The 51,873-nt window shown below is 31.0% G+C and overlaps 5 protein-coding genes across 5 annotated transcripts in view; 2 read left to right on the top strand and 3 right to left on the bottom strand.

The window, feature by feature from the left end:
* The window catches only part of LOC114175483 (sporozoite surface protein 2-like), a 1,438-nt gene extending 649 nt beyond the window's left edge, over nucleotides 1-789 (bottom strand). The window contains exons 1-2 of the mRNA XM_028060239.1: nucleotides 753-789; nucleotides 158-549 (exon numbers count right to left, since the gene is read on the bottom strand). Of these exons, the coding sequence (XP_027916040.1) occupies nucleotides 158-549; nucleotides 753-789 (429 nt within the window). The remainder of the gene's footprint in view (nucleotides 1-157; nucleotides 550-752) is intronic.
* A 2,923-nt stretch (nucleotides 790-3,712) lies between these two features.
* LOC114177275 (transcription factor HEC1-like) lies at nucleotides 3,713-4,990 on the bottom strand. The gene has a single exon (XM_028062551.1). It carries the CDS (start codon nucleotides 4,711-4,713, stop codon nucleotides 3,931-3,933), a length of 783 nt encoding a protein of 260 aa, XP_027918352.1. The 5' UTR covers nucleotides 4,714-4,990; the 3' UTR covers nucleotides 3,713-3,930.
* A 29,022-nt stretch (nucleotides 4,991-34,012) lies between these two features.
* LOC114179852 (mitogen-activated protein kinase kinase kinase 17-like) lies at nucleotides 34,013-35,633 on the top strand. Its single transcript, XM_028066333.1, has one exon. The coding sequence runs from the start codon at nucleotides 34,394-34,396 to the stop codon at nucleotides 35,426-35,428; it is 1,035 nt and encodes a 344-aa protein (XP_027922134.1). The 5' UTR covers nucleotides 34,013-34,393; the 3' UTR covers nucleotides 35,429-35,633.
* Nucleotides 35,634-45,064: 9,431 nt separating this feature from the next.
* Nucleotides 45,065-46,542, bottom strand: LOC114179097. The gene is made up of 3 exons (XM_028065315.1): nucleotides 45,926-46,542; nucleotides 45,595-45,780; nucleotides 45,065-45,526 (listed from the first exon to the last, which is right to left on the bottom strand). Exons 1-3 carry the CDS (start codon nucleotides 46,421-46,423, stop codon nucleotides 45,242-45,244), a joined length of 969 nt encoding a protein of 322 aa, XP_027921116.1. The 5' UTR covers nucleotides 46,424-46,542; the 3' UTR covers nucleotides 45,065-45,241.
* Nucleotides 46,543-48,021: 1,479 nt separating this feature from the next.
* Nucleotides 48,022-50,441, top strand: LOC114174965 (PI-PLC X domain-containing protein At5g67130-like). The gene is made up of 9 exons (XM_028059701.1): nucleotides 48,022-48,086; nucleotides 48,212-48,334; nucleotides 48,537-48,674; nucleotides 48,784-48,882; nucleotides 48,967-49,270; nucleotides 49,348-49,571; nucleotides 49,654-49,740; nucleotides 49,973-50,125; nucleotides 50,200-50,441. The coding sequence occupies exons 1-9, from the start codon at nucleotides 48,036-48,038 to the stop codon at nucleotides 50,233-50,235; spliced, it is 1,215 nt and encodes a 404-aa protein (XP_027915502.1). The 5' UTR covers nucleotides 48,022-48,035; the 3' UTR covers nucleotides 50,236-50,441.
* The last annotated feature ends 1,432 nt before the right edge of the window (nucleotides 50,442-51,873 follow it).

Here is a 51,873-nt window from a genome sequence, read left to right on the forward strand (position 1 = left end):
ATTTAAATCCAATTCAAATATTTGGATCAAGGTCAAAATTTAGAATCCATTTTTTATAAAAGAAATTTAAATTGAATTTTCTAAAACTTGTGTCCTTAAGGCCACATGACTCAATCCGTACAGACAGGGCACGACTCGTATGAGTCGTCAAGCCAACCCATCCTATTCCATTTGAGTCTTTGGGCTCGTCGGGCCTGTTCGGGTCATCGGATCCACCTAGTCCGTTTGGTTCTTCGGGCCTGCTTGGCCCATTCAGTTCTTTGGGCCCATTTGGCCCGTTATAGTCTTCAGGCCTGCTTGACCCGTTCAAGTCTTCGGGCGTGCCTGACCTGTTTTGGTCATTGGGCCCACCTGGCCTGTTTGGGTCTTCAGGCCTGCTTGGCCCATTCGGGTCTTCGGGCCTACCTGACCCGTTTGGGTCTTCGGGCCTACTTGGCCTGTTTGGGTCTTTGGGCTTGTCTGGACCGTTCGGGTCTTCTGGCCCGTCTGGCCCATCTGGCACGTTCTGATCTTTGGGCCCGCCTAGCCCATTTGGGTCATCAGTCTCGCCTGGTCCATTCAGGTCATCGGGCTCACTCGAATTTTCCTAGTTGTTGGGCCCGTTCGGGTCATCGGGTTCACCCGAATTTTCCTGGTCGTTGGGCCCATTCAAGTCACCGGGTTCTCCCTAATTTTCTGGGTTGTTGGGCCCGATCGAATCGTCCGGTTTTTCGGGCCCTCCTAGCCCGTTCATATCTTTAGGCCCGCCCAACCTCTTATGGTTGTTGGGTCTGCTCGATTCGTACACATTATCGAGCAAGACCCATCCGAGACTGAATTTAGCCTAGTTCATCTCAACCTTTAGTCTAACCCAACTAAAAATTTAAAGTGAAAATTTGGATTGGATTATTTAGATTATCCATATTTGAAAATCTTGATTTATAGAAGGGATATCCAATCCATAAATTATATAAGATGCAGATTAGATTGAAATCCAGATCCATTATATGGATCTTAAATGAATTGGATTTTTAATAAAATATATTTTAAATGGATTGGATTTTTAATAAAATAGATTTTAAATAAATTGGTCCAGAACAAAAGTGGATTGGATCAAGAAAATTAAATTTTTTTCTCACCCCTATTTATTATTAATAAATCGTTACTGATAAATATTTAATATATATAGTAGAACCATTTTCCATTCGAGTTCTGAAATATTGAAATCAGAACTATAATCAATAAACCATTACTTATGATAAAATATTAATACTGTAATTTCTTGGAATTCCTTTAAAATTATTTTAATAGTAAAATATTTATCGTGAAACTATGTCTTAAATTTGTATAAGTTAAAAGTATGAAACAGATCTTTACCCGAAACATGAAAGAAAATTAAAACATTAAAAATTGATTAAATCAAATCAATTGTAAAAAATAAAAAAAAGTTAATATAAATTATTTCAATAAAGTGAATAAAAATATTTCATTCGTGTGAGAATTCTTATAATTAAAATTATGTGAATATTAACCATTATTACAAAATACAACTTTAGTATTATTGAACACTGATGCACAAATACGATACGTATATCGGATACGACACATATTTGATATGTCGAAACATTTATTTTAAAATAATAAGATACGATACGTGATCTATGAATATTGAAAAATGTACAATAATTCTTAAAAAAAATATAGTAATTATATGATTGTTATTGTATGAATCCAAATTTCCTAATTAGAGACCAATTCATAATTGAAACTATTCTAAATATCAATTTAAAGACCAATTATAATTTTTTGAAACTATTTTAGTTGTCAATTTGGTCACTATATAATGACCAATTATTTTTTGTCACTAAATTTGGTCATTATTTCAAATATTTTCTTGTAGTATATTACGACTTTATAAATTAAATACTTCATTGATAAGTATTGATAAAATATCTTAAAGTATCGGACACAATCGTGTCAGACACGGATACGTGACCCAAATTGAAGTATCAGTGTGCATCATAGTTTGTCAATAAAAAACAATGGGTAATATAATAATTTTAGTAATATCTTCTTTTTTTAATATGTAATAGATTAGTCAATATACAGTTTTTTGTTTTTTGTTTTTTTCTTTTTATAATTAGTAAGTATCCAATTACTTTTCCAATAAAAAAGTTTACCGGATTATTTTTTTCAATAAACAAGTTTTCTCAGTATTTAGAATAGAAAAATATATGGTTTATTAGTTTAGTTGGTTAGAGTGTTGTGCTACTAATGCGAAGGTCACAGGTTCGAGACCTGTATAGGCTTTTTGTCTTTTTTGTATCCAATTATTTTACAATAAAAACGTTTATGGTTAGAGCGTCATGCTACCATTGTCTTTTTTTTTCTTTTATAATTATTCAATATACAATCTATTGTCTTTTTTTTTCTTTTATAATTATTGAATATACAATCTATGATGCACGGATACGATACTAAAATAAAAAATATAAATTATTGTTATCATAAAAGTACCATTACAAGAAAACTCTTAAATGATGACATATTTTAGTAACCAAAAATATGTTAGAGACCAATTTTCTATTTAAATACCAATTATTTTAGTAACTAATGTTAGTGACTAATTTATAAGTCAATTCATAATAGAAACTATTTTAATTATTAATTTAGAGACTAATTATAACTTTTTGAAATTATTTTAGTTGTCAATAATTTTTAGTTTTTAAATTAATACCTAAATTGAACAATATATAGTGACTAATTATGTTTTGTTACTAAAATTGATGATTATTCAAAGATTTTCTTGTAGTATACTACGATTTTATAAATTAAATACTTCATCAATAAATATCATAAAATATTCTAAAATATTGGATACAGATACGTGACTCAAGTTAAAGTATCCATAAGTTAAAGTATCGATGCATAATAGTTCAACACTCATTTAAACTCGATATAACTTTCTTTTATCTATAAATTTGTAATAACTATGATTTATTCGTTAATTTCTAACAACTTTTATTTAACTTTGGCCTTGATAATTCCACCTAGACGTTATTTCAAACCTTTGCTGAAGTTTCAAGCTTTTATGAACTTTTGGGTATTTCTAAATAATAGTGTATATATTATTAATATTAAAAAAATAAGTAAGATTAAATTCTTGGATATTTTAATTTTATTAAAATATCTAAGAAAAATAATAGCAATCTAAAGATAAATTAAAAGAAACATTATGGAGTAGAGTATCACTTTTCTAAAATGGTAGATAAATGAAAGCAGGAATCATTTGAAGGGTATAAGATGAGTGAAAAGCAAGAATCATGATCACTAACCGTCATGTATATGTGCTGCGGCATCTAGAGTAACTTCGATCACCAAGGATGAATTAAAGCGCTGAAGTGTATTTCATGTGAACCCTAACCGGATATAAATAAAAAGTAAAAAAAAAAAATTAGGAAATGTGTTCATTAATTAAATATTTAAATAATAAACTAACATTATTTCATCTGAATGAAAGAAAAGTGTGATATACAGATGATAAAGGGAACAAAAGAGTCTGAGATCTTCAAAGATATTTTCATATTATTCAATTTAAGTAAATTTGCGTTTTCTAATTAAACGCAAACAATTTTATTTATTTATTTGGGTATAACTACTTTTTTGGCTTTTTATATTTTTCTGAGAGAAGTGTTGCATACAGTCGCCATAAAATGGAAAACAAAAGAGAAGGTTGTAGAACAGATCTTTCCATTTCGTTATTGAAATTTGGATTACCAGCATCAGCAAAAGAAATTGACCATAACAATGGCCATATATAACATGTAGAAAACATTTTCTTGATGGCCCACCAAACCATGCATACACCATTCAACAGTACACAGAAGTCGTTGCTTCCCATCAGAAAACAAGAAAATTAACTCTCTATTACATCTTCTCTGGATTTATGAATTAGCTGAGCAATTGTTTGGAAGTAGAACCGAAGACTTGACAGGGTTGGCAACCCTTGATTAACAAAGAAGAATAGTTAACGTTGTTGGAGTTAGACATCCCTATTGGAAAACCGACAGCAGCAACAGTATTGTGATTGTGTTGTCTATTTGCCCCGGCCTGTTCCAGGGTCTGCACCTGTTTCTTTAAGAACTTGACGTAGTGAATGGCCTCGTCCAGCATCGAAGCCGTGTCCATCTTGGTGCCACCCGGGACTAATCTCTGCAGAATCCTTATCTTCTCGCTTATCCTTTCCCTTCGGTGCCTCGCCGCCACGCTCTGCGGATCCTTCGAAATCTTCACGTTCCTTCGCTTCGGTGGCTTTATGGATTCGGGGTCTATGTGAATAGGTTGCATCACCGCTATTCTGAATATCATTTCCCTCATCGCCGCCATAGAGTTTTTTTTCTCAGAAGGGTAGGGGAAGGAGGTGGTGGTGCTGGGCTGTGGGGGGTGGAGAGAGGGTGTCATAGGTTGCTGGATAAGGGTGTTGTCATTGTTGGAAAAATTGAGGACATTTGGCGGTGATGGATCGACGAGAGTCGGTGGAGTTCCGTTATTGAAAATGGTGGAAACACTTGTTGAGGAGCTCCCACTCGATAACATGTCGGCTTCTGTGTAAGGTGGGGTGGTAGAATAAAAAGGGTCGCAGAATTCGGAGAACTTTTCCATCTGCATCATCATTGCCATGACGTCCATGTTGGTGGTGTCGCACGCGGAAGCCTTCACTATGTCCACATCCATGAAAGATGAGAATGGGGAAGGTGAGAAAAGAGAGATGAGAGTATGGGGGCTCACGAAAGGGCTCTGGATGTAGGGTTTGTATCAGAGAGAGAGAAAGGAGAGAAGGGTTAAGGGGGGTGAGAGAAAGAATAAAATAGTAGAAGGAGAGTGCAGAAAGTGCAGAGGATAGAAAGAAAGATTGTTATTTATCTCTGAACCGACCAACAACAACAATATCCAGCAGGGTCACTGTAAGTGGAAGCCCTTTTTATAGCAACTTGTGACTGATATTTTATCTTTGGAAACTTGAGGAAAATCTATGAACCTCTCTCATTTATGATACTTGTTTTTACAAAACTAAAATTATTGTACTGAGGGGGAATGAGTTAAGACTCTAAACATTTAAACATTTAAGGTAGTTGATAATTATAGCTAAGGAGACTTACAAAAAATGTAAGTACAAAATATTAAAGATAAAAAAGAGTTGTGAGATATATTAATAGTTAATGATGAGGCATGAAAAGGGGGGCATGAGGTGTGTGGGGTTGGGTCTAGGGAAGGTTGGTCTGCACCGTTGATGGGTGTAGAAAGGGAAGAGGTCAAAGGGTGGGGCATTAAAGATGAAGGGTTGAGGATGAAGAGAAGAGGGACCACATAGCGGTGGAAGTGGGGCAGAAGAAGGAAGAGTTGAAATGGTGGTGCATGAATCAATCAGCATTGTAATGTATGGATTTTGACTGAAAGGGGTTGAAATTTTACTAGTTTGGTTTGATAAAGAAGCCAAAGTAGCCCCCACACTCACATGACATATGTCAGAACAAGACTGGAGATGAGTAAATTCACTGCAACCTTCAACCTCACCTCCGCCACCGTCGGGAAGGGCCGCAAACACATCAAGATAAGGTACGGTGCCAAAATATAAAACAAAGGACAAAACCCTCTACCACTTAACCATAAATACACACATCATCAACTTTTTTCCTCTCTTTCACTCTCAACGTATCCATAAATTCACATTCATTTTAAATTCAACAGTATCTGGGGCAAACCTTCTCTAACCGACAATATGGAAAATAGTCTGTAAAACAATAACAAAAATCTGTCTGGTTGGAAGTGAAAAATTATAATAATAATTTAGTATAAGAAGATATATCAGTGATGTTTTAAAAATAAATCTCTGTTGAGTCTCTCCTGTGACAGAGACGAAAGGGTAATAAGGAGGTAAATGATAGGAAAATCTTGGAGAAATGAATAAAAAGTTCGCAATGTGAAAGGTAATAAATAAGTTAGATCCTGACGAAATAAGCTACTGAAATAGTCACTGGTGTGTGAAAACGGTTTTCGAGGTAGATTGGGAGGTAGCGGTGATGCGTAATTGCGGACCCTCCTTCTTTCTACTCTGCACTCCACTCACCACTTACTGCACCTCTGCATCGATACCATTTACACTTCTCATTTCACTGTCATATCAAATTAACAACATATTTTGGGTTTATGATAATTTTCTAAATCTAAATTTCGTTTCCATTCATCTGATATTTTTGACATCTTGCTTTTAAAGAAAGAGTAAACAAAGAAACTCACGATGCTTAACCCTGTCTGTACTGCTGCTAACTGTTTTGGCAGAGCTTTTTCAGAATTTCTAAATAATGCAAATCAGCTTTAGCATTTTTGGTGCTTTTTGGCTTGCATCAACGTGTGCAAGTCAATAAATTTTGTGTTCTTTTAGCATAAATAGTTGGTCAGTTCAAGTACAATCTGAACGAACCGTGCTTCTCCCTGAATCTTATTTGTTCCAAAGCCACACACGCGTGGACATTACAAAATGAAAATGCATCGATTTCTTTTATGTGGTAGTAAAAAAAAGCATTATAATTTTTGGAATGTTGGAAAGCATGATATATATGAGAGTATAGTATTAACATTAACGCAATAATGGTGCAGCAATATGTAAGTGTTATATAAATCTGTGTGGGAAACAATTTGGGGGGAAACGAAATTATGATTCACAAGATTCGGGTCTCTAATAATAGTATGTGGATAAATTAAAATATAAACGTTAGGTTCTCTGTTGCTGGGTCCCAAGTGAAAGAAGGAGACAAAAGATGCTTAAAGGAATCAGAAATGAATAGTTAAAAATTGATATAAAAGTGAAGAAAGGAAATGAAAGGAGGATGATGTAAAAAGGACAGGAGATAAGAAGATAAGGTGTTAATTATTATAATTGCAGGGAAAGTGGTCCCTTATTTTTATTGATATATGATATGAGAATTAATTTAGTTTCACCCGAAGAGTGTGAACCTTGAGGAAAAGTGAAGAAGTAACCTTTCAGGTTGTCTTGGTAGAGTTTTTATAAGATAATAATTGTTACTGTGGTGGTAGGGTGGTAGGAAGAAGAAAAAGAAGGGAATGGGTACACAGAGAAAACAGTTAAAAGTGTTGTTGTTTGCACTGTGTCCAATGTGTAGTAGTATAGTAGTAGGTTGGGTTATTATAAAGCTGCAGAGTCAACTCAAAAAAGGTTAAAATGGGTTGGCATTCTGCTTGCATTTCCAGTACTTACTTTCCTACTTCTAGCTCAACTAAATAGCTTCAAGTTTCACCCAAATTTCTGCCAAACCCTTTTTCAACAATCTTGCTTCCTGTCTCTCTTAATCGAAGTTAGGAATTTGTTAGTCTAAGTTTTATATCACTTAAAAATAGAAAATAAAAACTTTTAAATTTATTGTCTTAAAATTTTAAATTAAAAATAATATCAATATCTTATATAATTCAACTTAGATTTTATTATTGATGTTGTGTCTTCCAATAATACCTTCCTTGTAAACCTATTGATAATAATAATAAGGGATTTCCGATCTCAGGTAAGATCGGTTCAAGATCATGGGATCCTTTTCTATCAGATAGGAAGGGCTGTTTCACAAAATGTACTTCTAAGTAATTGCTCCATAGATCCTATATCTATCTATATGAAGAAGAAATCATGTGACGGGGGGATTCTTATTTGTACAAATGGTACTTCGAACTTGGAACGAGTATGAAGAAATTAACGATACTTCTTTACCTTTTGAGTTGTTCTGCCGGATCGGTCGCTCAAGACCTTTGGTCTCTACCCGGACCTGATGAAAAAAATGGGATCACATCTTATGGACTCGTTGAGAAGAATTATGATCTAGTTCATGGCCTATTAGAAGTAGAAGGCGCTCTGGTGGGATCCTCACGTACAGAAAAAGATTGCAGTCAATTTGATAAGGATCGAGTGACATTGCTTCTTCGGTCCGAACCAAGGAATCCCTTAAATAGGATTCAAAATGGATCTTATTCTATCGTTGATCAGAGATTTCTCTATGAAAAATATGAATCGGAGTTTGAAGAAGGGGGAGGAGTCCTCAACCCGCAACAGATAGAGGAATTATTATTATTATTATTATTAATTTATTCATCTGCTCACAAAACAATAATATGTGGAAATTAGTATTTCATTCTCTCAACTAATTCCTTTCAACCAAACCAAACTTGTGTACTAAGACTAGGCCATTTGCCTGTCCTTTAGAATTCAGGATTAATATAATATAAGCTTCCTTACACTTTATTGCGCATCCTTCATGATTAATTACAGTATTTATTTTTCTTGGTTTTGATGTCATGTCAAAACTAATAAAAAAATAGAAAATAAAATTTTGTCCTCATCTAATCGAGAAAAGATAATAATAATGATAGACCTTACTAAATGCGTTTACACTGCAGATAAAATGAAGTTTTATTCTTCCTACTTCATAACTTATTTTTATATTAACAATCTTTTGGCGGTTACTCACTCATGTTAAAGAATAGGGTTAAATATGTTTTTGGTCCCTCAAGTTTCAGTGAATTTTGAAATTAGTTCCTCATCAAAACTTTATACCAATTTAGTCATTCATCTTTCAAAATACGTGAATTTAGTCCTTTTAACCAAATTTTGTTAAGTTTATCTGACGTTTCAAGCACATTTCATGATAGTATTTAAGTTAAGATTGAAGCAAAAATGTGTTAAACAGTGTAAATATTTTAAATACTATCATGAAATGGGCTTGAGACGTCAGATAAACTTAACAAAATTTGGTTAAAAGGACTAAATTCACGCAGTTTGAAAGATGAAGGACTAAATTGGTCAAAAGTTTTGATGAGGGACTAATTCCAAATTTCGCTGAAACTTGAGGGACCAAAAACATATTTAACCCTAAAGAATATGACGCGAGAGGTATGAAAAAAAAAATCCATATTATAGTAGGTAATTTTATTACGTGAAATATCATTTATTCTTAAACCATTATCAAAATGATTGTATGGAAGTTTTGGTATTACTTTTTTTTTATTGTTAATATTTGGAAAGAACCGTAATATAATTTAGTGAGTGTTTGATCAAACCGAGTTCATTATATTAACAAGAAAGCAAGGATTTATTTCTTAAGCATTTACAATAAAAAAAAAAAGAAAGGGTGTTCAAACAATTATACAAACATGCTACAACATTTTGTAGTTTAGACCACACTAAATTAGACAACGGCTAAATAAATGTGGTCTAAACATATAATAAACAACATTTTCATAAATGATTATATAACTACTACTTTAAACTATGTGGGCAAAACCAGTAAAAATGTGGTCTAAAAACATAAGTTAGGTCTAAAATCAACTTGAAAAACTGTTGTCAATTGTGAAAATTTTAAGGAACAATTTTAAAAGTGTTGTTGTACTACAAACCGTTGTTTGTTACCTATAGCTACACTCACTTATACCACATCTAAAAAATTGTGGTCTAATCTTTAGACCATAATTTTTATAATTTACATCATATATTCATATGGTTGTCTAAAGTGATTTTGTTGTAGTGTAATTTTGGCACATTGAACAATTGTCCAAATAGATGAAATTATAAGAATGTTTTTATGTCATAATCATCGAATGTTGCAATTGCAACTTGCTGAACATGTGCTTGGTGATGCGATGGAGGATATTTCTTTATTCTTTTAGAAATTTAAACTAATTATAGAATATCTAACTTTTAATTATACTTCACTATATTAATTTTGTAGTTTACTATCGATTTGGATATTCTATTCCCCCAACAAATTAATTATCCACCTTCATGAATTGAAAAATATTCATTGCTTTTGAATGATATATTATGTGCATTTTCTCATTATCATAATCTTCAAACCAGCATTGACGAATCGTAAGCAATTCATTGCAAACAGAAATTAGTAGTAAATTTCCTTGTGTGTTTTCTATTCTTCAGAAATTATAATGGGTTATATTTGTCTTTGTCTATAATAAGAAAAAATTATTTTTAATTTCAAAAGTAATTTTTTTCAGTTTTTCTTTTCTGAATTCTAATAGTTTTGAATATATCCATCTGTAGTGAATTAGACTAATAAATTATGAGTCTATAAGTAAACTATAATTATCTTAAATAAAAATAAAACTTTAAAAAAGTTATTGGTTGGATAAATAAAAGTAGCATACATGTATAATTATTTTATTTATATTAAACAATAAATACATTACCTAATTAAAAGAAATATCTTTAAAATATATTTATCTTTGTTTAAAATATTATTTGCTATCTTAATGTTAAACTGTACATAATTAAAAATAAAAACTTAGAAAGCGGTTAGAAAATTCAGTAATTTAAATTAATAAATATTTTTATAAAGACTAAAAATATACAGAATAATATTTACACAAATTTAAAATATACTACAAGTCTCTTGAAAGTATATTATATTTACGTATAACGTAGGGAAGACAAAAGTATGGAGAGGGTTTAATTTCATTAAAGAAAACCAATATCTCAAACAAACTTTTGTTTTAGATTACAGTGCAACATTTATGAGATAAATCTTCAAACTAAAATTATGGAATAAACTTCATATAGTTACTAGAAAGTCCATATACTACAATTTATTTTAATAAATAAGTTTATGTAAGTCCAAAACTAACCTAATTAAAAAATTTACCCTTACAATTTTTTCAATACTTTTTACATCTAATATAAGTGAATTTGGTTTTAATAATTAGTCTACTTGTTTTGGGAAACGGTACATCAGAATTAAAAAAAAAAAAAAAAGATAGATGGTGGGAAAATCAAAAGTGTCAATAGCAAGCCCGGTTTATATAGAGTTCAGGTCCAATTAATTAAAAATTTGGATTCTTTTCAAACTCTAAGTTTTCTTTCTTCACCCCATCAAATTTTTCTCAACCCCATCGTTTCGGATTTTATTTTTCAAAACGCACTAAATTAATTACAGAAACATTTTTCTGCAAGACTCTCCCCCTTCTATTCTGGTTAAAATTTTCGGGAAATTTTGATGGGGTGCAGGAACAAATAACCTTAAAAAATTCTTGTATATAAACCCAATTAGAAAAAAAAATGCAAAAGTCTTGCATTTTAAATTTGAAAATAAAATTGATTTGATTGAACTTGAAGTGTACAAGAGAAACTAAGCAATGTAAATACTCAGTTGACAACTAATTAAGTTGTGTTAATAACTAATAAAGTCTAGTGTTTTTTTTTTTTTCTATCAACCTCTTAACAAATTTTACTTATTACAGCTATTAAAGGTAAAAAATTGAGTTTCACCATATTAAAAAAGTTTACACGATTTATGTTAACGATAAAAGTGAGGGTCTATATTACAATAACTGGTCTTGCCAAAACATGAACTAATACACGAATTTGAACTATCAACAATTTTGTTTTTTAGAGACCATGGTTGCTATCACATAAATTTGATTTTGCTAAAATTCCTCGAATATATTTCTTCCCTTATTTATTTATATCCACTTTTGGGGTAAATCTTTAAATCTGTGAAGTTTCACTGGGCTATAAATATAGGCTTGAAAGCCTTTACATGGTGACAGCTTCTTTCTGCACCTCCATATTTTTCTTCCTGTACTATCATAATTTATTTATTTTATATTATAAAAACTATAATATAAATTTTTGTATTCTGAAATATGTAAACCAACACTAATAAAAATTTTCATATTACATAAAATTTTCTTGCAAATTTGTTAAAAAAATTTGCAAGAAAAAACTTTTTTCTGTTATTTTTTCTAAGAATCTTAATTGACTGCTAATTCCTTTGTGAACAATTATTTTCTACAAAATTATAAAATTCATAAGTATTTCTTAAAAAATTGTTGTAAAAATTGTTTTATATAAAATATTTTATAAAAAAATTGACAAAATGTTGCAATTTTTTTTCATAACAAAATTTATAGTTATTTCCTAAAACAAATTCAAAACAAAATATAACATTTTTTTAGTATAGCAAAATATATTTTTATTTTGTATTATGTGAAATATAAATGTAAATCCAACATATAAAAATTATGCGATTCAAAATATATTTATATTTCAAATTATACGATCTGAAATTTATTTTTTATTTTGTGTTTAAAATTTATAAATCAAATTATAAAATATTATATTCCAAACTATGCCTAGTAACAATTAGATTGGACTTTACTGTAATGAATATATTTAGGAGGCCTGATATTTAAAAGAGCTTTTACAAAATTTAGTAAAGCTTATCATATAAGATGTTTGGTTTAACTTGTGAGAGTAATTTATATATATATATATATATATATATATATATATATATATATATATATATATATATATATATATATATATATATATATATATATATAACATTAAACATTTCCTATCTCTTAATTTCTTTTCAAATAAGTAACTCAATAGCATAATCACACTCGTACATTAGTATTGTGTTGATTGATTATTTTTCGTTAGTAGTGGATTTTAAGCTTAATTCGACTCTACAAAATTAACTTATAAAGTAAGAATTACATCCACTTATATATTATAAATTGACTTTATCTCTAGTTGATACAAGACTTCCAACGATTCTCTTACTCCAATTTCTTTATTTTTCTAATGAAATCATGCATAATATTGGTAATGATAAAACAACTTTTAGTTTTAATATATGTGAATACAAACTTACTTTTTGTGTCCAAAAAGCTGGAGTCCTCGTGGTTACCAACTTTCATCGTGCAAATGTATAAAATACACCTATATATGACTTAAAAAGTGACCTAATGTATGAAATTAACATATCCAGAAACTAAAATTAATTTCTTTAAATAGTAGTTTTAACTTATAAAGAACATGACTATATTAATTTTTTTTTCTCTTAAAAATACTTCAAAAGTAGTTTTTCCAAAATATATTACTTTTATCTCAAAAATTGTGGTGTAATTATCTCAATATATTTAACCTAAATTTGAATGTTTTTTTTTCTGTATCTCGTGGATCCCACAATTTTTAAAAAATTTAATACAAAAAAAATATTACTAAAAACTAAAACATGTAAATTAAAGTGGAAAATATATGAAAGTAATTCTTAATAGTTGAATAGTTATTGAAGGTGATATAATATTTTTATTTGTTATAAAATTATAAATTAAATAAACATGACGTATAAAAAAATAGATGGTTTAAGATATTTGTTACTATTTTTTGTTTAAATATTTTTTATTTAACAATTCATACTTATATCTTTAAAATGTTTTTTTTTAATTTCTTTTGTTTCAAATTCTGAATATCAACGATGAGTCATTATTTTTGGGCCAAACAAGTCATTATTAATTGGGGCTTTTAAATGGAATGTCATCTAGACCCACAAAATTAACTTAATTGAAGGGCAGTTTCTTTATACACCTCCATATGTTTCTTCGTCTGTCCATATAAATAAACTTTTTATTTTGCCATTTTTAGGCAATTCTTAAAATTTTCGGATTTTTAATCCAAAAATCGAAAATAATTTTTAGATTATACAATTTAGAAGTAAAAAACAACTTTCAGGAGTTAGAGAGAGAATTAAGATAAAAGTATCTTTTTTATTATATAATTTGGAAACATTTGACTTCTAATTATATGATTTGAAAGTTATTTTTATTTTTTGCATTGTGTAATCTGAAAGTTTTATTTTAAGGAAAAAAATAGTTTTCAGATTATGCATTTTGAAAGTCATTTTTGACTTTCACATTGTATATTCTAAAATAGAAAATTTGAAAATTTTATTTATATTAATGTGTGTGCAGGAATATATGGAGATGTAGAATGAAGCCGCCGGTTGAAGGTATAAAATCCGTTTGTTAGTGGCCAAATAAAAATGCCAAATGTTGACCAAAAGAAAATAATCAAACATGTAATTATGCATTTTTCATATATTTATGGATCTGATTTAAGAGATATATTTCACATTCATTTTTTTTACGTATTTTAAAATCAAATAGCTAAAAATTGAAGTGATGAATGGGATTATTTTAGTTGTAATTTATTGGATGTTTTTTGAACCCACATGGCTTAAGTTATTAATAGGCAGACTAATGCATCCTTAGGAACTTGTGCTTCACGGGGATGAATGAATTTGTAAAGTTTATTCATATTTTTAAAGAGGGAATAGTTGATTCCAGAAGATGATTCATTATTTATTCATATTAAGAATGTGTTTGTACCAGATACTAGTCAAAATTGTTCATAATGGACCAACGTTTGAGGGAATTATATCCTACGAGAAATAAGTGACTGTTTTATGATATAGTCTGACATAAGAAAATTGTAAAGTTTTATTAATAGACTCCATAAGAAAATTAAACATATTTTATTTATTTGTTTGTTTCAGATGGAATATTGTTTACAGGGGACATAAATCATAAATCATAAATATATTTTTTTGACGATACTTAATCGATTAACTAATTCCTTAATACGTTTCTTGCGTACATTAATTAACCTTTGTCCTTCATAGGTGAAGGAGTTTTATTTGGTCATAGTGATCTAATTGCTGACTTGATTAACTTGGTCCCTTCGGGTGGAGAGAGGGTTAGTTAGATTTTTAGGTTGCATTAATCTAGTTGTTGACTTTTATTGGAGTCAATTGTGTAGAGGAAAAAAATTATAATTAAAAGGTTATTTGCAAAGGATAAATTAAGGAGTTTAATTGCAAGGAAAGTGTAGCATAATTTATAGTTTCATGGTACATATGAGGCAATATTTTATTTGTCCCCTTGTTTTGTGATAGATGAAAACACGTAATTTAATTGAGAAGTTGACTGAATCGCTTTGGAAGATCCAATAAAATAGGAGGTTTGAGTGGGTGTGATGGTTGAACTTTTTGTTATGCAGTGAATGGAAGGGGATAAGAACAATTGACGTATTTATAATCCAATTGTGTTCCCAAAGAAGACCACTAGTGGGAAGGTTGACATTTGATTATAACTACACCCCAATTCAATGGGCCTAACGGTTTTGCAACTTGAAATAACCCACTTCTCTTTTAATACCCATTTTTTTAAAAATATGATAAGTATTTTAAAATAATTAGCGTAGGACGTATTCATGAGTAAAAATTGTTGTTATGCAAACATAGGTTGACTGGAAAAGTGGGGGGCGATGATGCATGCATGAATGGATGAATCACAAAATATGTGCAGCCGAGGGCGGCAACGTATAAATGCTTTTTATCTTTTTTTGTTTTCCTTTCAACATTTGGTGACAGAGGAAGATTAAGCGAACTTAGACACCACTAATTCATGTGTGTGCAGTGAACTTTTTTTCATGAACTCAGCTTCTGTCAATATTTTAAACATCCCAATCCCCAACTTATACAACTCTCAAACGCCAACTACGACCCACCAAATGCCAACTTGTACCCCTCAATTAATACAATTAAATAACCACTCTTCATTCAATAAAATACACCGGGTTTTCCAGAAATTTTATCATTCGAGCCTCACCAACGCATATGCAAGTGCAGAGGATGGGGCCTAATAAATACCTATCACCCACTCTCAACAAAGTTAAAACAAATTACATCACTCTACAAAATATTTTCTTTTTATTTAAAGGTAAAAAAACATAGGATAACGTTATTCAGTTGCAGTTACTAAATTGGTATTTTATTCTATAATAATTTGGCGAAGCAAGTTGCGAGGGAAATAAAAATCCCGCACTGAACCATGATGAGGCAGGTGCGGCCGAAAGCAAACACATCTGTTGCTGTGACTGTTGCCGCAAAACAACTTGAGAGGCAGAGTCAGACTCTGATTTTACGGAATCAGAATCAAATTTCCCTCACTGGGCCCCCACGCAATTTCTTTTTCATAAAAACCAGAGAAGCCCAAAACTCAGCCTATCACCGTCCGCGATCCATTGGGCCCACTAACAATAATAGTTATAATAGAAAAATGATGGGAATGCGACAAATACCAAGAGATCAACGCAATTTCATAAATACTATTTTTTTTTCTTTAAATATATAGTGAATTATTCTGGGACCCTTCTATTTAGGAAACAAACATCATACCCACACTTCCCCAATTCTTTTGACGGTGTGGGATGTTAATATTTTTGATTGGAGATGAAAAACAGAAAGAGAGAAAAGAAGAAAATTGACGAGTAAAGCGCCCCTCACCGCGCTTGTTTCATTGGAGGAAAAATGACAAAAGAAGATTCATGATTCATTTGGTGATGTGACCAATCAATTAAACCTTGGCATGAATTGTTAGGGAGAGAAAAATGAGCATCGTGCGGGTCCATCTCTCGCTGCCACCGTCGGCTATGTAGATTGTTAGGTTAAGTTAGTTTCTACAAACGGTTCGTTGCATCTAAGCTCTCACGTGCTTTTCTCGCTCCACAACAAACTTTCGATGTGTTAACTAAGATTTTTCCTTCCTCTCTCTCTTCTGCTCATCATCATGCACACTACTCACTCTTCAATTCATTCATCTTTCCTTCTCAACCTCAAATTTTCCTCTCTTTTCTGATTAAGCTTCTCAACTTCTCCTTAACAAATATCATAACGTAACTCCAATTTCACTGACATACCAACGCACCCTGTTGTTTTCCGACCGAGTTTCACACATTGATGTACGAGGAAAAGATTTGTGTGCAATGTTTAACTGTATGGGAGAGTACATATGAATAGCAGAATGTTGAGCAACAACTATTCACCACCACAAAAGGTTGAGTAGTAACCCTCAACTATAGTCACTCCATTTTTAAATTACTCCACAAGAGGTTGCTAATTAACACACATCGTATATCTATGCACGTTTTTTATGAAATGGACTGTTTTTGAAACAGTATAGAACATCATACCCATTCTTCTAATACAAGTTTGTTTAAAAATGGTCGTGTACAAACTTGTCTAAAGAACTCCCGAGATTTTTTTTTTTTTGTTTGAAATTAAATTCCACCGAAAAAAACGCGTTAAGCTAAAGATTTTTCTTTAATTGACAAAAAAAAAAAGATACAGTTGTCACCGACTCATTCATTATAAATTAATCCTTCAATTTTTCAATCATATTATTCCCTATATCTACTTTTAACTAAATCGTGAAAGAAAAGAATCAAGTCTAAACACTATTAAAAACAGGAGTTAAAATTTTAACAAAAGGTTAAAAAAAGTTCATACTCGATACGACTCGAAAATTCCAGAGAAATGGAATTGGCTTCACACACATACCTTTACTCACATTTTTCAACTACGGTTGTGTTACCAGTAGTTTTATTATTTATAAAAAAAGTATTTCTATATTTAAAAAACACTAAAATCCCTACTTTTAATACTTTACCCGAAGTATTGTTTTATATTTATATCTTAGTGGATTTTCGTAATTTATCGTTTAAACAATTTTTTTAGAAACCCAGCACTTCCTGGCATCATATTAATCAGTCTTTCATGTTTCACAAAAAGGTAGCTCGTTTAAGATAATAATATTACAGGTGAAAATAGATTGAGTCGAACAAGACTTTATTTAAATCAATTAAATCTCTTTAAAAGATTCAACACTTAAATATTGTTTTTCAGGTATAACATGATATTTTAAAAGACCAGTTTCACATGCCAATCTTTCTATTTACAACTTAATAAGTAAGTAGTTATCTCCTGACCATGAGTCAATAAAGATAATCATAATTATAATCATAGTATGATAAGTTAGTGAAATGAAATTTCCATAACACTCAAAATATAAATATCAACATCATAATTAAATCTCTACTTTCAGTCATAGAATAAAAAGTCTATCACAAATCGATATTACTCAATCATCTAGATATTAAAGAAAAATTAACTTTTGATTTAAACTTATAACTTGTTGAATTTTGGAAGACAAGTAGCAAATTTGTTCACAAGAGAATAAAATCTAACTTAAACAGTAATTACAATTGCTCTTTTCACTTAGTATTTAACCATGTGCGAATTAATATTGACTTTTCACATTGAATATCATTATCTAAGTGACATGGAAAATAGTGAAGTCTATATATCTCCTTTATTTAATAACCTTAATACTCAATATACATTATATTTCATTAGGACTATTTTTCTATCCTTGAAATTATTTAGTTCAAAGCTTAATGACTTCAAGCCAATATAATCAAGTGTCCTTGCTATGCCATTTACAGAGAAACCCTTATTAGAAAATAAATAAAAGCTTAAAGACTTAAAATTTTAATTTTGAAAAATAATAATCATTTTGTTGGTAGAGAATGGTAATAATCTATTTCATTTTCTAACTGAAACTTCATGGGTCTTTTCCTTCGCCCAAACTAAGCATCTGAACTAAAAAGAAACAGAGGATGTGTTTATTGGTTTATATATTTTGCCCATCAATATACATCATTTGGCCATGATAATGTGACATAGCACCAACTAGATAACGAGACAGAAAAAGATTATGTTAGTTAACATAACTAATTTATAAGATTTCAGAAGCACTCTATGCAAAATAAAGCTACAGCTGAACAAGCATCCAATTTCATGTCTCCCCCAATTACTGCAGCCATATATAATGTTGCTCTTGTAACCAGAGTGACCACTTAACTACTTTACCTACAACAATATAAGATTTTTTTATAAAAAAAATAATTTAATTACTTTTTTATATAAAAAATATTTTTTAATATTTTTTTTTATCTAGCACACTATAGGCAAACTAAATTGATCTGGCTCAAGCATTTTATTACACATCACTGGAAAAACATAAGAAAAAATTATCACGTTAAGATAATACAAATATAACACCTTCTCGTTACCATTGGTAATAATTGTTTTAGCTATCATCTTCATAATTGTCTTTTATATTACGACTTTTATCACTATTATATTATCATTAATTTATTTTTATTTCTATTTTTTTTTTATTTTAACTCCCCTTTAAATAAAGTGTAAAGATAAATAAATAGTTAAAAAAATACTTAATACTTTTGTTATTGTAACGTTCCAATTTAATAGAATAATTCTAATAAATGAAGCATCACACAATTATAAAAAATTAAAGTAATAGACATGGAGTATAAAGGATTATCCATTACACTCATTCCAAATTATACTGAAAAAGAGAACTAAGGCATAAAACAATGCCACCAACAGAACTAAAATAGCAACGGTTTAGCAATAAATTGCCCATAGAATAAGGAATTACAAAAGCATCAATACCCAAAAAGAACAGTAACTAAACACATCAACTAGACAACAACATCACCACCACCTGCACGATCACCAGGAACTTCCAATCTGCTCACACCAAAATTGGTGATCATCACAAAAAGGAAAATCAAACAAAGAACACAAACATAGAGAGAAAGGGTAAGCTAGAGATAAAAATAATTTTCATCATATATATATATATATGTATATATATATATATATACATATATATATATATATAGCAAAATTTTAAACATGCATTTTAGTAAGCACATAAGGCATGTGATAACAAACAATAAAGACCCTCTAACTCAATTATCCAGATAAATATAAAAAGATCGAATTCACTGGATGCTTGCACTTGTGGTAGCCTCTACTGTTCTGCAGAGCCATTGTCAATGGGATTCACCCTACCACGCACAAGGTTAGTCCATGATCATCTAGGGTCATTATCCTGCCAAAGACTAGGACCTCATACTACTCTCACCACTTGAATCAATCTGCTCTATGTGAGTCTAACTGATTCTTTAGAATTTTAGGATACAACATTGCTTGAATCTTTATTTGAGTATATACACTACAACACCACCATGAAATCTCACCAAGAGTCTCATGGAATTACGTCTAACTCATACCATATCCATGTTTCTTGCACCAAATTCACATGTTATCTCAAAACATCATGATCCCATGCTAATACTCAATCAACCAGTCAATCCATAATTCATTTCATACCAAGCACATCAATATCACATCAAACATACATAGTCACAGGCTCATGCTTTTAAGAGTAATTAAATCAATCCACAAGTGAAATCACAAACTTTGAAACAAATATGTCTCATTCTTGCTCAAGCGATAGGGTCCCCTCGCTCAAGCTAGACTCTTCTCGCCTGGACGAGAGCTTAAACAGAGGGTACAATGTGTCACTACGAGTTCTCGCTTAAGCTAGACCTTCTCACTTAGGTGAGACTGGTCTCGCTTCGGCGAGAATTCTCGCTTGAGCGACAATGCGCCCAAAGGCAAAGAAAAGTTCTCTGCTGTTCTCGCTTAGGCTAGAGGATTCTCACCTGGGCGAGAATAAGAGCTTCTCTCCTGCTTCTGCATGCAACAATAGAAATCCATCTAGAAACACATACATCATATTATCACACCATCAAAATCATCATTCAAGCATTTGAACACAAAAACAAAACTGAAAACAAGTAATATGCTTTGAAAATGTGAAAAGCCCTACTTTCCCTTAGCTTGATAGATGCTAGCCCCAACAAGAACAAACCCCAAAGAAGAACACCACAACACGATTACAGCTTACAGAGCTGGAAAACAAAACCAAGGGAGATGAAATTGAGACCCTAACAGAGATTACAATGGAAACAAAGCTTCAAAACAAAAATGGAATGGAACAGGGGTTGGGGATTAACTTACTTAGAGGAAGGAACGTTCTGCTAGCTCGGAGGAGGACATAACTTAAGTCCTAGTAGAGCTCCTGTTTCAGAAAAAGGGAGAAGGTAAGAGAGTTGTTGTTAGGTGACGAGACAAAATGGGATCAAGGGAGTAGCTGAAGAGGGTCCTGAAAAACAAGTGGACTGACCTTAAACCTCTAATAAAACCAAACCCAAAACTTATAAGACAGAAAATGGGTCTTACAACTATTATTTTTTTTATATAAAGTCACTAATATCATCATTGAAAACCAATAATGTTATAATTAAACAGAAATAATGTGCAGAGTAAAAGATTTTCTCCTAATATTTACCATATAACTGAATTCAAGAATATTAGCCATTATGAAATCAACATTACTACACGATCACAACTTGTTTTTTTATTTATGTTGTGTTTGGATTTGCATGAGTACTGTTCATGCAGATGAAAAGTGAGTTGCAAATATGTTTGGTTCCACTAATTTGCGCTGATTTAAGAGGACGAATTTACACATGAATTACAGATTTTAGCACTCTTTAAAATAAAAAGAAATGCAAAAAAAGATAATTTATCATGTTATAATAATCGTTATATATACTAGTGTAAACACAGGCGCTATCGCGCCTGTGTGTACGCATTTTTTGAATTATATTAAGAATTGATGATATTGTAATGTTATTAATTTAATAAACAAAATAAAAGTATATTTATAAAAAATAAAATAAAATGTACGAAGAAAATAAGAGAAAAATAACTATTGATGAATAGTAAGAGAAAAAAAGAAAAAAGAGATAAGTAAATAATTTTATAAAAACTTATAAAAATAACCGTTAATTTTTAAAAATTTAATAAATAATTAAATTATAAAGGGTAAAGTTGGAATTATGAAATGTGGACACAAAAGAGGGAATCCCCTTTATATATAGTTATAGATATTATGACAACACTGTATATTATAGATATATATTTAATTACTATTTTTTTTAAGTATTAATAATATTAATAATTATAATTATTATAATAATTAATATTATATAATATTATTATTATTATTATTTAAATAAATATATTTTGTAAATGAATTAATTATATAAAATAAAATAAATTTAAATAAATGTAAAGATATAAATTAAATAGTCTATATTATAAATTATTTTAAGTTATCATCGAGAATAATTATAATTTATTTTAAGTTTTTAATGATAATATCAATAAATTATATTTTTTTAATTTTAAATAACATTTTTAATTTTATTTTAATGTCATTTCTTCTATTTACATTGAAGGGTAAAATGATAATCATATAATTTGTTCTATTAAAAGTTATAACTTATTAAATTTTATCAATCACATCATACACAAATTTTTATAAATTTTTCACTCATATTTATACAAATCATACAATTTTTTTCTTCATCTAAACAATTCCATTTTACTTACAAATCAATTTAAATCAACACAAACTCATCATCCAGTCTAAATATAACATTAATGTAAAGTTAGAAATTTTGTAATGAATAAGAATTAAAAATACAAAAAAAGAGAGGCGTAGAAGGGGAAGTTAGATAGAATAAAATGTACATTGGATTTGCACGAATTGGAAGAACCAATGAGCATAAATGCGTAGAACTGAAATACGTGACTTTGAAAAACGTGATTGAAGTTGCTTTTTTTAGGGGTTGATAACGTGAATGAGGTTTGATACTCGGAATGGGAACTACTTACAACATATGCTTCTTCTGATGCACCTGATCTCCTGTCATCTGTCAACGTAGATCGAAAGGTTCCAAACACAAATCCAATAATGTATGTACGTTTCAAATTAGGTTTTTGGAGATTCTGAGTCTCAACTTTCAGACAGAGTGTGTATATCGTTTCCTAACCTAATAAATGCCACTGTAATATTTCTTTATAACAATAATGCTACCTCATAAAATTAAAAAGAAAAAACATATTCTAATTCTAACAGCATCTTTAATTGGTGTTTGTTGTGCTTGCTTTGTAAGCAACTTTAGCATCTGAATTACCGTAACTTGTCAACCAATGACTTTTATCCCCACTTGCTTCCACACTCTGTTTCATGTAACATGCGCCGCAAATTTCATCAAATTCCGAGGCGTTCGACATATTGCATGTATTTCGGTGCACTCAAATTGTACACTGTTGTCTTATGGAGTAAAACCAGTCACGCCAATCTTACTTTTTCAACACTTTCCTCATTTCAGTGCTTCATTTAAATCATTTTTTTTTTGTTTAGAATATTAAGGTTGAATATAAAAATCTAATTAAGGTAGAATTTGTAGAGAAATTTTGTTTTGGTTAGTATAAGGTTTAATGGAAAAGGCTTGGTTTGAAATTGAAATAATAAGGCCTATGTAGAAGTTTATGTATTGACACATATTGAATTTGCAATAAAAAGGAAATAAATGTATGAAGTTTGACATTAGGAAATAATTAGATTAATTGGTTTATAGAATTTGGTGGTGAAGTATATTCGAAGGGTATCTTAATGGAATAGTTGGGTGCTAAAATTTCTGAAACGATTGTATGACATCATAGGAAGGTAGTTGGATTTGCTAAAGCATTTGTCTTGTGCTAGTTGGTTGAGATTATATTCTTCTTATGTCCATGCTTACTTTACCTTATAGGCAAGTCAAGTTTCTCTTTTTTTTTCTTTCTCTTTCTCTTTTTTGCAATTTCTGATTTTCCTTTTCAAAACGTGTCAGTATTTTATTGAACTAATTAATTCACTCATTGCATCTAATCCTAATTAACGTTACATCGGAATTGTAGTTAGGAAGATGGTTACAACTGACATCCCCCAATAAACAAATATAGATGGAAATTGCAGACTAAGAGATTAATCACCTGATCAAGAATTAGTTAATTAGGGATGTCCACTCATCAATATACTTATCGGAGTTAATGCAAGTGTTTCTAGAGTGTTTTACTTTTAAGACTTATCAAGCTATTTTTTGGTAGTTAATTTAGTCATGCAACGGTTTTATGTTTTGTTCAACCTCATAAGAAAGTCTAAATATTATTAATTTCCACACTGATATTTTCTTTGACTTTTATACTAAGATTTTTCATTGAGGCATGGATTTTCTTTTAATGTTACCTTTTCTCCATTAATATCATTTATGAAAAATACGATTTTCGTTTTAGAAAAAGAAAAATATATAGATATAACTACCGTATAAATTCTTAGGAAAAATATTAATTTTGCATGATCAAATACTTTAAATTATTTGCATTAATCAACCAGATATTATGATTTAATTTTAATTTCTTAAATTCATTCTATTGGTTCTGAAGTGTAGAGATGTCAAATAAACCCATTCATATGGGTATTGCCTGAACTCATTCCCGTTTTGACGAAAAATTCCTGCATTGATTGGGTATATGGATAGGTATGGGGAATCCCAACTTTTTTAATTGGGTATAGGGATGTATATATCTTCGCCATTTCTCCGTCCTCGTTTAAATTTTCAAAATATTTACAATTAATTAAGTAATCATATATATATATATATATATATATATATATATATTTATTTATTTTTATTTTTATTTTTTTTTTCTATTTTTTATTTCTTCTAATTATTTGGTTTGTCATGAAACTCATTCGCATCTCCAATATATTTTTCATCTTATCATAACCTTTATGTAATTATGTTAAATTGATGTATGTCAATTAAAATTTTTTTATGCCTCATATTTGAATATTTCTATTATTTTTTACTATTTTTATTTATTAAATATTTTCATTTCACATGAGAATGTTTAATACTCTCAATTTAAGGTAATATAAAAAAATTATTTACTTATTATTATTAATTTTTGTTTAATTTAAAGAACTCTTTTGTTTCGTTAAAATAATTTTCGTTTTTTTCAACCAATGGGTACATATGTTGATATTTGAAAATTTTTCTAAGATCTCTAAGGTATTTTTCATCTTATTATACCCTTAATTATACCATTGATTTCCTTTGTACTATTTCTTTCAATAGTATCTCAAATTATTTCTAAGACACACATTTGTTAACTTTTTAATATTTTTATTTCTTGTTTATTTGCATCATGTAGAATAATATTTCGATATATTCTATCTAATTATTTTTTATTTTCTAACTCATTATCAATCATGTTGTAATTTTTTCACTTTAATTGTATAAATAAATTTTATTTACTACAATATAAAAGTTTAATGTAATTTCCATGAATATTTTTTTGTATCCAATATATATTGGAGTTCAAAAGATACAAAATCTATGTCAAAATTTTATTATTATGTTTATTATTTATTCTTTGTGTCATTTTGATCAAATGATGTATTATAACTTTTATTAGTGTATAAAAAGAGATTCATTAGAATTTAAAAAATTGAAGTAAACAAACATTTAAAATATATTTTAATTTGAATATTTGTTTTCCTTTTATACTTTTTTTAAAATATTTTTTAATTTTATCAACTAAGTTTCATTAATGTTTATAGTTTACAAATTTAATAAATGTTTTGGTTCTCATGAAATTTTATTTGGTATTCTAATATAAAATGATAATATAAAATGTAAAAAATTATAATTTATTTCAAAGTATTTGATATGAAAGAAATAACCATCCTCCTAATATTGAATATTTGATAATATTATGTTTCCTTTACTGTATTTTTTTTTAAAATTAATATTGAAGTAGTTAGAAAACGGGTACGGGTATGGGTACGAGTAGGGATGGCAACGGGGCGGGGCGGGGACGGGTTTCGCTATCCCATACCCATCCCCGCATAAAAAATTCATCCACATCCTCATACTCAAACCCAACGGGTATCAAACTTTTGTCTCATCCCCATCCCCACCGGGTAACGGGTATAATCTCGTACCCATACCCGTACCCATGTTCTAACTACTTCAATATTAATTTTTATAAAAGAAAAAAATTACGGTAAAGAAAACATAATATTATCAAATATTTAATATTAGGAGGATGATTGTTTCTTCCATATCAAATACTTTGAAATAAATTATAATTGTCTACATTTTAGATTAGAATACAAAATAAAATTTCATGAGAACCAAAACATTTATTAAATTTGCAAACTACAACATTGATTAACTTAGTTGATAAAATTAAAAAATATTTCAAAAAAATATAAAAGGAAAACAAATATTCAAATTAAAATATATTTTAAATGTTTGTTTACTTCAATTTTTTAAATTTTAACGAATCTCTTTTTTATACACTAATAAAAGTGATAATACATCACTTGATCAAAATGACACAAAGAACAAAGAATAAACATAATAATAAAATTTTGACATAGATTTTGTATCTTTTGAACTTCAATATATGTTGGATAGTGACAAAAAAATATTCATAGCAATTACATTAAATTTTTATATTGTAGTAAATAAAAGTTATTTATACAATTAAAGTGTAAAAATTACAGTATGATTAATAATGAGTTATAAAATAACAAATAATTAGATAAAATATATTGAAATATTATTCTACATAATGAAAATAAACAATAAATAAAAATATTAAAAAACTAACAAATGTGTGTTTACAAACAATTTGAGAGATATTGAAGAAATCGCACAAAGGAAACCAAATGTATAATTAAGGTATGATAAGATGAAAAATACCTTAGAGAACTAATTATTAAATTATGTTTGAAGTGGTTAAAATTAAATAGAAATATCATTAGTGATCAAAAAATTTGTCATTAAATTACAAATAAATTAGTAATTAAATTGGTCACTAAATCAAGTACCGATTTGATCATTGAATCGGTCACTAATTTAATCATTGATTCAGAAATAAATCAACTACTACCACTAATGACGAAAAATAGTGACTGATATGGGTTACTGACTAAATCAGTCACTATTTCATATTTTTCTTGTAGTGAATTATCATATATTATTCCTAAATATTATTATATATATATATATATATATATATATATAAAATTTTAACCACTTCAAACATAATTTAAAGTGAAAAAATTACAGTATGATTAATAATAAGTTATAAAATAAAAAATAATTAGATAGAATATATCGAAATATTATTCTACATAATGAAAATAAAAACAATAAATAAAAATATTAAAAAACTAACAAATGTGTGTTTTAGAAATAATTTGAGAGATTATCAAAAGAAATCACACAAAGGAAATTAAATGTATAATTAAGGTATGATAAGATGAAAAATATCTTAGAGAACTAAGAAAACTTTTCAAATATCAACATATATACTCAATGGTTGAAAAATAACGAAGTTATTTTAATGAAACAAAAGAGTTCTTCAAATTAAACAAAAATTAATAATAATAATAATAATAAGTAATTTTTTTTATATTACCTTAAATTGAGAGTATAAACATTCTCATGTGAAAGGAAAATATATAATAAATAAAAATATTAAAAAAATAATAGAAATATTCAAATGTGAGACATAAATTTTTTTTTTAATTAACATACATCATTTTAACATAATTACATAAAGGTTATGATAAGATAAAAAATATATTGGAGATGCGAATGAGTTTCATGACAAACCAAATAATTAAAATAAATAATATATATATATATATATATATATATATATATATATATATATATATATATAAGGTTACTTAATTAATTGTGAATATTTTAATAATTTAAACGAGAATGGAAATATGGCGGGGACAGGTATTATGGCGGGGATATGTACATCCCCATCCCCATACCCAACTGAAAAGTCGGGGATTTCCCATACCCATACCCATACCCAATCAATGCGGGGATTCCCCGTCAAAACGGGGACGGGTTCGGGCAATACCCACGGGGACGAGTTTATTTGTCATCTCTAGGTACGAGATTATACCCGTTATCCAGTGGGGATGGGACAAAAGTTTGATATCCGTTGGGTTTGGGTATGGAGATGGGGATGAATTTTTTTTTTACGAGGATGAGTATGGGATAGCGAAATCCGTCCCCGCCCTGCTCCGTTGTCATCCCTACTCAAGCGCGAGTTTATTAAAAAGGAAGAGTAGATTTGAGAGTATCATCGTAATTCTACGGGTGTATGGGAGTTGGGTAATTGTGTGTCATTGGAGAATTTACAATTTTGTCTAGAAAAGTTGTATGAGACGGTTTGCAATTTTTACTAGAAAAATTACACAATAAGATTTGCAATTATTTCCAAAAAATTTGTGTGAGAATGTTTGCAATTTTTACCCAAAAAATTGCATGTTGAATAATAATATTTTTTGTTGAGTATTTGTGAGTGTAGGTCTTGAGGTGTTGAATCACATTAAATTTATGTTATGTTTTTATTTCTGCTAATACTTGTGGAAGTACTTCCATTTAAGAGTGAGAAAAAAGTGCAAACCCAACTGTATCCACCAAAGCCGCATGGAGAAATAAGAGATGGGTCGGCTATGCACAATTTTAGATAATGGCGGATAAATTGAAACTGGATAAATATGTTTAAATGGTCGGATACGAGTATGAGAAAAAATATTTATGAATATCTAACTCGACCCGTGGTGAGTTTTCAAAGTGCAGCACTCTCAAAAACCCTAGTTTTTATTGTGATACACTTCCATAGACTCTAGTGCCTCTCGTCTCTTCTTTCGACATCCTCTGCACGAAGAAGCAATTGCATGTCTCCGTTGAATTTAGCAACGTGGTGGCTGCATGGGTGGGTGTTGGTTTGACAATATGTCGTCGTGCCTGTAGTGCAATGCAGATCCGCGATGGTTGTGGTGCAATGAAAATTTGCATGGGTGGAGGTTTATCTGCGTCGTTGCAGTGGCTGCCTAAGTTCCTAGTGCGATGGATTTGAACGTCTTTATGTAACTCCGATGATGGTTGCATTTGTGGAACGATGACGAGTGACACACTCTTCTCTGGTTGGTGACGTGTTTTCTTCTTTGTAATATTAAATTTGGACAACTCGTTATCCATTTGAAGTTACCCGTGTTTGAAACTATTCGCAACCGACTAACTTTATCCTTGAAATGGTTGGATATTGGTTTGAAATGATAAATTCAGATTGTGCTGGATTGGTCGTGTTGGATTAACTGACAAGTTTTCAAAATATTAAATTACCAACAAATTTTAAAAAAACATCAGTATCGACAAGTATACTAATAGATTTGAAAAAATTCATTACCGATGAAATTACCGACATATTTACTGAAAGATTTTATCACGGCATGATCAAAGTCCAAAGTGGAAACTTTGACCCATATTTTATTGATAAAAATATTTGTTAATAATAAACAATATATATTACTAGTGGATTTTATCAATGAATTTGATTGACGAATTTTACTAACAAATTAATTGTCAAAGAATATTTTTGCTTGGTAATAAAAGTTCTAATTTGCTTATAATTTTAACCTACAAATCCATTAGCGATGAATCGACAAAAATATCCATGGTAATTAAAATTCTAAAATTTGTTGGTAAATTTTGTTTTGCCAATAAGTTTTTTTCCATCGATCATTTTTTGTTGATAAATATGCATTTTCTTGTGGTGCCAAGGGGTGAAGTATGACGATGAAGATTTCTTATTTATATGTGAGACTGTTGGTGAAAGGAGGATATGTTGGTTCTCAAGTGTGTGTTCATCAATGTCCCACGTTGAGTAATATGAAGAATGGAGTAGAAAAAAATACTATTCTAAAAGTCAAGGATTTATTTGAAAGTGATCACCACAACTCAATAAGTGTATGAGGGGGCTTGATTAGTTGTATGTCACTAGAGAGTTTATAGTTTTGTTTAGAAAAATTATAGGAGAAGATTCGCAATTTTATCTAGAAACATTATATGAGAAGATTTGCAATTTTTGCTAGAAAAATTGCACAAGATGATTTACCATTGTTGCCAAAAAAATTATATAAGAATGTTTGTAGATTTTGTCAAAAAAATTGTATGAAAGGTTATAATTAATTTAGAAAGGTTTCATGTTGAATAATAATATGTTTGTTGAGAATTTTTGAATGTAAGTTTTGAGGCGACAAACCACATCTTTATTGTGTGAGTCCTAACTCTTTTTGAAATTTAAAATTATATTTGAGAATGTATTTTTTTTCTTTTATATGATTTTCTTATTAACCTTTTGTTTTTTGAAACAAATGCAAAAAGATGCTTGTGTGAGTGCATAAGAAAAACACTTGGTTCTTCATTACTTATTTGTTGTATTACATTACTTTCCTAATATTTTTTTTTCTTCTAATCTAATCTTTTAGTCGTTTATTGTGAGAATCTCAAGTGTGAGTTCAAGGTTCACATTCCATAAAAATATGTAAGCTGAACAATATATAAAAAGAAAATCCAGAAAAACATAACCTTAAGGTATTTGTTGAACGTGCACTCATAGTCTATTATATGTGTGTTCATGACTCATTGATGTTAAATCTTCTTGTTGTTTTCTCTCACAAGAATCCAACAAAATATTGTGATGAATGTTGATCGAACACATGTGTAGGTGAAAAGGCTTGAATTTGAAGAATTCTTGTATGAAAATTTTTTGTAACAATGGTTTTATGTAAGTGTGTCCTTTTATGATAAGAACGATTGTATAAACGAGTCTTATTGTTGCTTGAGGAGAATTGTGTTCATGTTAAAGGAATTTGTATTTGAATGAGTGATTTTTAGAATTTCAAATGTGGATTTGAGTTTTACATTAAATATAAATGAACAAGATAAATAATATATAAAAAAATCTACAAACTTATTATGTTAATATTTTTTTTGTTGAAGGTGATATTTTTCGTATTTTTCCTTAGAAAAGCCCAAAAATTAGAAAAAAACCATAAACAATTAAGGTAAAACATAACAATTTTGTGTACAAATGTTTAAAGGGTGAAAACTCTCCCAAACTTTTCTATCTAAATTTTTCTGAAGTACGTATAATGTTAAATTATATTTTTTCAATCAAAATTTTAATTCAAACTTTCAATTTCTAAAATTGTTTGAAGCTTTTGTGATTTCAAATTCTTGTTTGAATATGTGCATCGAATAAGTTTATGAGAAGGATGAGGAGAAGTAACAAAGAGAAAGGGATGCACATTACATTACTTAATCATTTAGTTGGTTGCTGTGGATTCCTTACCCTGTTAGACTTTGATAGTTTTGTTACTTTGGTTTGTTGAGTACATGAAATTCCTCAAAATTTAGGGGAAGTTGTCGGTGTGGTATTGGGATTTGATTATTTTGCAAGTAATAGTATTTGTATGTAGTATTCGTTATTTATTAGGGTACCACTAAAAACCCATGCGGCAAAGGGAAGGCATTCACTTCCAGTCAAACGTCGTCGTCGTTGGTTTCACACTAAACACGTTTCCATGTCATCTTAGCTTTCGTTTTTTCAAAAATTGACAATAAGGGCAACCACGTAGGGCATTATTATAGGTACCACCACTATACTATGCTGCATTCATGCTAACTTTTTTTTTTTTTTTCAATCAATTTCAACATTAATTTCTTCTCCTTTCACCTACTCTGCTCTTATAACTAGTAATTCATCCATCTCAAATAAATATCATTCATCTATCTTGATCTTTTAATTGTCAATGTCTTTAAATTTATTTTGTTTAACTAATATTAATAATTAAAATCAACTTTCTAATACATAAGTAAATATGAAATATAATTTATATACGTAAAGAAATTTATCGGTATAAATTTTATAGTAATTTACTTTTTATGTGTTTAAAGATGTTTCTCTATACAATTTCATGACTTTTAACCTTATTATAAAGGAATTATAAATCATTTTTCGTAATTGAAGAAAAAGAAAGTAGTGTTAGTTAATAAAAGTCTATTAGGACTAGGTTAATTAAAAAACATGAATCTTGATTTCCGTGAGAATGAACTAGGTTCCACTTACATATTTTAAATAAATAAACAAAAACTTATATTGTTTTTTTTTATTCAAGAGAGTTAAATGTTTGACAGATCCAACCTGGACTTGTTAGAACCATACACACTCTTGTTATCCTAGTGTGTGGTTTGTTTAAATGAGCAAAGGACAAAGAAACAAGTTAAACAAAACTATCACAGTCCACTTAAATTTTTAAAACAAACTCACATACATTACACACACATATATTAAATTCAATTATAGCTAATAAAATAATTTCAGACTTATATTATACTTTAGGAGATAATCTTATTTGGTGAGATCACACACTAAATCAAAATTAAAAATAAAATATTGATATATTGTGCAAAATCCAATCTTCACGTGTAACTTTAGTGCTTTAATTCTAATTCTTGAATACACGTTTGAACGAATCAACTTCCAGCCACTCATATATAGATGCATCTTTTGAGAGTGTCGGCTGGTAATTGCACAAATCCAGTCTCTATATTTTAATTTCCAACGTCAAACATGAACCTTTTATTTAGATCCCAAACGTGCTTCTTTTGTAACAGTGTTTACAGCACATTTTTATCATCTTTCCCAATTGAGCTGTCTAATTTAGATTGATTTAATCTGAACACAAGTAATCAAATATGCTTCACTGATTTGATTTTAATAGAAATACAAAAGTATGTTTTGATACATTATCAAATAAAAAGTTTCCTTTGATGTGTTGCTCCATAATTTACAGCAGAACAATCACACTGTTTTTTCATACCATATATTTATACACCGGCGGAACTTTAAAGGGACAGGGGAGCTATGGCTCCCCAAAATTTTTTGGAATTTTTTTAATATATATTTATATATTTTTTAAATTATAATTATATATTATTTATATTAAATTTATATTATAGAAAATAATAATAAAAAATAAAATAAAAAATGTAATGGAAATATTATTTATAAAAAAATTAGGGTTTTGTTTTTATTATAAAATTTTTTTATCATGTAAGTTATTATGAAAGTGTATGAGAAGAAAAAATTACAAAAAGATAGATTAGAAACGGAGGTTAGAATATAACTCTTAATTATGAAATTTAAGGATTTTGTGTTTTCCTACCTATAGTAAATTTTGTAAAGTTTTGAATTTATATAAGAGAGATGATAAATTTATATTAGAATAATTATGATAAATAGTAAAAGAATTAATTCTTTTTTTGAAGGAGGAAAGTTTGTGATAAACATGTAAAAAAATTGCATCTACGTTAACTAAACTTGAGAGATTTAGGAAGAACAAGAATTCAAGACAATAAAAAACAAATTTCTAAAGTTTCTAGAGTTACATATAATGAATTAAAAAATTCATTAGAACGCGATTCGGAAAAAGTGTCATCAAATTTCACAATAGTCACCAAATCAGATTGATGAGGTACGAATGATTTATCTAAAATGGTATTCATGGTTTGGTATCATGATATAATAATGAATGATAATCATATTTTTCTGAATTCTATTATTATGTGTGCTTGTTTTAAGTAGAAGAAATGAAGAGAGAATAAAGAGTTTTTTCTTAACTAAAAAAATAAAAAATATAATTTGGCACTCCCAAATTTTTTGTCTAAGTTCCGCCACTGTATTTATATATTGAATTTTGCATAATTATTGAAAAAAAAATCATGAAGCGTGTTAAATGAGAAAAATGTACTCAGGAATAAAATATTTTAACAAATGAAATATATTTATTTATGTTAAGAGTTGTAAAGCTTCATGGACTATAAATACTTAATTTAATGTTGTATAATGTGCGCGAATCCGCACATAAACAAAATTACCACGTTATCTTAAAACAATAGTTAAGTTGCGTAATAGTCGCGTATAAATTTTCGTAACTTCTCAAACTTCAACAAACAATATCTAATTTACTCATATATCAAAAAAATAATTTACTCCTCACATGAAGATATTACTTTACATGAAAAATCGTTGTCACATGTTCAGTGTCCATAATTTCCTATTTTAAAAAAAGAGACGAAAAAGCTTGGATGAAGAATATTCCAACAAATGGTAGGAATATTTAAATAGAGAGATAGGAATTTGTTAAGTTTGAGCAACAACTACCTAGCAATTTGTAATACAAAGGATAAGACTGAGTGACGACAAATCGAGAGTAGGAAGCAGTGAATATTTTGAAGATGGTGGCCATTAATTTCTTCCTAAAACAAACATATGATTAATGGAAAACACACTGCCGATATAATAACTATAATTTAGAAGCTCATGCGTGTAAAAGCATGACTAGGACAAAAAAAAACTATCAATACACTTAGATACTCTGATATGACTGCAGAAGATGCGTAAAAGGACATAGTTACTCATATCACACGTTCCATACTCTGATAAATCAAAAAATTAGTGTAGAAAAAAATAATGATAATATTATTAGTAGAATTTAGAGGGGCGTATTTAGAGGTCACTTTCGTAGCAGCGTGATATCTGTCATAAAATCTTTGGGAAACGTTCATCTCATCAACCACGTTGAGAAGTGTGGTGAGCTAGTTCACCAATTTTGGAAAACACCCCTTGGCCTGAAAATATCCTTGCCTATCACGTGCTTCAATCATCTACGAATATTTAGTATTTTCGTTCCCACTTTTTTTCTCTTAAATATCTTTATCTCACCAGACGCCTTAAGCCTTAGGTCATTCAATATCAACCATATTTCACCATATATATATATATATATAAAACAGAGCCTTGCTCATTCTTTCCAACCAACACTTCGCACTCCTTTCTTATTCCTATTCTCATTACTTCACCTCTCTTTTCTTTCTTTCTTTCCCACAAAGCAAAACCACCTATACAGTCACCTCACAGGTTAGTTGCAACACATGGATTGGGTTCGGGGAGACGCCGTCGGTCGAGGAAGCTTCGCCACCGTTAGTTTAGTCATTCCGACTACCAATCCCTCTCAGTTTCCGTCTTTAACCGCCGTCAAGTCCTCCCAGGCACTCACCTCGTTTTGGCTCAAGAATGAGAAACACGTGCTCGATCACCTAGGTTCTTGTCCGAGGATCATTCGCTGCTTCGGAGACGACTACAGTTTCGAAAATGGTGTTGAGTACTACAATTTGTTCCTCGAATACGCCGCTGCCGGGAGTCTCGCAGACAAGGTAAACAATTGCGGTGGCCGGATTGCCGAGCCTGAGGTTCGGCGTTACACGAGGTCCATCGTGGAAGGTTTGAATCACGTGCATCAAAACGGGTTTGTCCACTGCGACATAAAGCTGCAAAACATCCTCGTATTCGACGACGGGGAAATCAAGATTGCGGATTTCGGTCTGGCTAAGGAGGCAGGGGAGAGAAAACAGAGGAAGAGTGAATGCAGGGGGACTCCGCTGTTTATGTCGCCGGAGCAAGTGATCGACGGTGAGTGTGAGTCGCCGGCGGATATATGGGCTCTGGGGTGCGCCGTTGTGGAGATGGTGACCGGGAAGCCTGCGTGGAAGGTTGAGAAGGGGTCGAGTATGTGGTCGTTGATGCTTCGAATTGGGGTGGGAGAAGAGATTCCTGAGATACCTGAGAATTTATCGAAAGAGGGGAAGGATTTTATCGAGAAGTGTTTTGTTAAGGATCCTAGAAAGAGGTGGAGTGCAGAGATGCTTTTGAAACACCCTTTTGTTTCTGATGACACTGTTTCATTTAAGCGCCTCCACGAATCGCCCAGAAGTCACTTCGATTTCCCCGACTGGGTTTCTAGTGCGACTTCTTCACTTCCCAGTTCGCCGGAATCTCAATCGCCGTGGAATTTTGACGAGTCCCGTTTGGAGGGTTTCTGCTCGCCGGAGGACCGGCTCCGTCAGATATCAACGGTTGATCGGCCGGCGAATTGGTCGGAATCAGATGACTGGAGTAGTGTTAGGTGAAATTGGCATAGGAATTAGAAGATTGTTGATCGCAATCTCGGTTTTGATTATACTGAATTGGTTGATTTGATTTTTTGTAAATTGGGTAGGATACACATACGTACATTTGTGATTTGTGAACTGACTTGATGGAAGAGTTTTAACTGGCGCCGGTTGTGGCGCGTTGTACAGAGGCTGATTTTATAGTAAATTACTTGTTTAATCTCTTTGTTTCCTTCTATTTGGGGAATTTGGTTTCATGAGGGGTTTAAAGTTTTAACTTTTAGGAGGTAATGTTATGAATGGGGGGAGGCGCAAACCCGTGGTTGTAAAAGCGTTGACATGATTATTGAAGGCATGATTACATGTTGTCAAAGAGAATATTGGGTAAATGAAGTTTAAAACTTTTGGGTCGGTGTGGTCTGCGTCAAACACCCCTAATTTCTTCTATTTAATTTTGGCTTTTAACACTTTGACAAATTTGATGCGAATGGCCAAGTAAAATTCAATGATTTGGTGTTGGTGAGCATTTTTTTTATTTTTATTTTTTCTAATTGTGGTTTCCTTTGACTTGGTTGGTTTAAGTTTAGTGTGAAATGAAAAGGTAAGGGGAGAACCTGGGCCTTCACAGAGCGTATGGTGCCAGCGTGAAGACAGCTCTTCCAGCAATTGGAAGAAACACGGAATTAATAGTGCTCAATGTTATTATGACGATGAACAGAAATGTTTAACATTCAAAGTTGTGTTGGGAAAAACAGCGATCATCCCGTTGTGCAAAACCATCTAAATTTGTTCTAAATCCATTGAATACATTCCACCTAAGAGATTAGGTATGGTGGAAAGAAAGGAATCGACCATTACCAAATTCACACAAAGTGTTACAGCATTTGGGCGACGTAGGAGTGAGATCAAAGTATTCTAGATTTTCTTGTATTAGATCTTAACAATACCACCCAAAAGTAAAAGGTCAAATAACAACTCCCATGTTCCTTCGTATACAACACCAGAAAAAGAAAAGGGGAAAATTACAACACTCTGCGTGTTGTCAGAGTTTTGTAGGATGCATCATTTATATTGGTCATTTAGAAAAATCTTTCAAGAATGGTACAATAGAGAGCAGAAGTCAAGAAGGAGAATTAAACCTTGCTTATAAAAGAATAAGGTCAACAGCAAAGTATTCGAGGATCATAAACAATGGCCACCATTTTTTGTGGCCACTAAAATGTGCTTTACTACATAGCATTGGATACTTAAACAGTACTATAATTTTAGAACAAAAGTAAAGAATTAACCAAATTTACTCCTTCCCTTTTTTTTTATTTGTTTTCTATGATTTTGTAAGAATAAATTAAATAATTTAAAAATGAAAAAGAAACATAAAGATATAGTTGTTAAAATTTTAATTACTGTAATCTTAAAAGTCCAACATTTAAAAGAGCCGAAGAAGGGGTATAATTTTAGAATGAAAATATTATTATTATTATTTATTATTAAATTGGCTTAAATTTTCTTGTCCACCACTACTGTGTTAGTTAGGACTTGGACCTAAGTTCGATGTGTTGCGGCAAATATTTAAAATGCATTGCACGTTTTGTCTTTTTGAGATTTTATTGCGTCCAAATTGAAAGAGAAGCACTGCATTTGTGGCTGCTCTTTTGTGAAGCGTGTGGTGGGCGTGTTTGTATTACATTTTGTAAAAATCGTATTTTAACTTAATATGTTATAGTAAATATTTTCAACTTCTACAAGTATCATAATCTGGGAACTAAACTCAATCTTGATTTTGCCAAATATGCATTGGTAAACCAAACTCAATTTAATGATTAAGCATGTGTTTAGAATATTAGTCAGAGATTTGGATGGTCTTTACATGTTATCTAATCACAAATAGGTTATGTATGATAATTTTGCTGACTTTTATAGTAATTATTTTAAAAATATACTAATTATGATTTTTGCATAAGTAGAAATTAAACTCATTCAGTTTATATTCTTCAAAACTTTGTTTTAGCAGCATCCAGAAATTACAATTCACACATGCAAGAAAAATAAATGAAGAAGAAACAGCATGCAGGTGTGGAGATGAATAAGGGCGCTACTATAAGTTTGAGCTGAAAGAAAGATGGTAGCCCACAAAGCAATAATCAGAAAATGTATTTAGATTGATCCAATTGGAAGGCTCTTGAACAGGGTCCATGTGAAATATGGGCCATGTAATTCTGTACCATTAATCACTATTCTCTTTCGTGTTCCTCAATTTCGTAACAATATACTAAGTGTAGCACATGCATGTTCTTCATGTAATTTCAATCATAGTCACCCAAGAACTGATAGAGATGAATTAATTATGTTTTTTTTTCAAGTTTTTAATTCAGTCAAGAATATATTTTACTCGAATAACAGTCCAATATTAAACTACAATGAGAAGTGTATGGGATATATAATATTATTAATAAACACAAAAGAGGTATAATATAGTTACTTGTACCGATTTTATTTTTTCATAACTTTATTTCTTGTGATTTCATATTCTAAATAATTATTTAAGAGGATAGTTTGTCGCAAATTAATATATTAAATATTGGAAAGTATATTTAATTATCCGTTCTAATAAACCCTAAATTAATACCTTTTACGATTTAATGATGCGTATATTTATAAAACATCATCATTAGTAACTATACTTATGCTATTGGTAAGTCTAAATGTTCCAATCAGTGATGTTAATATTTATTCATTCATTTGCTTTGTGATTATTATTATTTGTCATGATCTGGCTTAAGAAAACACAAAACTTGTCTAATCAGGCCAAGCTTAATCATTTTGTCCAAAGTGAATTATAGTTTATAATCATGATGGAAAATGTAACTCTTTTATTTCTTTATTTTTAATTCTACTAGTAAAATTAAAAAAAAAAAGAAAAAATATGGTTTCTTATCAATTGAATCATAATATTAGCAACTAAGTTATTTGTAAAACCAAACCCACAGACAAAAAAAAAAAAACTCAATCTTCAATAAGGGGTGTGTGTGAATAAATACACCCTGGGTAGAGCTGGAAGAAAGATGTTAGCCATAATAAAGAAACAAGAAAACAAAAGGTTCAGAATGATCTGATTTGGAGCAATGTCCATGTGAAAGATGGGCCACATTATTGTGACCCACAAATTATCTTTGTACGATATAGTACACTTTATTTCCTTTCTTACACCCTAATGCACTTTTAATTAATTTTTGAATTTGTAACTGTAACATCCCAATTTCAGCAGCTTAAAGCTAATAAAAATAGAGAGTTTCATCATAGTTCCAAAACAGATAATCCAGTGTACACAATATATTAATACAGTCTTACAAAAGATATGACTATAAAAATATATCGCTTATACACTTAAACTAAACTAATAAACTCTATACTTAAACTGACCACTGCTAAAGCTCCCACTGGAAACCTCCTTCTCAACACTTAAACGATGACTCTTCATCCTCCAGAAGCGCCTTTGACACTGTAACCACATCTGCTCCCACCGAATAGGTGATCATCGCAAAAGGAAAACATACAACACGAGACAGACACACAACAAGCAAGGGTAAGCTAATCTGATTAAGGAATCATGCAGTTCATTTATAAACAGAGACCATGCAATTTTTCTCATTATCACCAGAATCATATAGACCACCACAACACATATACGTAACTCTAGACTCGATATCCGGATTATGTAAGCGACATTGGATCTCTGGGTGGCTTGCACCTGTGACGGTTCCCAAACTCTGCAGAGTTTGGACACATGGAGTATTCACCCGACCGTTCCCAGGGTAAGTCCCCTCCACGTCTAGACTGGATCAAGTCCAACGACGAGGACCTCCTGCTACTCCTCACGACATAATCCATTATGCTCTATCTGAGCGTGAATGATTATTGGAGTTTCAGGATACCAACCCATACGGAGTCCTTATGTCCTTACATACACTAAAACATTCCTCTTAGAATTTCCCTTGAAATCCTAATTCAACTACATCTTCTCATATTCCAACTTCATGCAATTTCACTCCACATATTACCAGTCATAACAATTCATGCATATCATAACTAAGTTCACATTTTAACATTTAAACATAGCTTCATTCATTAGAAACAGAGAAATAACACTCAGTTGCAGAGGTTCTCGCTCAAGCTAGAAGGTCTCGCCCAGGCGAAAAGGGCTCTCTCGCTTAGGCGAGTCATTCTCGCTTAAGCGAGGCTCGAAACAGAGAACAACCCAAACTCTGGGCGAATTCTCGCTCAGGCTAAGCTGTCTCGCTTAGACGAGAGTGACTCTCGCTCAAGCGAGACTGGCTCGCCTAGGCGAGATCTCGCGCAGAAACAGGGGATGAGTTTCTGGTGTTTTCGCTCAGGCGAGAGCTGCTCGCTTAGGCGAAAATACCAGATTCCCAATCTGTTCTCACATGCAACAGTAAAGAAATCTAGCACAATCCAAGCATACACTTAATTACACAATTCAAGCACTCATACAACAATCAATCATGCAATTCAAAGTCATCAGAATGATTTCTAGATGAAATTCAAGTAAAACAGTTAGCTTCCCTTACCTGTTATCCTGTTTAGACAACTTTATAAATGTCAACGCCTTAAAAACGTCAACACCTCTAACTCCACAGGATGCTCTATCTACACATAGAAACATCACAAGAACGATCAGGACATACCGTTATGATCACTGATCAACAGAGACTCATACTGATGATTAAAACGTCGCATGCAAGCGGAAGAGGGCTTGCATGTAACAGAAAACAGAAAAGACTAGAAAAGAGAGCGGAAACTCAACTTACCCGAACGGAGAAACTGATCGGTCCAATTTGAAGAGCTCGCCGAGAGGATCAATCCTACGGTCTCGGTTCTTCAATCAGACGACCAGAGAGACAGAACCTCTAGAGAAAAATCAGAGAACTCTAGAAAAGTGGTTTCTAGAGAGATGGTGTGTTTTAAAATAATGAAACTCGTTTATAACAATTCTATTTATACTAAAATCTTTTAATATTAAAGTAGTCGAGTCTCACTATTTTTAAATCACTATCACTTTTAAAACGCCATTTTCTAGGGTCTTACAGTAACACTATACCAAGAGTAGCATTATCCCATCTTTGAAGATAAATATATTTTTTAAGTTTATATTTATAATGTTATCTTAAAAAAAAAAACTACAATAAGTCTTATATTTGATCGTTTCTTATAATGAGCGCAAGTTATTAATTAATATTTAAAATGAATTAAAGGACTAGTTGAGTGAGAAGATTAATCTACTTGTTCTTTCCATTTTAAAATTATGAACAAATAACAAATAGAATCAATTATGTTTAGCGTTTGAGGCCTTAAATTTAGTGAAAATAATAAAATCAAACCTAGTGTTCTAAACTACTTTTCTTATTTAATATTTTTCATTATTTTTTCTTCTTACATATCACTCAAAATAATTAAATTATATTAACTTAATTTTTATAGCTTAATTTTGTTATAGATTTATATCATGTCATAACTACTGAATATAATTAGGCTCACAATAAGAGCTTCACTTTTCAGAGCTTATGTAATTCTTAAATGTGCTCAAATAGAGCAGAAGACATCATTTATCAAATTTCTGTGTTTTAGTTTTTCTCTTTTTTCTCTCTTTTCTTTCTATTTTCATATTTTTCTTTTCATGTTTTTCTATTATCCTTCTGCTATGATTTCTACTTTGAATAATGGAAAACTAATTATTTGAGGATCAATTCATAAAATAAAGATCAATTAACACAAATTGAGTTTTGTACCAACGTTCTTCATTTCAAGTTTTTTTTTTCTTTAAGTTTTTTTTTATATCAATTTGTGTTTCTAAAACTAGAATTCAAATTGAGAATAGATGAATGGATGAAATGTAAGTCCCATTTTTTTCAGTTCTAAAGCGTTTTGGGTCTGTCCTTTTTGTGGACCTAAGGCCAGCCCATTTGAGGACCTCCAATACTCCTTTCCAGTCCCCTAATCCTCATTTTATGTCTCATCTCTAAAAACAGTTCTGTCCTTTCCTTTACTTTTTGGAACAGGAGCTCTGCTAGGGTTTCACTCACGTTCCTCTACGAGCTAGCCAAGTTCATTTTACTTCCAAATAAGTTGAGTATTTAAACTCCTTTTTCGTTTCTTCCCCTTTTTACCATTTGGGGTACGTTGGTTTGGGTTAGGGTTCATCCTCATGCCCTGTATCATGCCCTGTATTTGTTTTTGTATCCACGTTTCAGCTCGCTGTTTGATTTCTGGAGCTTTGGTGTTTCTCTGTTAAGTGTTTGCTATCGTTTTCGAGCATTATCCAGGTAAGGGAAGCTAGGGTTTCACGTTATTTCTATTTTATGTAATTAGTGTTTTGTGGAATATGAGACAAGATAGGAAAAAATGTTAATTTTTGGTGTGTTTCCAAGTTAGGGTTCAAATATTCATGAAACTGTGATATTTGACGTTATTTTTCGTATTCTGGTCGTTGGGCGAGTGCCCTGGGTCGCTGGGCGACTTTGTCTTTTTCTAATATGTGCAGTTTTAGTAAAATTGACTTTCCCGACTCATTAACCGTTGGATTGAGCTCAAATTTGGATATTTGGTTCATAACATGTTATTTTGTGGTTTAATCGGTTGGATCGTCGATTAGATGTCTGTAGCTTGAGAAATGTGTCACGCATTACTATAGTGATTTTGGTTTTGTGATAATAAATTTTCTTAGGAATTTTGGTGTAAGAATTATGATAGTGTGTTGTGCTTGATTGTATAGAATTGCAGGTACTTAAATGTTAACACTCACTTATTTGGGATAAATACTATTTTGTTATATATGTATGTCATGGTATACATTTATAAAGTATGAGATTAAACGAAATCTTGTTATGTTGAGTATGAAATGGAACACATGACTTGTTTGGTTGGTGGTGGATTGGTATGACACTTGAATGATTGGGATGGCATGTGGAAATTGTTGGTATAAGAGTTTCAAGGGAGTTTCAAGGGAAACTCTTGGTGATGGTGGTTAGTATATACCTTGATATAGGAGATGTCTAGATAAAGGAATGTATCCTGAACTCTAATAATTGTTCATGCTCACATAGAGCATAATGATTTATGTGGTGAGAGTGGCAGGAGGTCCTAGTCTTGGAGCATATTGGGCCCAAGACATTGGAGGATTAACCTTGTGTGTCGTTGGGTGATAACCCCTTGCGTCTGGACTCTGCAAAGTTTAGAAACCAGCACAAGTGCATACTTCCATTAGAATTCTATATCAAGAGTATGATCCGGATATTGAGTTAGAGAGTCCTTTAATTGTTTGCTTTCACATGTTTTGGGTGCTTACTGCTTTGCTTGCCTGTAACCTGTTTTATAATCTACTTGCTCAATAACATGTTAAATATTTTACTCTAGCTTACCCTTTCTCTTTGTGTCTGTTCTCTTCTTTGGCTTTTTCCTTTTGTGATGATCACCAAATCCTTGGTGGGAGCAAATGTGGAGACTCTTGGTGATCGTGATGTTGGCGGGGAGACTGCGATGTAGTTAGGCTTCCTAGATCCTTTATTGTTCATTGTTGAGCATTTCCCCTTATGTACTGTAATCTTATAGTTTCTTGCTCTTTGAGCAAATTTCCAATTTAATCTAATATGTGTCTAGATTCTTTTCATGACATTGTGTTGTGTCTTTGGGCTTCCATTCCAGTATTATTTGGGATAACTGTAAAAAGATTAATTCTAATATACTTTATGGCGGTGCTCTATTTTATACTATAAACATGAGACGTTCTATAAATTAGAATTATTCTACTAAATTGGGACGTTACATAAAATCTTGATTTGATAACCAAATATGAATTCTATTAAAGGATATTGTGATTTAATTTGTATAAACCGACTTGATTAATTAATTGAATAAGTTAATTGTTAAAACTTATATTTGAATCTTTAAAAAAAAATTATGATTTCAGATTGTTTAGTTCTTTGAAAGTGTGATTGATCTGTATTAATTATCTTAATTTGGTTTTGATTTCTAAATTTGTTTCACAAATTTTTATTTTATGATTTCATTCCCTAAACCCCAATTTTATTTGTGATAGAATATTAATAAATATTGAATACAATTCAATGTGTTTTTCAAGAATCAAACTATGTTGAACTCTATATTTCAAAAATTTAGAGGACCTTAATATCTTTTATTCCATTGGGTAGTGATAATCAAATATCAAGATCACCTGAAAAAAGATATACAAATTTTCTTTTATAAACTATCAACATGTCATGATCACCTGAACATAGGATATACAAAATTTCTTTTATAAACTACCAACATAACGAAAATCTTCAAATTTTTGGGACTCAGTGACGGTCCGAATATAATATTTGCCAACTCGAACATCATATTGGATTAGTGACATAATCAACATTGTGTTTAATTACAAAATCATATAAAAAGATTTACATTACAATGAATTGGGTGGTCATCTTAGGCCCATACAAATAAAATATCATTAAAATTTATACATGGTTAAAGATTTTATGCACAATTTATGTTGATTGTAATTTGTTAGTCACTTGCATTTTTCTTTTTTATTTGAGCATCCGCATATCATAACTCTTGAATTAAAATGAAAAATTAGATAGAACTTCATTTACTTTAGAAATGGTAAGATTTGGCGAAAAACTGTAAGGGGAGGGATCCATATCATCTTTGCTTGGTTTGATTTGTCTATTTTTTTAAGAAAATCGTTCGATTTTTTTCCTATCCATATCAAATAGAATATATTTAGATAAATCTTCTTCATGAAAACCTTTTATATTTAGATGGAGGGAATCATATAATTTTATGAGATGATGTGCTATTTCTTGAATGAATAGTCAATCTTATCTTCAATAGGAGTGGGTCATAATGGACATTATATCACTCATCAAATAAAAAAACAAAAAATAAATCTTATAATGTAAAAAAAAAGTCTTGAGTAAAAGTATTAAATGAAAGAAAAGAGTTCGATTTCAATTTATATAGTAACAATATTTTTTTTTTCAAAATGTTTTTCATAAAAAAATAAGTACAAATTGTATAAGAATTTGGATTTTAGTTATGAATTTTGACCAATTGACATTCTCATGCAAAAACAAAATTCAGAATTCCAATTACCTGAATTTAGAATTCTAAAGTGAAAAAATAAATTCTCTTAATGGTTAGTTAAATGAATGGAGCGTGGTATACTATTTTGTGACTTCAATAACCGGCCAAATATTAAAAACATTATTCTAAACGCCTTTTATACTGTAGCGTAATCACTTTAAAAAAATTATAATAATGTATAGTGCTATCTAAGCTTTTGTCTCTTTCTTCTTTAACAAATCAAGGGAAATCTTACAGGTATTTTTCCCGCTTCCACAAAGTTTACATGTGAACTATGTAACGTGCGAAGCGTATTTCCATCATTCTTTAAATCATAAACCACATTATTTTATATAGAAACTAATTCATATATTTACCCCACCAATCTTAAACTACTACATTTTCGGGGTTTAAGTAGCCCAAAGTATCAGTTCATGAATTCAATATTTTGCTACTTGTTCCAGCTACCGCAACTACGTATTGCTGTTACATAATTAGATATGGGGAAAATAGAAAAAAGGGAAACTGAGATAGCTAAAATAAAAATAAAAATAAAAATAGAAATAATTTATCTTCAGCATTGAAAATACACAACTAAAGATGTTGAAAACTGAAGCACCGACTGCATCCAACCACACCCTTGAAAACAAATATTAACGTTTGATTTATTAAGTAATTAATCACGGTGTTGACTTACTGGTAAGTGCACTTCTTGACCAGCGAAATGGCCATGCCCATCTTCTTCGGATCCAAAACCAGAGAGCACTCAATCTTCTCGTGGAACTTGGGTTTCACCAATTTCCCCAAAACGAAAGCCCTGGACCGCACCATCACGCTCAACGTCAACGGCACCGGTTCAAGCGGTGCCCCGTTCACAGTGTTCAGGTTCGCTCCCCCTCCGTACAGTGGGATGTGACTCCCTTTCACCATCACTCTAACAGATCTTTGGCTCTTCCTAGATTGATAGAACTTTGGCATCTGCAAAGTTAATCGATTAAATTCACAAAGTGTAATGATTATGTTAAAAAAAGTAATTATGAACTTACAGTTCCAGTGGCAAGAGTGAGTTGATAAAAATTTAGATCCAGGGGAGTGGAGGTGACATGGACCCCGAAAAATGTAGCTGTGTTGCGAAACGTCAACTTCACAGATGAATTCATGGAGACCAAGCTGGTGGCAACTCCTGACACATCGGCACCCGCTTGAATCAGGAACTGATCGAAGGTTATACTCTGAAAGATTTCACATGAATTGGTTTGCGAGAGTTAATAAGTGAAATGTATTATATATATATATATATATATATATATATATATATATATATATATATATATATATATATATAATAACTGAAAGTGTGTGTTTAGAAGAATGAACCTTGAGTGAAATGGCAGGTTTTTGGGGGCGACTTGCGGCCCAGAGAATGAGAGAGAAAGAGGAGAAGAGAAGAAGGAAGGCGAAGATGAATGCGAGGAAATAGCAGCGACGAGGGAAGCCATGGTGGGCATTGTCGTGGGCGTCGAGGAGACCCTCTTCTTCGATGGCGTGGAAGTGGTCCTTCCAGGGCCTCCATGGGCCCTTGCGGTTGGTGGAGCTGCTCTTGCGGGAGCCGGAGAAGCGGGTGGAGGCGGACTCACGGGAGTGGCGGCCCAGCGAGGAGTTAGAGTGGGAGTGGGGCGGAGAGCCCAATGGGCTTTGGAGGGGGCTGGAGTGGAAGGAGTTGGTGGTCTTCTCGCCGTCGTGAGAGGAGTCGCGGGACGGGCTTTGGACGTAGTAGACGGGCCGGCGGGGAGAGCGGGGCGGTGAGGACTGGGAGAGGCTGCTAACCTCGGAGTCTGTCTTGGTCAGTACTGCCATGTTGTCGTTGGCTTTCATGTTTTTTTTTTCTCTCTCTCTCGTCTGTGTGTGTGTTGAATGTGATGTGAAGAAGAGAAAGAGAAAGAGAAAGAGAGTGTGGAGTAGTGAAGAAGAGTTTGAGTGAGGTTGGTGTGATGTTGGCGCAAAGGGTGTAAGCAGAATCTTGATAGCGTACTTGGTGGGGCAGATGGGGCCATTGCTTTTTTTTTTTTTTTCTCCTTTTTTTACTGTTTACGAAGCTTTTCCCGGTGGCACGAAATTAATGGTAGACGAAACTGGACTTAGTTTAGTTATATCTATCAGATGCTACACCATGCATTCTCACATTTAATTGATACCGTCATGCACGCGCATTTAATTAATTTAATTTCCTCATCAAATATTAATTTAAGATAATAATAACAAGCCAATTATTGTTATTTTCGAACCAAAAGTGTTCTAAACTTAGATAATTTATGAATGGGTTGAATACGAGTCTAATTTTTTAAAATTTTGGTCAATTTTTCTTATACTCCTCTGAAATAAAAAGAAGAAGTTCTTTTAGTCTTTAAAATGTAAAAGATAACTAAACTAACGATGTCGATATTAATTTTTTTTGTTATTTTTTTTATTTACATAAATTAACGTCAAAATTTATTTTAGTTTCTATTTTTTTCTAATTTATTAAATTTAATTAAAATTATTTTCTTAATCCCCCTAATATAAAATTATTTTTTAGTTTCAAATAAATTTCATGTGAATGATGAATGACTCAAAACTATGATCAACGCTCTTAAAGACAACAACAATACATAACATTAAACAATATAAAATATAATATTAAAGGTTTTCAATTCATAGAAGGTAAATAGGTTTATTTATAATATAAAATATACTGCTAATAGTGATATTGAACATACAAGACACGTCTCGTCATCAAAAGTTACATACAATTTGAAAATGTTGATTACTTCGACACATACTCACCACTCATCAAATTTATCATAATGTGTCGCAACAGTTAAAACAAGAGCAATATTTTGTTCTTGGATTTTGATGCATCGAGGAAAAGAGCAATATTTTGACAGATATTTGTATTTTTGTCCTTTTTTATTGTATTGGTTCAAAGTTTATTGTTTTTTTATTGATTTACTATTTGATGCACCATTCACGGCACAATGTGATTATTACAACCTGCAAATTTAAACTATATTTATATAAATAAATAAAAAAATATAATTTTTTGTTTTAACGACCAAAATATAAGAATATATATAACTATATATTTTTTTGTTTGAAAGCTTAATTGTCTAAACTAAAAGTTAAAATCCAATATCTCGAATTCCCTACATTTTCTCCCCCCAACGAATCCATTTGTGCTGAGTCCAGAATATATAAATTGATGAAATGAAACCATAAAAGGTCTGAATTTTTTTTTTGAAAAGGATCGTTGAAGGAGGGAATTGCAGAGAGACCGGGGATATAACATCCTCAATGTTCATCGTCTCTCAACCCTCAAGCGCAAACAAAAATGTGGAAAACCTCCGTCAACATGAAGGCATTTTTTATATTTCATCTCATTTTCAATTACATTTAATAATGAATCTCTTAATTTCTAATTTCATTAATGCAGAATCAAAGGCAAGTGACAATGGTAGTTCTTTTGGCACTTTCCCTCGTTAATGGCTTCTCCTGCCTCAAGGTCTATACCTAATTATTTGTGCAGTAATTAATTTAAAGCATATAGTATATAGTATATCACCTACATTTGCAATCTTATTGAATAACGTTAACGATGATTCTGAATAGTTTCTTGGCGAATAACAGCTGGGAGAAACTTGTGGCTCTGATAAGAAATGTGACGGTGGTCTTAATTGTGGAACATGCGCTGAAAATGGGAATACCCGCTCTAGATGCGTAAGGACCCAACCTATAATCCCTACTTCCAAGGTACAAACCACTTTCATAATTTCTTTCAATTTTAATATAATTTTTTCGGTCAAATTGCCTTTTTAATAAATATTTATCATGTGAATTTGAATTAAAAACTGCATTTTTAATTAAGAGATGATTGTATCTTTGCATTGTGTGTGTTGTTAATGGTAATTGAAAGGATTATTGAGTGGTAAATATGTTGTTGTGGAGTTATTAGGTGAAAGGTTTGGCGTTCAACAGATATTCATGGCTCACAACTCATAACTCATTTGCTCAATCTGGCGTTAAATCGGACTCAGGATCAATCATTATAACCACCACAACACAGGAAGACTCAGTTGCCCAACAACTCGCTGTGAAACATTATTGCTTCTCTTTTACTATATTCTTTACTTACACTACTTCAAAATAATACATATATGTTTGGAAGTAATTTCCTTTTTCTTCTCATTTCCACTGCACAGAATGGAGTTCGTGGGCTTATGTTAGACATGTACGAATTTAACGATGACATATGGTTGTGTCACTCCTTCGGAGGCAAATGTTACGAAGCCACGTCCTTTGTAAGAGCATAACTTTCCTATGCACAATTTGTTGTCAAACGTAGAATCTCTTCTAACTTCTCTGCATGCATGCATGCATGCCAGAAACCTGCTATAAAGGTGCTTAAAGACGTTAAAGCATTTCTTGAAGCAAATCCGTCGGAAATTGTGACCATCTTCATTGAAGACTACGTGTCATCTCCCCAGGGGATTTCAAAGGTCTTTAACGATGCTGGGTTGAACAACTACTTGTTTCCACTCTCCAGAATGCCCAAAGACGGTGAAGAATGGCCAACCGTCGATGACATGGTTCAGAAGAATCAACGCTTACTTCTTTTTACCTCTAAATCATCTAAAGAATCTTCTGAAGGCATTGCTTATCAGTGGACATACGTTGTAGAAAACCAATGTCAGTTTCATAATTTTTAGTGAGGATATTGAACCCCAATCGTACGATTGTTTATATGGAATTTGATTAATTTTCAGATGGAGATGGCGGAATGGTTAATGGTTCTTGTCCACACCGTGGAGAATCTCCAGCCATGAACACCAAATCAAGGTCATTGGTTTTGATGAACTATTTTCTGAGTAATGCTAATTCATCTTCGACTTGTGCTCACAATTCGGCTCCGTTAGTTAACATGCTGAAAACTTGTCATGCTGCTGCTGATAATCGGTGGCCCAATTTCATTGCCATTGACTTTTATATGGTATTAAATTATTTTAATATTGCATTTAATTAATTTGATTGTCTTCTGGAAATACTTGCATTGATAATATATGTGTTAAAAGAGGAGTGATGGAGGAGGAGCCCCTGAAGCTGTTGACATAGCCAATGGCCACTTAACATGCGGATGTGACAACATTGCCTATTGCAAGGTTCATTACCAACTTCTCTTTCTATCTCACATCCAATAAAATGAAATAAAATCAAACTTATAACTTTGTTGATATATTCACACCAAAATAATTTTCTATGATGACAAATATTTGTTGCAGTGGTTTTAAAATCGAAAAGTATAACATATTCTAAAATTTAGAAATATTGATAAAATATAATAAGCCAGAAATTGAATGTATTGTTTTAAGGAAAAGTTATAAATATATGCAGGAAAATGCCGAATATGGAAAATGTGATGTGCCTGTACTTTCTCCACCGCCACCGGCGGCTGCTCCCCCAGTCGCCGTTGAAAAAAAAGCAGAGCCACCGACGGAGGAAGAACTTCATGTGGACACCCCTCTCAAGTTGCTGAAATTTTTATGGGTAACATGACCACTTTCTTGATTTGGCTAAAACTGTATCAAACCATACTAACATAACACTGCTTAATTTTTCAGAACTGGTTGCTAAGTTTGTATAATAACAAAGATTGAAAAGGCATCTTCAAAATACATTAGAGGAAGATTATAGTCCATGGAAACGTTTGAGGATTTTTTTTATTTTTTTATCAAAGGGTACTATTTTCGGTTGTCAGGTTTCATGACATATATGTCTGGTTTCTAACTAGCTACTACATGGACATAGTTCTCCATCATTTTGTGTAAAACTCTTTAGCTTATGCACCATTTCCTATTACAAGGTAAATATTAAGTAAGATATCTTCAGTGCATTGTTCACTGGTTCTTCAATTTCTTGCTTGATTTTATAATTTAAACAACTGTCAAACTCGTTCATGTGTTTTGATCATATTAGTATTGTAAAACAAGTAAATAGATTTGTCAATTCAACCTATGTAACCATTATTTTAAGGGTTAAATACGTTTTTGGTCCCTCAAGTTTCAGCGAAAATTGGAATTAGTCCCTCATCAAAACTTTTGATCAATTTAGTCATTCATCTTTCAAAATGCGTGAATTTAGTCTTTTTAACCAAATTTTGTTAAGTTTTTTTGACGTTTCAAGCGCATTTCATGATAGTATTTAAATTATTTACACTGTTCAACACATTTTTGTTTCAATGTTAACTTAAATACTATCATGAAATGCGTTTGAAACGTCAAATAAACTTAAAAAAATTTGGTTAAAAGGACTAAATTCACGTATTTTGAAAGATGAGGGACTAAATTTGTATAAAGTTTTGATGAGGGACTAATTCCAAAATTTACTAAAACTTGAGGGAACAAAAACATATTTAATCCTTATTTTAATAGATTAGGTCAGGTTCTTCTACCACCAACATATTTTGACCTACACGTTTGTGAAGAAAATGTACTCATGAGGTTAAACTCGATAATAAGATAAATCCTTTCACTTTAATTAAACAATTTATAAAGATCGGACCACGTAAAGAAGGAATTGATAGGGTAAGATGTAATGCTTGAAAACAATTTCAAAAACCATCATATTAATCTCGTCTTTTCTTATAAAATTAAGTGTGTATTTTTTTTTTATCTTAAGTTAAAACACTTATTCTTTGATTTTTCTATTGTTGATTATTTTAAATTTGAAAATAGGGAGATGAGAGAGAATAACTCATTCGTAACATTTAAATAGGAACTAGTTTATAGAATTGTAGTTCACGAACCACAATAGCGTCATGTGTATCACACACAAATCAAATCAATTATTTAGAGTTTAGAAAGTGTGTAATTTTAAAAAAGAAACTAAATATATTCTTTCTATTTTTATTTAATTTACACACGAAGAAATGGTAGAGAGATTTTTTATATACGATAAATAAGGTTGTTAAATGTATTATTTGTGCAAGGGGTGTCAAATTGTTTCTAATTTATGGATTAACTTGTCTTAATTATCATGATAACACTGATTTTTTTTCACCTCCTAACAGGAAAGCTTGAGAGTACAAACTTATATTGCCTCTAGATTAAGGGGTTTAAGAAACTTTAGCACATAATATAATTACATTTTTTTCAACCCAATCATTGGTTTGTAATGAAAGAATACGGAAACATCTCCCAAATTTGTTTAAATCAACCCTCCAAAATTTTAAAGTACAATAATATTGTCAATGTTTTATTTAATTTGACGTGTTTATATTATAATAAAATAAATAA

The sequence above is a fragment of the Vigna unguiculata genome, chromosome 3, assembly GCF_004118075.2.
Source record: "Vigna unguiculata cultivar IT97K-499-35 chromosome 3, ASM411807v1, whole genome shotgun sequence".
Taxonomy (NCBI): Eukaryota; Viridiplantae; Streptophyta; class Magnoliopsida; order Fabales; family Fabaceae; genus Vigna; species Vigna unguiculata.

Excerpts from the sequence above, each read along its gene's own strand:
- LOC114179097 (XM_028065315.1), bottom strand. The coding sequence starts at position 46,423 with ATGAAAGCCAACGACAACATGGCAGTACTGACCAAGACAGACTCCGAG. Across the intron at positions 45,781-45,925 it reads AACCTGCCATTTCACTCAAG|AGTATAACCTTCGATCAGTT; the intron begins GTTCATTCTTCT and ends GAAATCTTTCAG. Across the intron at positions 45,527-45,594 it reads TCACTCTTGCCACTGGAACT|ATGCCAAAGTTCTATCAATC; the intron begins GTAAGTTCATAA and ends TTAACTTTGCAG.
- LOC114174965 (XM_028059701.1), top strand. The coding sequence starts at position 48,036 with ATGGTAGTTCTTTTGGCACTTTCCCTCGTTAATGGCTTCTCCTGCCTC. Across the intron at positions 48,675-48,783 it reads CAGTTGCCCAACAACTCGCT|AATGGAGTTCGTGGGCTTAT; the intron begins GTGAAACATTAT and ends TCCACTGCACAG. Across the intron at positions 49,572-49,653 it reads TTGCCATTGACTTTTATATG|AGGAGTGATGGAGGAGGAGC; the intron begins GTATTAAATTAT and ends ATGTGTTAAAAG.
- LOC114177275 (XM_028062551.1), bottom strand. The coding sequence starts at position 4,713 with ATGGATGTGGACATAGTGAAGGCTTCCGCGTGCGACACCACCAACATG.
- LOC114179852 (XM_028066333.1), top strand. The coding sequence starts at position 34,394 with ATGGATTGGGTTCGGGGAGACGCCGTCGGTCGAGGAAGCTTCGCCACC.